This window comes from Urocitellus parryii, chromosome 4 (genome assembly GCF_045843805.1).
Source record: "Urocitellus parryii isolate mUroPar1 chromosome 4, mUroPar1.hap1, whole genome shotgun sequence".
NCBI lineage: Eukaryota > Metazoa > Chordata > Mammalia > Rodentia > Sciuridae > Urocitellus > Urocitellus parryii.
The window spans coordinates 80028129-80089076 of NC_135534.1; the positions used below are offsets into that span (position 1 = coordinate 80028129).

The 60948-nt window shown below is 35.6% G+C and overlaps 3 protein-coding genes across 3 annotated transcripts; 1 reads left to right on the forward strand and 2 right to left on the reverse strand.

The window, feature by feature from the left end:
* Nucleotides 1-6856: 6856 nt before the first annotated feature.
* Nucleotides 6857-12592, forward strand: LOC144254305 (tripartite motif-containing protein 43B-like). Its single transcript, XM_077797308.1, has 6 exons — nucleotides 6857-7267; nucleotides 8025-8132; nucleotides 9449-9661; nucleotides 10261-10283; nucleotides 11044-11141; nucleotides 12093-12592. Exons 1-6 carry the CDS (start codon nucleotides 6857-6859, stop codon nucleotides 12590-12592), a joined length of 1353 nt encoding a protein of 450 aa, XP_077653434.1.
* An 8584-nt stretch (nucleotides 12593-21176) lies between these two features.
* LOC113178446 (tripartite motif-containing protein 43B-like) lies at nucleotides 21177-26912 on the reverse strand. The gene is made up of 6 exons (XM_026382757.2): nucleotides 26502-26912; nucleotides 25637-25744; nucleotides 24108-24320; nucleotides 23486-23508; nucleotides 22628-22725; nucleotides 21177-21676 (listed from the first exon to the last, which is right to left on the reverse strand). The coding sequence occupies exons 1-6, from the start codon at nucleotides 26910-26912 to the stop codon at nucleotides 21177-21179; spliced, it is 1353 nt and encodes a 450-aa protein (XP_026238542.2).
* Nucleotides 26913-44285: 17373 nt separating this feature from the next.
* On the reverse strand, nucleotides 44286-50501 carry LOC144254306 (tripartite motif-containing protein 43-like). The gene is made up of 6 exons (XM_077797309.1): nucleotides 50103-50501; nucleotides 49187-49282; nucleotides 48367-48597; nucleotides 47591-47613; nucleotides 45885-45982; nucleotides 44286-44800 (listed from the first exon to the last, which is right to left on the reverse strand). Exons 1-6 carry the CDS (start codon nucleotides 50499-50501, stop codon nucleotides 44286-44288), a joined length of 1362 nt encoding a protein of 453 aa, XP_077653435.1.
* Between the last annotated feature and the right edge of the window lie 10447 nt (nucleotides 50502-60948).

Below are 60948 nucleotides of genomic sequence, written 5' to 3' on the forward strand. Positions count from 1 at the left end.
ATCAGAAAGGATATTTAGTTGTGAATGAGTTTTCATATGGTTATGGTACAAATTTACAATTTTATTTTAGTGCAGAAGGAAAGATAATGGATCATATTTATGTGGAGGAATGACTATACATACATATATACCTGTGTGTGTGTGTGTGTGTGTGTGTGTGTGTGTAAATATATATATAACATCCATTAGAAACCAAACACACAATACCAAAATAATCTGGGTTTTTTTGGTACACTTTTTCTAAACTTTTATTTAGAATTATCCAATGGCACTTCATTTTCTATTTCGTAATCACATGGAAAAACAAGTCTGGGTAATCTATTACCAAAAACTATTGCAGATTTTTTGTACAGGTGAGTGTTTTGTAAATATATGAATATATTGTATAAAAGGGTAAATTGAATTTTATGATTTATATACCCATAATAGTACTTGGTCCATACATTCAAAAAAATTATAAAATGTAAGTTACAATGGGACTGCTTTGAGGAATAGTTTGTTTTGATATAGCTAGACTACTTTCTTTTGAGGGTTCTTTTAGGTTTTTTGCTTTAGACTTAGAGATTTTGTTTTAATATTCTCATAAGATTCAAGGATTGAGAAAACACCTGATTCATCAAAATTATTTTATTCTCATCTATAGTGTTGGTCATCAAAGATCTGTAATGCTGAGATATTACCCATGATATATTTCTTCATCTTTTCTATACCACATTTATCACATGGGGAAAACCTCTTGTGAGTTAACTATGGTGTATATGAAAGTTTTAAATTCTTTAAACAAATGTGTAGATGCTTCTATGATTAAATTATCTGAAACTGCCCTTAGTTCAGTAATATTTCCCTCCTGTCAGGAAGCCAAAACACGTGTTCTAGAAATAGTCTACTTGCATTTGTTAACAGTACACAAGTAGGTTGGTAAGGCGTTGTCTAATGTAGAAGTTGTAATAAAGTTTCACAATAAATATATTGACTGATATTTGGGATGCTGAATGGTAATCATGGACATAGGAATAATCCTTTCTCTCCTTCTTGCCCTATCTACCCCAGTCTTTCTTTTCTCATCAAACTTTCTTTCTCTTTTGTTTTCCCTTTTGTTATAGGGTTTATGACTCTTCAAAAGAAAGAACATTAGCAATTTAAATAATTTTGAAGTACACGTTCTTTTATTTTTCTTGGTAGATTTCATCTCTCAGAATTTTTTTTTTTTTTTATAGTGGGTATTGAACTCAGGGGTACTTGACCACTGAACCACATCCTCAGCCCGATTTTGTATTTGATCAGAGACAGGTTCTCACTGAGTTGCTTAGTGCCTCACTGAACTGTTGAGGCTGGCTTTGATCCTGGAATCCTCCTGTCTCCACCTCTGGAGCCTCTGGGTTTACAGGCCTCTGCCACTGTGAGAGGCCCATCTCTCAGAATTTGTTTGCTAATTTTCTATTCCCCCTTTTTTCTGTTAACATTTAAATAATTTAAACAACAAAACATTTGTATACAGTGTTCATTGCCCACATGAATGTGCAGAGACTTCATAGCACTGGGATTCCATCAGGACCCCATGGATAGGCTCCAAAATTCCTAAATAGGAAATCCTAGAATTGAACTGGAGCCTAGTGATTAAAACTTGGTTCAGAGGAGTTTCACAGAGTCCTGGTTCCTTGGATTGTCAAGAACTCCCCTAGAACAGGGAAGAACCCAGAGATAAAAAAGTTAACTAGGTTAGAATGACTTATTAGATTAGATTGACATATTAGATTATATTAGATTTATTAGATAAGATTGACTTATTAGATTAGATTGAATAATTTCCTTTGATCTGATCACTAAATATTGTTTTTCTTTTTCCCCTCCTTAGGTAATAGGGAAGAAAGCATTAACTGAATTATGCTAAAATAAGAATAGTTGGATAATATCATGACTCAAAGATTATTAACAGATGAAGAAATTTTTTTTAATGGTCATTAAGCCCTCTGTAATGGCACACACCTGTAACTTTAGCAGCCTAGGAAGCTGAGGAAGAAAGCCAGCCTCAGTAAATTAGCAAGGACCTAAGTAATATAATGAAACTCATGTTAAAACAAAAAATAAAGATTTGGGTATGTGTTTTTGTGTTTAAACACTTCTGGATTTGATGTCTACTTAAAAAAATTGTTAATAAATTTTAGAGAAACAAAATTTGAAGCAGTATAAATTTAAAAAGAAATCACTTGACCATTTTACATTGCTACTAATATTACCTGTATTATTTCTTTTTCTCCCAAATTCATACCCTCTTTATTGTTGCTTTTCAATCTTCCATTCTGTGCAATCACCATTTTCATATTTCCAAAATGATATTCACAGTTTATGTGAGGGGCAGGGAGATACTAGAAATTAAACCAAGGGGTACTTTACTACTGAGTCACATCCTGAGCCCTTTTTATTTTTTGAGATAGTGTGTCTTGCTAAGTTGCTTAGGGCCTCTCTAAGTTGCTGAGGCTGGCCTCAAAGTTAGTAACAAGGGCAGCACTCTGGAGATCCCTGCATTTTCATCGTCAAGGACTTTTCCTCCAGTTAGCAAGCTGCCATCAATAAATAGTTTAGGCATGGAGGAAAACGTTTCTATTATCAACTGGATATCTGGAATATACAAGACTATATAGCTGAATAATTGTTGAAAGTTTAATAAAACATGCTTCAAGGCGGGGTTATGGCTCAGGGGTAGAGTGCTCCCCTAGCATGGGCGAGGCCCTGGGTTCGTTCCCCAGGATCACATAAAAATAAATAAATAAAGATATTGTGTTCAACTGCAACTAAAAATAAAAAATAAAAAAGCATTGAATTAAAAAAATGCTTCAATATTTTACTATATGCATCTATATGAGTTAGTTTCTCTTTCTGTAATATAGATAGCTTGCTTTTCATAGCAAAAGATTATGATACAAAGAACATCTAGGTAAGCATTTCTGCACCTCTCTCTTAATGAATGTAGTGTACTGCTTGGAGTCTTCTTTTACTCTGGGAGACAGAGGAACCCCAACTTTATCTTCTTCATGGTTCTGGCCTGCAGGCTTGCAGTGGGGAGGGAAGGTGAAATCTTGCAGACTAGACCCTTCACCCTCCATCTTCTGACAGAAAGAAGGTCAGGCAGAGAGGAAGACTGACCTGGGAGGGACAGCCTTACAATTAATGCCAAAGGTACTTTAGTCCAGAGACCCCATGGAGGTGACAGCAGAGAAGAGGAGGGTTGGGAGGCGGGCGCCTTGCTGCTGGGATGTTACAATCTGCCTCTTCACAGTCACTGTCCAGGCCTCAAGATCTCTCATAGGCAAAAGCCTATTGTTGTGTGTCTATTAATGTTTTTCGGTGCTGTTTGGGAGATCTGCTACTGAAAAGATCGTTATCCTTTTGGATATCCTTTAAGATTTCTAAATCTTTATTGGAACAAGGTTTAACCCAGACATAACTATTAACCATTTCTGAGGCAAATATTTTCTTTTATCCTATAATAGTTATGAATATTTTCTAATAATATATATTATTTTGTTAGAAGACACTATCATATATCAAGGAAAGAATGATACTAGAAAAATTAGTAAAACAATAGAAAAAAAAATTCTTGGGGGCATTTTTAAAAATCATGGTCCTCAGGAAAGATGAGTTTTGCCTTTGGAATCCAAGATAATTTGTGAAAAGCACAATTGTTCAAACCCAATACAATCATTCTCCTGAAATACATAAAACATTATAATAAAATGTTTAGAGATCAAGTAACAATTCCCATGTATCACAAAAATGTGGCATAGTCAGAGCTAAATCATTAGTTGAAGAATGCACAAAAGGGTTGGGGTTGTGGTTCAGTGGCAGAGAGCTCACCTAGCATGTGTGAGTCACTGGGTTTGACCCTCAGCACCACATACATATAAAAAATAAAGGTATCGTGTCCACCTATAAGTAAAAAATAAATATTAAAAAAAGAATGTATAAGAAAATGGAGGTATCCATGTTAAATTCAATTATCAAGTTTTGGGAAAGTTGGGACAAAAACTATTTCTTTTAAAGTATCCCTTGCTTCTTTATACACTACTATAATTTTGTTGTTGTTGTTACAATGCAATTTGTGTAAGTAGTTAAAGAAATTTTGGGACACTTTCTTGTGAATAGGCTCTAGACTCAGAAGACATGGGTGTCAACACATGCTTTCACTTTACAACTTGTGTCCATAGCACCAGGCTCATAATTTTGACTAGTACCTTTCAATGAGATCTTTTTAAATTTTAGCTGATATTCCATATTTGTGGAGCCAAAGTAAGAAAACAAGTTGAGGCCCATATATGGAATGTGCACATGTTTGAAATGTGTAACTAGATAGTAAAATGTTAATGAAATTTTTTATTGTTCTATTTTGAGACATATTATATACTCTCATAACAAGAAAAGCTTGCCTGGAGTTTGCCAAGAAATAGTGTGCCCTGTCTACTGTGGAAGAAAAGGAAGAAAAAGCTGTGTAGCCCCTGGCTCAGGCAGGGAACTTGGGACTCAAGGAGGAAACTTGGGACTCATTAGGAGGAAATTCAGGAGCCAGAAAACCTTACAAACTTGTATGCCAGTGGGATCACTGTGGGTAGACAGGGTGTGTCTGGAGTGTCAGGGTGTTTCAGGAAGTGTGTGGGAGGTGGTGTTATAAAGGTTTGTTGATCAAGATTAGCCACAGTGTTAAATCAGTCTTCTCTATTTTGAAATTAAAAACCCATCCTAGCCTAATCTACCTTACTAATCTAATCACTTATACAATCTTAATCACTCATACTAATTCCTATTGGAAGCTTCTTGAAATCTAATCACTTGGAGAACTGGGTGTGGTCTTCAGAGCCTCTATAAAAAGAAAGTGCAGGAGGAGCTAGTCTCATTCCTCTCCAGATCAGAGTAGTTTCAGAACTCACCTGGCTTTGCAGACCCCTGAAAGACATCAGTTCTACTAAGTGAAGCACTGATCCCCAGACAGACTTCATATCACCTCTACAGTAAGCACGGGTGAGACAATAGACACATTCCTTGGGTGAGTATATAATTTACAAAGGAGATGTTCCTATTATTATTATTATTTCTTTTTTGTACCAGTGATTGGAGCCAAGGGTGCTTAGCCATGGAGCCATATTGCCAGGCTTTTTTGTATGATTTATTTTGAGAAAAATGTTTCCCTGTATTGCTGAGGTTTTCTTTGAATTTTCCTTATGCCTGCCTCAGCTTTGGGTGTGGCTGGGATTACAGGCCTGCACCATCATTCCCTGTGCAACTATTTTCTGAAACAAACAGATTTGAAAAATGTATAAATCTGTAAACTAAAATCTTTTGAATAAATTGATGTTTTTGGTTAGTTAGGAAAAATACCTTCTTTTCTAGAAGCTATTTTTAAATTAAACAAATTGGTCATCTAATCTTACTACATGAATTTCCTTTTTTTTTTTTTTTTGTATTCCTTGGTTTGTGCATATGAATAGTAAGGATAAAAAAAAAAAAGAAAACTGCCAGACATCTTATAGTTTTGTATTTGGTGTAGATTCTATAAATTGGTTAGGAAAATTTTGTTCTACAAACAGATGTTACATGTATTATATACTACTTTACAAATAATGCAAATGTTTTCTCAATATATAACTAAGTAGTGCATAAAATGACTCGGAAAATATTCCTCTTGGTTGTGGTAATATTATCTCTTCAGAGGTTGGTTTATTAACTTAAATTCTAAAGAAGCAAAGAAATGTATAGGCCTGCAGGAAAGTGACACTGGCTATCAGAAAGAAACCTGAGTATAAGGGGAAAGGCAATTTGTAATTATAAAATATAGAAATTATGACCTCAATTTTTAGTTTTTGCAAAATTTATTTTTTACATGATAATTAATGGTTTTTTACAATGTGCTTGGGGGAATATTTTAAAGGACTGAGAGATATTACCATTCCCATTTTCTTAATTATTGGTCTGTTTGAATTCAGGCATGTAGATAATAGACATAAAAAGAGAGATTCAACCGTTTAGTATATTCAAATATAAAGATGCTGGATTAAATATCCAATTTGACAAAATTCACTTTAGTCTTTATTAATTTTTATATAGCCAGAAGTTGATTTTGGGTGGGGATCCATTTCAGAAAACAAAAGACATCAAAGGGAAATTTTGGTCATAGTTTTTTTTTTTTTTTGCATTCTTATCAATGGATTACAAGAAAAATATTTTCTGGATTATAAGTAAAATAACACATGCAGATGAGTGGCATTGTGCAGTGCATTTTATTAATGCATTTTTAAAACTTGTAATTTATTTATAAGGATGTAATCCTAAACATGATAACCTCAATTTGCTAGACAATTTCTGAAACAATCAACACAAAAGAGAATTATTGGTGACTGAATTACCATTATTGATTAAAAAGATAATGTGTTAGCTGTTACCTTATTTTAATGTTAATCAAAACTTTGAGTTCTGGCTACAATACTTACTAGTAAAGATGTCAGAGGCTTCATCAAGATAGAATAGTTATGAAGTTAAAGACAATAACAAGGTTAAAGCTCAGGCACATGCCCTTTACTTAACCAAGGACTAGAAATGAACATTAGGATTATTTCATTTCACTTCAGACTTATGCAGTGGAGTTATATATTGAATCAAATTCCTAAAAGTCAAACAATTATGGAGAAATTGTACCTCAAGAAATAGGGTACATTGATGGGGGGAGAATAGGTAATCTGTTCTAATTATGTATTCTGATCCAAGCAGATGTGTGTTATTGAATGAGAACTTGAGCACAATTTTGTTCAGGCCTTTCTCTCTTCAAGAATAGATGAAAAAATTCTCCTGGTTTTCTTCCCTCAGAAAAATGGAATCAGAAATCCCACGACCCTTCCAAAAAGAACTCACCTGCTCTATCTGCATGAACTACCTTACGGACCCAGTCACCATAGGCTGTGGGCACAGCTTTTGTTGGCCCTGTCTCTGCCTTTCCTGGGAAGAAGCCCAAATTCCTGCCTGTTGCCATGTGTGCCAGAGGCCATCACAGCAGAGAGACTTCAAGCCAGATATTTGTGTGAAGAGGATGTCTTTACTTGCCAGACAAGCCAGGCTAAGGCAAATCCTGAGCTCCAAGGAACACATATGTGTGACCCATCAGGAGACAAAGAAGATCTTCTGTGAAGAAGACAAGAACCTGCTCTGTTTGCTTTGCTCCAACTCTCAGGAGCATAGGGGTCACAGACACTGTCCCATTGAGGAGGCTGCTGAGGAGTACCGGGTAAGTGATGGTCCTCATGATGATTAATCCAGTCTTTACCAAGGGCCTAATAGGAACCAGATACCATATAAGACATAAAGATAGAGATATCAATAGAATATGTAAATATACCTGTCTTTGTGAGGCTAGCATTCAATGGGAGGCCAATAAAGTCAACATATATCATTTCAGTGTAAATTTAGCAGAATTCGGCTAAGACATCTTAGAGTCCCCATTTTCAAAAGGTCACTGGTGACCAAGAGTATATAAAAGATGATTTTTTTTTTGATACTGGGAATTTAACACAAGGTTGCTTTACCACTGAGTCACATCCCTAGCCATTTTTATTTGTTATTTTTGGGATAAGCCCTCACTAAGATGCTTAGGGCCTTACTAAATTGCTGAGGCTTACCTCAAACTTCTGATCCTCTGGACTTAGCCTTCCAAGTCACTGGCATTTACAGACAGGCACCACCTTGACCAGCTGAACAAAGCTTTTATATTGGAAACACATTTAGTAATACTAGACGAATATGAAGGAGATCAACAGGAGAGAAGCATTAGCAGATACAAATGATGAGACAAAATGCCTATCTGAAAGGTAGCCAACTTCATAAAATTTCTTAGTCTGTTACATAATAGAAACTTAGAGGGTGAAACAGGCACACAGGTGCATTTTATTCTCACTAAAGTACTTTTATTTTACATCCCTTAACTCTGTCCATCTGTTAGGGTCTGAAATGTGTATATCTGCTTTACATTGATAATTCCCTTACAGGAGAAGCTATTGAAGCAAATGAGATCATTATGGGGAAAAATCCAAGAAAATAAGAGGAATCTGAATGAGGAGAAAAGAAAAATTCTAACATGGGATGTAAGTATCAGAGTTATTGCCCTAGGAAACAGCTTGAGACAGTTGTGCTACAAATTTCCCCTTTAAGAACTTGTGCAGAGGGCTGGGGCTGTAGCTCAGTGGCAGAAGGCTTGCCTAACATTTACTGGGTCTTGGGTTCTATCTCTATGTAAGGCAAAATGAACTGAAGTCATCATGTGACCTAAGGGTACTCTGTAGAACTACAGGAGAAATAATTTTGCCTTTCAATGTGAGTTCACACTTATTATTTCTAGACCCTGTATTAACAGCCACAAAAAAATGACATCAAAACAAGCTCAGCAAATGGTAAGATGAAGGAACAAACAGGGATTTGAAGACATTCAGTAACCATTAAGGAGCTCAGACAAAATTTCTTAAATCTAAGATCAATCTGAGTTTTGACAGTTGAATCAGTATTGAAGACCTGTCATAATTATTTAAGGCAGAAGCTGAGGTAGGAGATGAATTGTAGAAATTCAAGAGCATATAATTGTGCATTCAATGTATTTCTTGCTGATCAGGACAATGAGCTCTTGGAGATAGAAAGGAGGTGTGAATAGCAAAATGGGAAGTGCACCTGTGCTGCTGAAAAGATTGCACAGGAGCCAAACAGTATGGGTTCAAGGAGAAAATAGAACATATTAAAAAGCTGGGGAATGGGGAGACACAACACAAAGGACTGGTGAGTGGGAGTGGATACTGAGAGGAGATAGGCAAAGAAATGAGGATTAATGTTCTTAATGTAACAGGGCAATATAGAGCCTGCAACCTCAGGTAAGAAGGTAAAGTTCAGGAGGGTACTAATGCTTTTGAAACCTTAGGCTTAGATGCTTTAGGAAGACCTTATTGCGTAGCTTCTAATCCTGAATGTAATATGCAATATTTCTGAAAGTTCTACATGGTCAGGTTATAGATGTGGGGAGATTTGAGATTAGAAACTAACATTAGATAAAAATCTCACTTAATGATAACAATGTCCATGATTTAAAAGTAGTCTTTCAGATTGGAAGGGTATATACAGGAATTACCTATTAAAGGGAATTTTCCAGGTATCTCAGAAACTTGCTAAAGACAAGCACTTTTGAAAAATTTCTGGATGGACACATGTTGAGGAAAAGTAGATTGCTCTTTTTTATTAATAGAGGAAAATAAATAAAAAATTGTGGATTCTGAGAATTGGGAGGACCTGAATTGAGGATATATAGCTGATTGGTAGAGGAATGAGCCAGAGAGAAACAGGTAAGGGTTAAGGAAGGAAGGAGGTTACAGTTGTCCTGAGTGTGTGACCCAGGAAATTCACATCCCTGCAGAGTTATGTACGCCATCAGGAAAACATGATCAAGACTGAGTACAGCAAGCTGTACCCGGTCCTCTGCATGGAGGAACAAAAGCATCTGGAGACACTACAAAAGGAAGATGAAAATATTGTAGAGCAACTCAAGAGAAGTGAAGCTAAAATGGTTCAAACTGAGAAACACCTAAAAGGAATGTATGAGGAGCTGATGAGAATGTGCCATAAATCAGGGGAAAAGCTGCTCCAGGTAAAGACTTTGTTGGTTTTAAACTCCATCTTCTACACATCTTTAGTCTTCATTGTCTCTTCAGTACTAAAAATATATTTTGCCACCTTCCATACTTCTGATGGAGGCCATTCCACAAATGGGCATAATAAACTAATTCCTAACTATGAACAAGTTGTACAGACTTGTAAGAGTAGCATCCCCAGAGAATAATCTCTTCTAAAATTCTGATTTATCTTATTTCTACTAGCAATATTATTGCGGACATTTTATTTTTGTCTCAAATGAGCAATATTTGGGGAAAGGTAACATTTCCTTTGCCATTGTCTTTGCATATCTTGAATTTAAGTCGGCTCTATTTTGGAATACCTCAGCTCTTAGGAAAAAGTCCTTGGAAAGACCTCTTGACAGAGAGCTGATGGTTACAGAAATGCCCACTTACTGTGGTTACCATGTCTTTTACTCACTCCTAGGGTTCCAAATGCATCAAATTTAGATGATATCCATGTGAGATTATACTTTAGAAAGGAAAAGAAAATCCAATTTAAGGGGCTTGGGCATGGTTGTGATTGGTATTTTGGAAGGATTCTTATGTTTTTTTTTTTTTTTTCTCCTTACAGGATTTGGGAGACCTATTGATAAGGTAAATTTGGCTTTCAATGTGAACTGAAATGATAGGAGGGCTGTGAAAGATATAAAACTTTTTTTCTAACAAAATAAAGCCATTATATATTAGATGAGGTTTAATTATGACACATAAGCAAAGACTAAGAATTATCTGTAAATACTGAAAATGACCCTCAATTAAGAAATGGAGATTCTGCCACAGACCCATGTGGAAAATAAACATCGACTGGCAGAAGAGAGGATAAGAAATCATCAGAAGTTAGAATATTGAGGAAAAATGATTTTTCATCCACACCTGTCAAAGTGGTATCACTGATTCCATAATTAAAGAACATTTGAAAATTATATCAAATATATGTATTATATTGCATTATAAATGTATATGCATAATTTTAGTATATAGCACATTATCTAGGGTTCTCAAAAACTTTTGAATACAAGTATGTGTATATGTGTTTTACTGCACATAATTTCTGCCCTGCAGAATTTGCTAGAAGGCAGCTACTTGCAATTTTAGGATTCAAAGCCATAAAAACCTTGAGCTACATAGACTTATTTTTTTCCAGGTAGTAGATGAGTGAGGCAAGTACCTTTGGGTGCATGAGAGCAAAGAGAAAAGAAGGAATAATACCCTAACAATGGTACAGTTGTAGAAGATGTTTATGGGAGTAATTCACAAGGAGGGAGCATTTTCAGTTGCATGCGTATGTCTTTCCTCAAGCACTGTGGTGAATTCTTTAGCACTCAAATGACTAACTACATTCTCCTTCTTCTAGGAGTGAGACAGTGCAACAGCATATGCCTCATCCTGTGAGACCAGCGCTCAGCATAAAACCCATCACAGGACTGATAGACAGGCTCAACCTCTGTCGTGGTGAGTGTCAGCCCACTGGTTGGACTGACTATGGAGAGTGTAGTTCAGGGATAGTTTTCTATTGAGATTGTTTCCCCCTTTATTGATCTTTCATTTAAGAGAGAAAAGGCATCTTTCCAGGACAGGTATTTAAATGATAGATGATGATAGAATAGGTATTTATAAATAACCGTGCTGCCATAATATAGACAAAAGTAAGAGAAAGTTAGTGAATGAATAAGTCCATTCGCATTTCTAATAAATTACTTGTAAAAAAAAAATGCACTTTGTGCAGTGGCACATGACTGTAATTCCAGGAGCTTCAGAGTCTGAGGCAGGAGGATTGCAAGTTCAAAGCAACTTAGTGAGGCCCTAAGGTTCTATCTCCCATACACCAAAAACAAAACAAAACAAAAAAAAGCCTCCCTCCTCTTTATAATTCATGGATTTTTCACAAATTTTATTATTATACATATATTTTTATATTTTGAATTTGAATCTGTTATTTTTCTAGCAAGAACAGCCTTTGTAGTCTTGGCCTACTTCTCAATGAAATGCTAGACTGTCTTATCAGAGATAATTTAGTTTTACTTTTTAAACTTAAATTTGTTTTTAACTGATACACAAAAGTAGAAATTAGAGATATCTATAGACTTCTGTGTGATATTTCAATGCATATATATATATTGTATAATGTTTAACATATAACATATAATAACATATAATGTTAAACATATCTATCTCCTTAAACATTTATCATTTTTGTTTTTGGTAAAAATATGCAAACTACTTTCTTATAGCTTTTTTAAATGTACAGAACATTATGGTTTTCTACAATCATACTACTGCATAATACCACACAAGAAGTTACTATTAGCGAATTATAATTTTATACTCATTGCTCAGTCTTTTCCCCTGATAACTTTATTTTTTACAATAAATTTTGACTCGAGTATTCTTTTCTTTTCACAGTGGAAATTTCCCTCAGTAATGAAATAAGCAATCATAATATCAGGCTTTTTGAGGATGTGAGAACATTTGTACTTAGACAAGACCATCAAGATGCATCTCTGAATTCTGACAGATCCAACTATTTTGCTGCATGGGGAGCCCATATCTTCATCTCTGGGCAACACTACTGGGAGCTGGATGTGGATAACTCTTGGGACTGGGCGGTGGGAGTCTGTAAATTGTCCTGGAAAAATACTGGCACTATGCTTGCCACTAAGGAAATATTCCTCCTCCTGTGCATGAAAGAAGGTGATCATTATAGAATTTTGACCTCTCCCCCAGTGACTTGCCAATATATAGAGAAGCCTCTGGGCCGGATTGGTGTGTTCGTTGATTTTAAGAGCAAAAGTGTGAGTTTTTTGAATGTTGCTATGAATTCCCTTATATGGACATACCCTGCTGGTTCCTTGGATTTCCCTGTCAGGCCTTTCTTTTTAACTGGCCACAATGATCAGGAATAAGTCAGGAGCTTGATTGTCTGGGAACTCCATGTCTAAGGAAGTCCTCAGTTGAAGAAAATAAATAACACTGTACACTCTTTTACTGTTTTTCTACTTTATTGTAACCTCATTTTATTATTAAATATGAAGATAATGTGAAATGCAAATTTTGGACTATTTTAAATTCAGAGCATCTCTTCTGGCCCATTATCTAAAGTATAATCTGTGCTCGCTCAGATTTGCTTTGTGAGCTTACTGGAGTTCTAAATATACAGAGATGTGTATTTCTAGTTTAAGGATCTAATAAAAGGAATGAAGTTTACACATTGGGAACCGTCATGGTTTTTCACAATGCAAATGTCAGTCTAAGATCTTATCCCTCATGTAGTAAACACTGCACATCAATTCATCCTTAAGTGAGAGAAAAAAAATCTATTTTACAGGGAAATCTCCTGACTGCCAAGATCAGCAAAAAAAAAAAAAAAAAAAAAAAATCTATTTTCATAACTCAGAGTAGCTGGTTCTTTTCTTTTATAATAGAATATAGTACAAAAAATAAAATGCCTTATAGTTAGTCTACATTCCTAGCAGTTTCACAATGTCTAGAACATAACAGGAACTTAACAAATATTTGATTTATTATTAATGAGTGAACAATTGCTATGTTTTATACAATGGTAGTTTAGTGGGGGATGTGGCTCAGGGGCAAAGCAGTTTCCTGGAATGTGTGAGGCCCTGGGTTTGATCCTTAGCACTGCATATAAATAAATAAATTAATTAAATAAAGGTCCATTGACTACTAAAGAAGTATTAAAAAACAAAACAAAACAAAACAATGGTAGTTCACATTGTGCTGTTCCATAATCTCTGCTATAGCATCACATAAGACTTAATATCTTTACTAAATAACATTTATGAAAGGAAGAAAGCTATTTCTTAAAAATTATTCTTTAAAAGACCAACTAATAATAGAGAACAGTAATGAAAATAAATGCTATGAAATATTAAAAAGGCTTCTAAAACACAGGGTAAACCAATTGAATAGGACATGCTAAGACAATGTGGAATAAACCAATGATCCAGGTTTGTGGTTCTCAAAGTATGGTGCTTTTAGAAATGCAAATACGTGATGCAAGTGTGGTGTTGCAGACCTTATATTCTCAGGCACTTGGGAAGCTGAGGCAGGAGATTGGAAGTTAGAGGTCAGCCTCAGCAATTCAGCAGTATCCTCAGCAAGTTAGCAATATGATAACTCAAAGTAAAAAAGTAAAAAGGACTAGGGGGATTTAAAGTGGTGGTAAAGCACCCCTGGGTTTAATCCAAAAATGTTTTAAATTATTATTGTTTTTTTTTTAAATGGGAATCAAGTGCAACTAATTTCATACTGAATCTTCTCTCTCTTCCTCTCCATACATATAGAAGCAAACTTCCCAGTCAACCTCATGCAATTTTTTGGTGTGTGTGTGTGTGTGTTTCTTTTTCTTTTTTGCAAATAGCAAAACCACTTGTGCCTAATTGTACTGGACAAGTTGAGGTAGGTAGAACTCTGAATGATCAATAACAAAATTCCTTTATAGAAGTCAAGCCCAGAATCTGCCAAGGTGCACTGGAGGTGAATCTCCAGGGGCAGATGCAATTCAAATATAACAGTAATCAGAAGCCAGAAAATCTGGTGAATACAGCTCACTGTACTTACTTTGAAGTTTGTACCTCTCCTTGAGAAACCTCTACTGTCTGATCCTGTCTGCCCCACACCCCCAACACCACCAGAGCTGAAATTCTGTCAGACCAAACCATTCAGATCTTGGAAGAGGAGGACGCAGCAGAGAGCCAAGCTTTGCATCTGAGCTGGAATCTTTCTCAGATGAATATCAAGGTAGATGACTTACCTAGTATATGCATCAGAACCACCTGCCAAAGTTGTTTGAATACTTATTGCTGTGCTTTGACCACAGAGAGTCTTTATTCAGTAGATCTGGGATGGGAAAAATGTTCAAATTTTAAACAAATTATAAGGTGCTATTACTGATGCTGATCACCGGACCATAATTTGAAAAATCTTTGATTTAGCCCAATTTTAAAGATGATACTTTTATATTGTACTTGAATGGAAAACTTTTAAAAAATACATACATAAACACATATGTGTATGAATATGCACATAGTGTGTGTATGTATTTGTATGTATATATTGAGAAAACACAAAAATTGAAATATAGGCTATAGACTTACTGCTGTAGCTTCTTGTTGCCTCTATTTGGGAGAAGAAAGTGATGAAAAAGCATGAAAAACAGCCCCCTTTTCCCATACAGCTGCAGCATCTTGGGAAGGCATTACAATTCTAATACACATATATACCACAATTTTTCATATCTATGTTTGTATATAAGGTGTGTTGACACCAAATTCAAATCTTCATACATGTATTTTGTATGATGATGACCATCACCTTCCACTATCCTTGCTATTCCCCTTACCCCGCCCTTTCTCTCCAACCCCTTTCCTATCTAGAGGTAATCTTCCTCCCATGCTCTCCCTCCCTACTCCACTTTGAGTTACCCCCCTTATATCAGAGAAAACATTCAGCATTTGTTTTTTGGGGGATTGGCTAACTTCACTTAGCATAATCTGCTCTAATGCCACCTATTTACCTGCAAATGCCATGATCTTGTTCATTTTTAATTCTGAGTAATATTTCATTGTGTATATATGCCATATTTTTTAAATCCATTCATCCACTGGAGGACATCTAGTTTGGCTCCACAGTTTAGCTATCATGAATTGTGCTGCTATAAACATTGATGTGGCTTTTTCCCTGTAGTTTAAGGTTTTGGAGACCTTTGGGTAGTCTGACAAGAGGAATAATTGGGTCAAAGAAAACATTTGGCATTTTGGGGGAGGGATTGGCTGACCTCACTTAGCATTATCTTCTCCAATGTCATCCATTTACCTGCAAATGCCATGACTTTTCTTTTAATGCTGAGTTATATTCCCTTGTGTATAAATGCCACATTTTTTGTTATACATTCATCCACTTAAGGACATCTAAGTTGGTTCTACACTTTAGCTATTCTGAATTTTGCTGCTATAAACATTGATGTGGCCCATGCATTTTATCACATCATAATGGAATGAAATTAGAAATCAACAACAAAATTAAGAATAAAAATCTCTGTATCACATGGAGACTGAACAATATGCTACTGAATGAACATTGGATTACAGAAGACTTCAAGGAGAAGATTAAAAAATTCTTAGAGGTAAATGAGAACACAGACACAACATATAGAAATCTCTGGGACACTAGGAGAGCAGTACCAAAGGAAAATTCATTGCATGGAGTTCATTCCTTAAAAGAAGAAAAAGTCTACAAATAAATGACCTCACACTACATCTCAAAGCCCTAGAAAAAGAAGAACAAATCAGCAGCAAAAGCAATAGAAGCCAAGAAATAATTAAAATCAGAGCTGAGGGCTGGGGATGTGGCTCAAGCGGTAGCGCGCTCGCCTGGCATGCGTGCGGCCCGGGTTCGATCCCCAGCACCACATACCAACAAAGATGTTGTGTCCGCCGAGAACTAAAAAATAAATATTAAAAATTCTCTCTCTCTCTCTCTCTCTCCTCTCTCACTCTCTCTTAAAAAAAAATAAAATAAAATCAGAGCTGAAATCAATGAAATCGAAACAAAAGAAACAATTGAAAAAAATAACAAAATAAAAAGTTGTTTCTTTGAAAAAATAAATAAAATTGGCAGATCCTTAGCCATGCTAATGAAGAGAAGGAGAGAGAGAACTCAAAATACTAGCGTATGTGATGAAAATGAAAATATCACAATAGAGACTACAGAAATAAAGAAGATAATTAAAAATTATATTGAAGCCTTATACTCCAATAAAATAGAAGATAGTGAAGGCATCAATAAATTCCTTAAGTCATATGATCTATTCAGATTGAGTCAGGAAAATATACACAATTTAAACAGACCAATATCAAATGAGGAAAGAGAAGAAGCATCCAAAGACTACCAACCAAGAAAAGCCCTGGACCAGATAGTTATACAGCCAAGTTTTATAAGACCTTAAAGAAGAACTAATACCAATACTCTTCAATCCATTTTAGGAAATAGAAAAAGAGGGAGTACTTCCAAATTAATTCTATGAGGCCAATATCACCCTGTTTCCAAAACCAGACAAAGACATTTCAAAGAAAGAAAACTTTAGAACAATATCTCTAATGAACATAGATGCAAAAATTCTCTATAAAATTCTGGCAAATCAAATACAAAAATATATCAAAAAGATTGTGCACTCTGATCAAGTGGGATTCATGCAAGGGATGCAAGGTTGGTTCAACCAACCTGGGATGAATCCTTATCTCTTATAGAAATCAATAAATGTAATGCATCACATCAATGGACTTAAAGATAAGAATCATATGATCATCTCAATAGACACAGAAAAAGCATTTAACAAAATGCTTTTATGTTCAAAACACTAGAAAAACTAGGGATAACAGGAACATATCTCAACATTGTAAAGACTATCTATGCTAAGCCTCAGGCCAACATCATTCTAAACAGAGAAAAACTGAAGGCATTCCCTCTAAAATCTGGAACAAGTCAGAGATGCCCTCTCCCACCACTTCTATTAAACATAGTTCTTGAAACACTGGCCAGAGCAATTAGACAGAAGAAAGAAATTAAAGGAATAACTATAGGAAAAGAAGAAATTAAACTAGCACTATTTGCTGATGATCTGATTCTATACCTAGAAGACCCAAAAAACTCCACCAGGAAACTTCTAGAACTAGTAAATGAATTCAGCAAAGTGGCAGGATATAAAATCAACACCCATAAATCAAAGGCATTTCTGAATATCAGTGACAAATCCTCTGAGAAGGAAATGAGGAAAACTACCCCATTCACAATATCCTCAAGAAAAATAAGATGCTTGGAAATCAACTTAACAAAAGCAGTGAAGGATCTATACAATGAAAACTACAGAACACTAAAGAGAGAAATCAAAGAAGAACTTAGAAGACGGAAAGATCTACGTTGCTCATGGATAGGCAGAATTAATATTATCAAAATGACCATACTACCAAAAGCACTATACAGGTTTAATACAATTCTGATAAAAATCCCAATGGTATTCCTCATAGAAATAGAAAAAGCAATCATGAAATTCATCTGGAAAAATAAAAGACCCAGAATAGCTAAAGCAATTCTAAGCAAGAAAAGTGAAACAGGTGATATCACTATACAGGACCTTAAACTATACTACACAGCAATAGTAACAAAAACAGCATGGTACTGGAAGCAAAACAGGCTGGTAGACCAATGGTACAGAATAGAGGCCTCAGAGGACCAAAAACATGTGCTAGAGAAAAGATAGCATCTTCAACAAATGATGCCAGGAGAACTGAAAATCCATATGCAACAAAATGAAATTCAATCCCTCTCTCTCACCATGCACAAAAGTTAACTCAGAATGGATCAAGGATCTAGGAATTAAATTGTGCATCTAATAGAATAAAAAGTAGGCCCTAATCTTCATCATGTGGGATTAGGCCCCAACTTCCTTAATAAGACTTCTATAGCACAAGAATTAAAACCAAGAATCAATAAATGGGATGGATTGAAACTAAAATGTTTTTTTCTCAGCAAAAAAGAATAATCTGTGAGGTGAACATGGAACCGACATGTTGGTGCAGCCACTGTGGAAAGCAGTAAATCTGGGAATGGAATCACCATTTGACCCAATTATTCCTCTTGTCAGACTACCCAAAGGTCTCCAAAACCTTAAACTACAGGGAAAAAGCCACATCAATGTTTATAGCAGCACAATTCATGATAGCTAAACTGTGGAGCCAAACTAGATGTCCTCCAGTGGATGAATGGATTTAAAAAATATGGCATATATACACAATGAAATATTACTCAGAATTAAAAATGAACAAGATCATGGCATTTGCAGGTAAATAGGTGGCATTAGAGCAGATTATGCTAAGTGAAGTTAGCCAATCCCCCAAAAAACAAATGCTGAATGTTTTCTCTGATATAAGGGGGGTAACTCAAAGTGGAGTAGGGAGGGAGAGCATGGGAGGAAGATTACCTCTAGATAGGAAAGGGGTTGGAGAGAAAGGGCGGGGTAAGGGGAATAGCAAGGATAGTGGAAGGTGATGGTCATCATCATACAAAATACATGTATGAAGATTTGAATTTGGTGTCAACACACCTTATATACAAACATAGATATGAAAAATTGTGGTATATATGTGTATTAGAATTGTAATGCCTTCCCAAGATGCTGCAGCTGTATGGGAAAAGGGGGCTGTTTTTCATGCTTTTTCATCACTTTCTTCTCCCAAATAGAGGCAACAAGAAGCTACAGCAGTAAGTCTATAGCCTATATTTCAATTTTTGTGTTTTCTCAATATATACATACAAATACATACACACACTATGTGCATATTCATACACATATGTGTTTATGTATGTATTTTTTAAAAGTTTTCCATTCAAGTACAATATAAAAGTATCATCTTTAAAATTGGGCTAAATCAAAGATTTTTCAAATTATGGTCCGGTGATCAGCATCAGTAATAGCACCTTATAATTTGTTTAAAATTTGAACATTTTTCCCATCCCAGATCTACTGAATAAAGACTCTCTGTGGTCAAAGCACAGCAATAAGTATTCAAACAACTTTGGCAGGTGGTTCTGATGCATATACTAGGTAAGTCATCTACCTTGATATTCATCTGAGAAAGATTCCAGCTCAGATGCAAAGCTTGGCTCTCTGCTGCGTCCTCCTCTTCCAAGATCTGAATGGTTTGGTCTGACAGAATTTCAGCTCTGGTGGTGTTGGGGGTGTGGGGCAGACAGGATCAGACAGTAGAGGTTTCTCAAGGAGAGGTACAAACTTCAAAGTAAGTACAGTGAGCTGTATTCACCAGATTTTCTGGCTTCTGATTACTGTTATATTTGAATTGCATCTGCCCCTGGAGATTCACCTCCAGTGCACCTTGGCAGATTCTGGGCTTGACTTCTATAAAGGAATTTTGTTATTGATCATTCAGAGTTCTACCTACCTCAACTTGTCCAGTACAATTAGGCACAAGTGGTTTTGCTATTTGCAAAAAAGAAAAAGAAACACACACACACACACACCAAAAAATTGCATGAGGTTGACTGGGAAGTTTGCTTCTATATGTATGGAGAGGAAGAGAGAGAAGATTCAGTATGAAATTAGTTGCACTTGATTCCCATTTAAAAAAAAAACAATAATAATTTAAAACATTTTTGGATTAAACCCAGGGGTGCTTTACCACCACTTTAAATCCCCCTAGTCCTTTTTACTTTTTTACTTTGAGTTATCATATTGCTAACTTGCTGAGGATACTGCTGAATTGCTGAGGCTGACCTCTAACTTCCAATCTCCTGCCTCAGCTTCCCAAGTGCCTGAGAATATAAGGTCTGCAACACCACACTTGCATCACGTATTTGCATTTCTAAAAGCACCATACTTTGAGAACCACAAACCTGGATCATTGGTTTATTCCACATTGTCTTAGCATGTCCTATTCAATTGGTTTACCCTGTGTTTTAGAAGCCTTTTTAATATTTCATAGCATTTATTTTCATTACTGTTCTCTATTATTAGTTGGTCTTTTAAAGAATAATTTTTAAGAAATAGCTTTCTTCCTTTCATAAATGTTATTTAGTAAAGATATTAAGTCTTATGTGATGCTATAGCAGAGATTATGGAACAGCACAATGTGAACTACCATTGTTTTGTTTTGTTTTGTTTTTTAATACTTCTTTAGTAGTCAATGGACCTTTATTTAATTAATTTATTTATTTATATGCAGTGCTAAGGATCAAACCCAGGGCCTCACACATTCCAGGAAACTGCTTTGCCCCTGAGCCACATCCCCCACTAAACTACCATTGTATAAAACATAGCAATTGTTCACTCATTAATAATAAATCAAATATTTGTTAAGTTCCTGTTATGTTCTAGACATTGTGAAACTGCTAGGAATGTAGACTAACTATAAGGCATTTTATTTTTTGTACTATATTCTATTATAAAAGAAAAGAACCAGCTACTCTGAGTTATGAAAATAGATTTTTTTTTTTTTTTTTTTTTTTTGCTGATCTTGGCAGTCAGGAGATTTCCCTGTAAAATAGATTTTTTTTCTCTCACTTAAGGATGAATTGATGTGCAGTGTTTACTACATGAGGGATAAGATCTTAGACTGACATTTGCATTGTGAAAAACCATGACGGTTCCCAATGTGTAAACTTCATTCCTTTTATTAGATCCTTAAACTAGAAATACACATCTCTGTATATTTAGAACTCCAGTAAGCTCACAAAGCAAATCTGAGCGAGCACAGATTATACTTTAGATAATGGGCCAGAAGAGATGCTCTGAATTTAAAATAGTCCAAAATTTGCATTTCACATTATCTTCATATTTAATAATAAAATGAGGTTACAATAAAGTAGAAAAACAGTAAAAGAGTGTACAGTGTTATTTATTTTCTTCAACTGAGGACTTCCTTAGACATGGAGTTCCCAGACAATCAAGCTCCTGACTTATTCCTGATCATTGTGGCCAGTTAAAAAGAAAGGCCTGACAGGGAAATCCAAGGAACCAGCAGGGTATGTCCATATAAGGGAATTCATAGCAACATTCAAAAAACTCACACTTTTGCTCTTAAAATCAACGAACACACCAATCCGGCCCAGAGGCTTCTCTATATATTGGCAAGTCACTGGGGGAGAGGTCAAAATTCTATAATGATCACCTTCTTTCATGCACAGGAGGAGGAATATTTCCTTAGTGGCAAGCATAGTGCCAGTATTTTTCCAGGACAATTTACAGACTCCCACCGCCCAGTCCCAAGAGTTATCCACATCCAGCTCCCAGTAGTGTTGCCCAGAGATGAAGATATGGGCTCCCCATGCAGCAAAATAGTTGGATCTGTCAGAATTCAGAGATGCATCTTGATGGTCTTGTCTAAGTACAAATGTTCTCACATCCTCAAAAAGCCTGATATTATGATTGCTTATTTCATTACTGAGGGAAATTTCCACTGTGAAAAGAAAAGAATACTCGAGTCAAAATTTATTGTAAAAAATAAAGTTATCAGGGGAAAAGACTGAGCAATGAGTATAAAATTATAATTCGCTAATAGTAACTTCTTGTGTGGTATTATGCAGTAGTATGATTGTAGAAAACCATAATGTTCTGTACATTTAAAAAAGCTATAAGAAAGTAGTTTGCATATTTTTACCAAAAACAAAAATGATAAATGTTTAAGGAGATAGATATGTTTAACATTATATGTTATTATATGTTATATGTTAAACATTATACAATATATATATATGCATTGAAATATCACACAGAAGTCTATAGATATCTCTAATTTCTACTTTTGTGTATCAGTTAAAAACAAATTTAAGTTTAAAAAGTAAAACTAAATTATCTCTGATAAGACAGTCTAGCATTTCATTGAGAAGTAGGCCAAGACTACAAAGGCTGTTCTTGCTAGAAAAATAACAGATTCAAATTCAAAATATAAAAATATATGTATAATAATAAAATTTGTGAAAAATCCATGAATTATAAAGAGGAGGGAGGCTTTTTTTTGTTTTGTTTTGTTTTTGGTGTATGGGAGATAGAACCTTAGGGCCTCACTAAGTTGCTTTGAACTTGCAATCCTCCTGCCTCAGACTCTGAAGCTCCTGGAATTACAGTCATGTGCCACTGCACAAAGTGCATTTTTTTTTTACAAGTAATTTATTAGAAATGCGAATGGACTTATTCATTCACTAACTTTCTCTTACTTTTGTCTATATTATGGCAGCACGGTTATTTATAAATACCTATTCTATCATCATCTATCATTTAAATACCTGTCCTGGAAAGATGCCTTTTCTCTCTTAAATGAAAGATCAATAAAGGGGGAAACAATCTCAATAGAAAACTATCCCTGAACTACACTCTCCATAGTCAGTCCAACCAGTGGGCTGACACTCACCACGACAGAGGTTGAGCCTGTCTATCAGTCCTGTGATGGGTTTTATGCTGAGCGCTGGTCTCACAGGATGAGGCATATGCTGTTGCACTGTCTCACTCCTAGAAGAAGGAGAATGTAGTTAGTCATTTGAGTGCTAAAGAATTCACCACAGTGCTTGAGGAAAGACATACGCATGCAACTGAAAATGCTCCCTCCTTGTGAATTACTCCCATAAACATCTTCTACAACTGTACCATTGTTAGGGTATTATTCCTTCTTTTCTCTTTGCTCTCATGCACCCAAAGGTACTTGCCTCACTCATCTACTACCTGGAAAAAAATAAGTCTATGTAGCTCAAGGTTTTTATGGCTTTGAATCCTAAAATTGCAAGTAGCTGCCTTCTAGCAAATTCTGCAGGGCAGAAATTATGTGCAGTAAAACACATATACACATACTTGTATTCAAAAGTTTTTGAGAACCCTAGATAATGTGCTATATACTAAAATTATGCATATACATTTATAATGCAATATAATACATATATTTGATATAATTTTCAAATGTTCTTTAATTATGGAATCAGTGATACCACTTTGACAGGTGTGGATGAAAAATCATTTTTCCTCAATATTCTAACTTCTGATGATTTCTTATCCTCTCTTCTGCCAGTCGATGTTTATTTTCCACATGGGTCTGTGGCAGAATCTCCATTTCTTAATTGAGGGTCATTTTCAGTATTTACAGATAATTCTTAGTCTTTGCTTATGTGTCATAATTAAACCTCATCTAATATATAATGGCTTTATTTTGTTAGAAAAAAAGTTTTATATCTTTCACAGCCCTCCTATCATTTCAGTTCACATTGAAAGCCAAATTTACCTTATCAATAGGTCTCCCAAATCCTGTAAGGAGAAAAAAAAAAAAAAAACATAAGAATCCTTCCAAAATACCAATCACAACCATGCCCAAGCCCCTTAAATTGGATTTTCTTTTCCTTTCTAAAGTATAATCTCACATGGATATCATCTAAATTTGATGCATTTGGAACCCTAGGAGTGAGTAAAAGACATGGTAACCACAGTAAGTGGGCATTTCTGTAACCATCAGCTCTCTGTCAAGAGGTCTTTCCAAGGACTTTTTCCTAAGAGCTGAGGTATTCCAAAATAGAGCCGACTTAAATTCAAGATATGCAAAGACAATGGCAAAGGAAATGTTACCTTTCCCCAAATATTGCTCATTTGAGACAAAAATAAAATGTCCGCAATAATATTGCTAGTAGAAATAAGATAAATCAGAATTTTAGAAGAGATTATTCTCTGGGGATGCTACTCTTACAAGTCTGTACAACTTGTTCATAGTTAGGAATTAGTTTATTATGCCCATTTGTGGAATGGCCTCCATCAGAAGTATGGAAGGTGGCAAAATATATTTTTAGTACTGAAGAGACAATGAAGACTAAAGATGTGTAGAAGATGGAGTTTAAAACCAACAAAGTCTTTACCTGGAGCAGCTTTTCCCCTGATTTATGGCACATTCTCATCAGCTCCTCATACATTCCTTTTAGGTGTTTCTCAGTTTGAACCATTTTAGCTTCACTTCTCTTGAGTTGCTCTACAATATTTTCATCTTCCTTTTGTAGTGTCTCCAGATGCTTTTGTTCCTCCATGCAGAGGACCGGGTACAGCTTGCTGTACTCAGTCTTGATCATGTTTTCCTGATGGCGTACATAACTCTGCAGGGATGTGAATTTCCTGGGTCACACACTCAGGACAACTGTAACCTCCTTCCTTCCTTAACCCTTACCTGTTTCTCTCTGGCTCATTCCTCTACCAATCAGCTATATATCCTCAATTCAGGTCCTCCCAATTCTCAGAATCCACAATTTTTTATTTATTTTCCTCTATTAATAAAAAAGAGCAATCTACTTTTCCTCAACATGTGTCCATCCAGAAATTTTTCAAAAGTGCTTGTCTTTAGCAAGTTTCTGAGATACCTGGAAAATTCCCTTTAATAGGTAATTCCTGTATATACCCTTCCAATCTGAAAGACTACTTTTAAATCATGGACATTGTTATCATTAAGTGAGATTTTTATCTAATGTTAGTTTCTAATCTCAAATCTCCCCACATCTATAACCTGACCATGTAGAACTTTCAGAAATATTGCATATTACATTCAGGATTAGAAGCTACGCAATAAGGTCTTCCTAAAGCATCTAAGCCTAAGGTTTCAAAAGCATTAGTACCCTCCTGAACTTTACCTTCTTACCTGAGGTTGCAGGCTCTATATTGCCCTGTTACATTAAGAACATTAATCCTCATTTCTTTGCCTATCTCCTCTCAGTATCCACTCCCACTCACCAGTCCTTTGTGTTGTGTCTCCCCATTCCCCAGCTTTTTAATATGTTCTATTTTCTCCTTGAACCCATACTGTTTGGCTCCTGTGCAATCTTTTCAGCAGCACAGGTGCACTTCCCATTTTGCTATTCACACCTCCTTTCTATCTCCAAGAGCTCATTGTCCTGATCAGCAAGAAATACATTGAATGCACAATTATATGCTCTTGAATTTCTACAATTCATCTCCTACCTCAGCTTCTGCCTTAAATAATTATGACAGGTCTTCAATACTGATTCAACTGTCAAAACTCAGATTGATCTTAGATTTAAGAAATTTTGTCTGAGCTCCTTAATGGTTACTGAATGTCTTCAAATCCCTGTTTGTTCCTTCATCTTACCATTTGCTGAGCTTGTTTTGATGTCATTTTTTTGTGGCTGTTAATACAGGGTCTAGAAATAATAAGTGTGAACTCACATTGAAAGGCAAAATTATTTCTCCTGTAGTTCTACAGAGTACCCTTAGGTCACATGATGACTTCAGTTCATTTTGCCTTACATAGAGATAGAACCCAAGACCCAGTAAATGTTAGGCAAGCCTTCTGCCACTGAGCTACAGCCCCAGCCCTCTGCACAAGTTCTTAAAGGGGAAATTTGTAGCACAACTGTCTCAAGCTGTTTCCTAGGGCAATAACTCTGATACTTACATCCCATGTTAGAATTTTTCTTTTCTCCTCATTCAGATTCCTCTTATTTTCTTGGATTTTTCCCCATAATGATCTCATTTGCTTCAATAGCTTCTCCTGTAAGGGAATTATCAATGTAAAGCAGATATACACATTTCAGACCCTAACAGATGGACAGAGTTAAGGGATGTAAAATAAAAGTACTTTAGTGAGAATAAAATGCACCTGTGTGCCTGTTTCACCCTCTAAGTTTCTATTATGTAACAGACTAAGAAATTTTATGAAGTTGGCTACCTTTCAGATAGGCATTTTGTCTCATCATTTGTATCTGCTAATGCTTCTCTCCTGTTGATCTCCTTCATATTCGTCTAGTATTACTAAATGTGTTTCCAATATAAAAGCTTTGTTCAGCTGGTCAAGGTGGTGCCTGTCTGTAAATGCCAGTGACTTGGAAGGCTAAGTCCAGAGGATCAGAAGTTTGAGGTAAGCCTCAGCAATTTAGTAAGGCCCTAAGCATCTTAGTGAGGGCTTATCCCAAAAATAACAAATAAAAATGGCTAGGGATGTGACTCAGTGGTAAAGCAACCTTGTGTTAAATTCCCAGTATCAAAAAAAAAATCATCTTTTATATACTCTTGGTCACCAGTGACCTTTTGAAAATGGGGACTCTAAGATGTCTTAGCCGAATTCTGCTAAATTTACACTGAAATGATATATGTTGACTTTATTGGCCTCCCATTGAATGCTAGCCTCACAAAGACAGGTATATTTACATATTCTATTGATATCTCTATCTTTATGTCTTATATGGTATCTGGTTCCTATTAGGCCCTTGGTAAAGACTGGATTAATCATCATGAGGACCATCACTTACCCGGTACTCCTCAGCAGCCTCCTCAATGGGACAGTGTCTGTGACCCCTATGCTCCTGAGAGTTGGAGCAAAGCAAACAGAGCAGGTTCTTGTCTTCTTCACAGAAGATCTTCTTTGTCTCCTGATGGGTCACACATATGTGTTCCTTGGAGCTCAGGATTTGCCTTAGCCTGGCTTGTCTGGCAAGTAAAGACATCCTCTTCACACAAATATCTGGCTTGAAGTCTCTCTGCTGTGATGGCCTCTGGCACACATGGCAACAGGCAGGAATTTGGGCTTCTTCCCAGGAAAGGCAGAGACAGGGCCAACAAAAGCTGTGCCCACAGCCTATGGTGACTGGGTCCGTAAGGTAGTTCATGCAGATAGAGCAGGTGAGTTCTTTTTGGAAGGGTCGTGGGATTTCTGATTCCATTTTTCTGAGGGAAGAAAACCAGGAGAATTTTTTCATCTATTCTTGAAGAGAGAAAGGCCTGAACAAAATTGTGCTCAAGTTCTCATTCAATAACACACATCTGCTTGGATCAGAATACATAATTAGAACAGATTACCTATTCTCCCCCCATCAATGTACCCTATTTCTTGAGGTACAATTTCTCCATAATTGTTTGACTTTTAGGAATTTGATTCAATATATAACTCCACTGCATAAGTCTGAAGTGAAATGAAATAATCCTAATGTTCATTTCTAGTCCTTGGTTAAGTAAAGGGCATGTGCCTGAGCTTTAACCTTGTTATTGTCTTTAACTTCATAACTATTCTATCTTGATGAAGCCTCTGACATCTTTACTAGTAAGTATTGTAGCCAGAACTCAAAGTTTTGATTAACATTAAAATAAGGTAACAGCTAACACATTATCTTTTTAATCAATAATGGTAATTCAGTCACCAATAATTCTCTTTTGTGTTGATTGTTTCAGAAATTGTCTAGCAAATTGAGGTTATCATGTTTAGGATTACATCCTTATAAATAAATTACAAGTTTTAAAAATGCATTAATAAAATGCACTGCACAATGCCACTCATCTGCATGTGTTATTTTACTTATAATCCAGAAAATATTTTTCTTGTAATCCATTGATAAGAATGCAAAAAAAAAAAAAAACTATGACCAAAATTTCCCTTTGATGTCTTTTGTTTTCTGAAATGGATCCCCACCCAAAATCAACTTCTGGCTATATAAAAATTAATAAAGACTAAAGTGAATTTTGTCAAATTGGATATTTAATCCAGCATCTTTATATTTGAATATACTAAACGGTTGAATCTCTCTTTTTATGTCTATTATCTACATGCCTGAATTCAAACAGACCAATAATTAAGAAAATGGGAATGGTAATATCTCTCAGTCCTTTAAAATATTCCCCCAAGCACATTGTAAAAAACCATTAATTATCATGTAAAAAATAAATTTTGCAAAAACTAAAAATTGAGGTCATAATTTCTATATTTTATAATTACAAATTGCCTTTCCCCTTATACTCAGGTTTCTTTCTGATAGCCAGTGTCACTTTCCTGCAGGCCTATACATTTCTTTGCTTCTTTAGAATTTAAGTTAATAAACCAACCTCTGAAGAGATAATATTACCACAACCAAGAGGAATATTTTCCGAGTCATTTTATGCACTACTTAGTTATATATTGAGAAAACATTTGCATTATTTGTAAAGTAGTATATAATACATGTAACATCTGTTTGTAGAACAAAATTTTCCTAACCAATTTATAGAATCTACACCAAATACAAAACTATAAGATGTCTGGCAGTTTTCTTTTTTTTTTTTATCCTTACTATTCATATGCACAAACCAAGGAATACAAAAAAAAAAAAAAAAGGAAATTCATGTAGTAAGATTAGATGACCAATTTGTTTAATTTAAAAATAGCTTCTAGAAAAGAAGGTATTTTTCCTAACTAACCAAAAACATCAATTTATTCAAAAGATTTTAGTTTACAGATTTATACATTTTTCAAATCTGTTTGTTTCAGAAAATAGTTGCACAGGGAATGATGGTGCAGGCCTGTAATCCCAGCCACACCCAAAGCTGAGGCAGGCATAAGGAAAATTCAAAGAAAACCTCAGCAATACAGGGAAACATTTTTCTCAAAATAAATCATACAAAAAAGCCTGGCAATATGGCTCCATGGCTAAGCACCCTTGGCTCCAATCACTGGTACAAAAAAGAAATAATAATAATAATAGGAACATCTCCTTTGTAAATTATATACTCACCCAAGGAATGTGTCTATTGTCTCACCCGTGCTTACTGTAGAGGTGATATGAAGTCTGTCTGGGGATCAGTGCTTCACTTAGTAGAACTGATGTCTTTCAGGGGTCTGCAAAGCCAGGTGAGTTCTGAAACTACTCTGATCTGGAGAGGAATGAGACTAGCTCCTCCTGCACTTTCTTTTTATAGAGGCTCTGAAGACCACACCCAGTTCTCCAAGTGATTAGATTTCAAGAAGCTTCCAATAGGAATTAGTATGAGTGATTAAGATTGTATAAGTGATTAGATTAGTAAGGTAGATTAGGCTAGGATGGGTTTTTAATTTCAAAATAGAGAAGACTGATTTAACACTGTGGCTAATCTTGATCAACAAACCTTTATAACACCACCTCCCACACACTTCCTGAAACACCCTGACACTCCAGACACACCCTGTCTACCCACAGTGATCCCACTGGCATACAAGTTTGTAAGGTTTTCTGGCTCCTGAATTTCCTCCTAATGAGTCCCAAGTTTCCTCCTTGAGTCCCAAGTTCCCTGCCTGAGCCAGGGGCTACACAGCTTTTTCTTCCTTTTCTTCCACAGTAGACAGGGCACACTATTTCTTGGCAAACTCCAGGCAAGCTTTTCTTGTTATGAGAGTATATAATATGTCTCAAAATAGAACAATAAAAAATTTCATTAACATTTTACTATCTAGTTACACATTTCAAACATGTGCACATTCCATATATGGGCCTCAACTTGTTTTCTTACTTTGGCTCCACAAATATGGAATATCAGCTAAAATTTAAAAAGATCTCATTGAAAGGTACTAGTCAAAATTATGAGCCTGGTGCTATGGACACAAGTTGTAAAGTGAAAGCATGTGTTGACACCCATGTCTTCTGAGTCTAGAGCCTATTCACAAGAAAGTGTCCCAAAATTTCTTTAACTACTTACACAAATTGCATTGTAACAACAACAACAAAATTATAGTAGTGTATAAAGAAGCAAGGGATACTTTAAAAGAAATAGTTTTTGTCCCAACTTTCCCAAAACTTGATAATTGAATTTAACATGGATACCTCCATTTTCTTATACATTCTTTTTTTAATATTTATTTTTTACTTATAGGTGGACACGATACCTTTATTTTTTATATGTATGTGGTGCTGAGGGTCAAACCCAGTGACTCACACATGCTAGGTGAGCTCTCTGCCACTGAACCACAACCCCAACCCTTTTGTGCATTCTTCAACTAATGATTTAGCTCTGACTATGCCACATTTTTGTGATACATGGGAATTGTTACTTGATCTCTAAACATTTTATTATAATGTTTTATGTATTTCAGGAGAATGATTGTATTGGGTTTGAACAATTGTGCTTTTCACAAATTATCTTGGATTCCAAAGGCAAAACTCATCTTTCCTGAGGACCATGATTTTTAAAAATGCCCCCAAGAATTTTTTTTTCTATTGTTTTACTAATTTTTCTAGTATCATTCTTTCCTTGATATATGATAGTGTCTTCTAACAAAATAATATATATTATTAGAAAATATTCATAACTATTATAGGATAAAAGAAAATATTTGCCTCAGAAATGGTTAATAGTTATGTCTGGGTTAAACCTTGTTCCAATAAAGATTTAGAAATCTTAAAGGATATCCAAAAGGATAACGATCTTTTCAGTAGCAGATCTCCCAAACAGCACCGAAAAACATTAATAGACACACAACAATAGGCTTTTGCCTATGAGAGATCTTGAGGCCTGGACAGTGACTGTGAAGAGGCAGATTGTAACATCCCAGCAGCAAGGCGCCCGCCTCCCAACCCTCCTCTTCTCTGCTGTCACCTCCATGGGGTCTCTGGACTAAAGTACCTTTGGCATTAATTGTAAGGCTGTCCCTCCCAGGTCAGTCTTCCTCTCTGCCTGACCTTCTTTCTGTCAGAAGATGGAGGGTGAAGGGTCTAGTCTGCAAGATTTCACCTTCCCTCCCCACTGCAAGCCTGCAGGCCAGAACCATGAAGAAGATAAAGTTGGGGTTCCTCTGTCTCCCAGAGTAAAAGAAGACTCCAAGCAGTACACTACATTCATTAAGAGAGAGGTGCAGAAATGCTTACCTAGATGTTCTTTGTATCATAATCTTTTGCTATGAAAAGCAAGCTATCTATATTACAGAAAGAGAAACTAACTCATATAGATGCATATAGTAAAATATTGAAGCATTTTTTTAATTCAATGCTTTTTTATTTTTTATTTTTAGTTGCAGTTGAACACAATATCTTTATTTATTTATTTTTATGTGATCCTGGGGAACGAACCCAGGGCCTCGCCCATGCTAGGGGAGCACTCTACCCCTGAGCCATAACCCCGCCTTGAAGCATGTTTTATTAAACTTTCAACAATTATTCAGCTATATAGTCTTGTATATTCCAGATATCCAGTTGATAATAGAAACGTTTTCCTCCATGCCTAAACTATTTATTGATGGCAGCTTGCTAACTGGAGGAAAAGTCCTTGACGATGAAAATGCAGGGATCTCCAGAGTGCTGCCCTTGTTACTAACTTTGAGGCCAGCCTCAGCAACTTAGAGAGGCCCTAAGCAACTTAGCAAGACACACTATCTCAAAAAATAAAAAGGGCTCAGGATGTGACTCAGTAGTAAAGTACCCCTTGGTTTAATTTCTAGTATCTCCCTGCCCCTCACATAAACTGTGAATATCATTTTGGAAATATGAAAATGGTGATTGCACAGAATGGAAGATTGAAAAGCAACAATAAAGAGGGTATGAATTTGGGAGAAAAAGAAATAATACAGGTAATATTAGTAGCAATGTAAAATGGTCAAGTGATTTCTTTTTAAATTTATACTGCTTCAAATTTTGTTTCTCTAAAATTTATTAACAATTTTTTTAAGTAGACATCAAATCCAGAAGTGTTTAAACACAAAAACACATACCCAAATCTTTATTTTTTGTTTTAACATGAGTTTCATTATATTACTTAGGTCCTTGCTAATTTACTGAGGCTGGCTTTCTTCCTCAGCTTCCTAGGCTGCTAAAGTTACAGGTGTGTGCCATTACAGAGGGCTTAATGACCATTAAAAAAAATTTCTTCATCTGTTAATAATCTTTGAGTCATGATATTATCCAACTATTCTTATTTTAGCATAATTCAGTTAATGCTTTCTTCCCTATTACCTAAGGAGGGGAAAAAGAAAAACAATATTTAGTGATCAGATCAAAGGAAATTATTCAATCTAATCTAATAAGTCAATCTTATCTAATAAATCTAATATAATCTAATATGTCAATCTAATCTAATAAGTCATTCTAACCTAGTTAACTTTTTTATCTCTGGGTTCTTCCCTGTTCTAGGGGAGTTCTTGACAATCCAAGGAACCAGGACTCTGTGAAACTCCTCTGAACCAAGTTTTAATCACTAGGCTCCAGTTCAATTCTAGGATTTCCTATTTAGGAATTTTGGAGCCTATCCATGGGGTCCTGATGGAATCCCAGTGCTATGAAGTCTCTGCACATTCATGTGGGCAATGAACACTGTATACAAATGTTTTGTTGTTTAAATTATTTAAATGTTAACAGAAAAAAGGGGGAATAGAAAATTAGCAAACAAATTCTGAGAGATGGGCCTCTCACAGTGGCAGAGGCCTGTAAACCCAGAGGCTCCAGAGGTGGAGACAGGAGGATTCCAGGATCAAAGCCAGCCTCAACAGTTCAGTGAGGCACTAAGCAACTCAGTGAGAACCTGTCTCTGATCAAATACAAAATCGGGCTGAGGATGTGGTTCAGTGGTCAAGTACCCCTGAGTTCAATACCCACTATAAAAAAAAAAAAAAATTCTGAGAGATGAAATCTACCAAGAAAAATAAAAGAACGTGTACTTCAAAATTATTTAAATTGCTAATGTTCTTTCTTTTGAAGAGTCATAAACCCTATAACAAAAGGGAAAACAAAAGAGAAAGAAAGTTTGATGAGAAAAGAAAGACTGGGGTAGATAGGGCAAGAAGGAGAGAAAGGATTATTCCTATGTCCATGATTACCATTCAGCATCCCAAATATCAGTCAATATATTTATTGTGAAACTTTATTACAACTTCTACATTAGACAACGCCTTACCAACCTACTTGTGTACTGTTAACAAATGCAAGTAGACTATTTCTAGAACACGTGTTTTGGCTTCCTGACAGGAGGGAAATATTACTGAACTAAGGGCAGTTTCAGATAATTTAATCATAGAAGCATCTACACATTTGTTTAAAGAATTTAAAACTTTCATATACACCATAGTTAACTCACAAGAGGTTTTCCCCATGTGATAAATGTGGTATAGAAAAGATGAAGAAATATATCATGGGTAATATCTCAGCATTACAGATCTTTGATGACCAACACTATAGATGAGAATAAAATAATTTTGATGAATCAGGTGTTTTCTCAATCCTTGAATCTTATGAGAATATTAAAACAAAATCTCTAAGTCTAAAGCAAAAAACCTAAAAGAACCCTCAAAAGAAAGTAGTCTAGCTATATCAAAACAAACTATTCCTCAAAGCAGTCCCATTGTAACTTACATTTTATAATTTTTTTGAATGTATGGACCAAGTACTATTATGGGTATATAAATCATAAAATTCAATTTACCCTTTTATACAATATATTCATATATTTACAAAACACTCACCTGTACAAAAAATCTGCAATAGTTTTTGGTAATAGATTACCCAGACTTGTTTTTCCATGTGATTACGAAATAGAAAATGAAGTGCCATTGGATAATTCTAAATAAAAGTTTAGAAAAAGTGTACCAAAAAAACCCAGATTATTTTGGTATTGTGTGTTTGGTTTCTAATGGATGTTATATATATATTTACACACACACACACACACACACACACACACACAGGTATATATGTATGTATAGTCATTCCTCCACATAAATATGATCCATTATCTTTCCTTCTGCACTAAAATAAAATTGTAAATTTGTACCATAACCATATGAAAACTCATTCACAACTAAATATCCTTTCTGATTTCCAAACACATTTCTGAAACCTCTTAGCTCCTGGGTGACCTGATTTCTCAGTCTTTGTCTTGGATCAAATAGCATTCTCTCAAGGAGGACTATTTTGACCTCTTCAGTGTTATTCAACTTGCTTACCATATGAGGCATCACCCATTCTTTTTCTTGGAATTTGATAATATTTCAAATATAGCATTCACATACTCTTATTATTTTCTGTTTTTCCAACTGTGATGGTTAATTTTATGCATCAATTCCATCAAGGTTTTAATCAAAGTAATCAAAATGTGCTGGGCAGAAATTGTTTAGACCTGTTTAACATTTGAATCAATAGACTTGGATTAAACAAGGTTATCTTCCAAAATGTGGATGGGCCTTATCCACTCAGTTGAAGGTCTCAGAGAAAAGGACTAAGGTACCCTGAGGAGAAAGAATTCTGCTTGCAGGCAGTCTTCAGGTTTGAGACTGCAACATCAACTCTTTTCTGGGCCTACAGCCTGCTACTCTACCCTGAAGATAGACTTGTTGGTCCCTACAGTCACATGGACCATTTTAGGTATACATATTCATATGGATATAGATTTGAACATAGAGATATAGACTTATTTGGTTTCTTGGACAACTCTACTACACCCACTAAAAATCCTCAGAGTTTTGAAAACTGCTGGCTTAACAAAAGGTTGTTTATTTAGTTATTGATATGCATTGTTTCACTAATGCATAGAATGGTTCTTGAAACTTAATAAGTAAATAAATGCTCAATAATAAGGTGTAGTGAACAAGCAGACCCTGTCATAGAGATGAAAAAGAGAAAAAAAAATTGGATGTGTCATATCTGTTTTCTAAAACTACATTAATTATGATTTTGAAAAATTCTATCTAGAATATCTCATTTATAATAAAAATAACATTTCTCAAACCATTCACTAATAATTTTTTGTGTGAGGTAAGGGAGAATTTCATGGTGTGATAACTTTCTGTCAGCCTATAATGTGATTGGTGTTAAGTGTTATTGAATTTATACATTAAAGAAAGACACCTTTTTGGTGTATGCAAATACCTACAATATTTCTATATATTCAGCAAGATTTGGAGAGTACAAATAGTCAAACCTTCCAAAAACTAACTATATTGATAATGTAGCTTCATTTCATTAAAACTTCTTTCAACAATAATATCTTCTTGGACTATACTCAGACTCAAGATTCTTGAAGAGTATTTTGGTGTCTTTCTATATTTGGCTTATTTTATTGTATTTCATGCATCAAAATAAAAACAACTAAAATAAGAATAAAAAGATCCAGACTCTGAAATATTTTCAATTTATAGATGTATTCAGAGACAATTTTTTATGATTAAAACTCTCCAAGACTTGAACAGAGACACATTTGCAGTCCAATGTTTTGGGTGACAGAGGCTATAAGATCACAAGTTTCAGATATCTGCAAGATCCTATATCAATTAAAAAAAAATAGGTAAGGCCTAGAGGTAGAGTACCCTTGGTTTAAAGTTGCTGAGGCTGGCATTGAACTTGTGGTCTTTTTAACTTGAGCCTCCTAAACCACTACCAGGTATACACTAAAACATCTGGATGAATTTTACCTTCTTTTGATATATTTTCTTTATATCAGTGCTATTATCTTGCAGGTCATAAAGTAGTGTGACTCTGGTCTCATTATCTTTCAAAGTAAAACTCCAAACTGACAGTTTTAAACTCAGGCCTGCTCCAGTGTGTCTGTTGGATAAGGGTGGGAATACCAGATGGAGGGGGCAATTAAGACTGAACAAAATCTACACAATCAAGTTTTCAAGGTTTATTTACACACTATAAATTGATATTTTACTAATACCAGTTTAGGATCCTTGTTCCTGGGTAGTCTTTATGTGGAAAGTTCCATCTCTGTTTCAGTGCTTACAGTTACCCTTTATTTTGTTTCAATCTCGGTAGGACATGTTTCCAGAAATTTGTTTAAGATATTCCAATTTATTGGCATATAACTTAAAAAAATATTTTGTAGTCATCCTTTGAATTCCAGTGGCATCTTGTTGTGATGTTTCCATTTTCTCTAACTTTATTTATTTTGGTATTTTCTTTTTCCTTTGATTATTTAGCTAAAGTTTGTCAATTGTGTTTATATTTTCAAAGAACCAACTCTTTGCTCCATATATGTATTGTATTGTTCTTTTAATCTCTATTTCATTTATTTCTGCTCTGATCTTTATTATATCTTTCTATCTACTCACTTTAGGTTTTGTTTCTTTTGGTTTTTCTAAGGCCTTGAGATACATCATCTTTTAAGAGGTATAATGCTTGTCCTTTTTAGTTTTATTTAATAGGTTCAAGTGATATTTTGCAGAAAATAGAATGAAACAGTAGGTGAAGATTTTGAATCGTTCAAATCCAGCAGATGAAAGGCAAGTATAAACTCAAATCAGAAGGACTCACTTTTATAAATAAATATATATATATATATATATATATATATATATATATATATATATATCATAAATAAATTACAAGAAGGGACATATTGCAAGTGAAATGTGATGATTTTTCTCTATTTATCCCATGGAATCAAAATAACTCTTTTTTTCCCCTCTGCCGAAATCTGGAATCACTTATGCTACAGGAATTAAATAAATAATTTTTAATTTGTTCTAGTTAGTTATACATGTTTAGAATGTATTTTGACACATAATGTGTAAATGGAGTATAACTTCTCATTCTTCTAGTTGTACATGATGTAGAATCACACCAGTCGAGTAGTCATGTATGTACATAGGGTAATAATATCCAATTCATTCTATTGTTCTTCCTATGTCCTTATGCTCTCCCCTCCCTTCACTCCTCTCTGCCTAATCCATTCTATCAGCCCCCTCCCCTTATTGTAAATTACTACCCTAATATCAAAGAAAATATTTGGCACATGATAAAGGTTTTCTTCCATTCTATAGCCTCTCTCTTCATGTTTGTTTTCATCTTCATGATTGTTTCATTTGCTGAGAAGAAGCTTTTTAATTTGAATACATCTCATTTATTAATTCTTTAATTCTTGCACTTTGGGAGTCTTTTTAAGGAATTTAGAGCCTAGAATAATGTGGTCAAGATTTGGACCTACTTTTTCTTCTATTAAGCATAGGGTCTCTGTAGAGCCTAAATCTTTAATCCCCTTTAAGTTGAGTTTCATAGAGGGAGAGATTGGTGTTTAATTTCATTGTGTTACTGATAGAGTTTCAATTTTCCTGGCACCATTTGTTGAATAGGCTATCTTCCTCCAGTGAAAATTTTGGGAAACTTTGTCTAGTATGAGATAGCTCTATTTATGTGGGTTTGTCTCCATGTCTTGTATTCTAAACCATTGGCCTATGTGTCAGTTTTGTTGCCAATACCATGCCATTTTTGGTATGATCTCCTAGCATAATTTAAGTTCTGGTATTGTGATGGTGCCTACCTTACTCTTCTTGATAAAGATTGTTTTGGTTATTCTGTGCCTCTTATTTTGCCCAATAAGTTTATGATGGCTTTTTCTTTCTTTATAAAGAATGTCATTGGGGTTTTAATAGGAATTTTGCTAAATATATATGGCCCTATTGATAGTATGGCCATTTTGTTCCTATTAATTCTGCCTATTCAGGAGCATGGGAGGTCTTCCTATCTTCTAAAGTCTTATTCAATTTACTTTGTTGTTCTTCAGTTTTCATTGTAGAGATCTTTCACCTCTTTTATTAGATTGATTCCCAAGTATTTTTCTTTAGGTTATTGGGAATAGGGTAGTTTTTCTAACTTCTCTTTCAGTAGATTTACCACTGATGTACAGGAACATATTTGATGTAAGGGTGTTGATTTTATGACCTGCTATTTTGACAAATTTATTTATTAGTTCTAGAAGATTTTTGGCAGAATTTCCTGGATCTTCTAAATACAGATCATGTCATCAGCAAATAGTAATGGTTTGAGTTCTTCTTTTTCTATTCATATCCCTTTAATTTCTTTTCTGTCTAATTGCTCAGGCAGGAGTTTCAAGGATAATGTTGAATAGAAGCAGTAAAAGAAGAGATGCTTGGATCCAGAGGAGAGACCTGCCTGCCCTGCCACCCCACACCTGGAGACCTGAAGAGAAGCCATGTCCATACATGGACATCCACCCATGCTGGAGTTCCTTATTCACCAAAACTTGGCTCCACAGCCCAACATCAGGGTACATATAGGCTTGAAACTGCCATCACCACAAAACTGGGATATCACCACTTCTATCAAGGGATAACAATAAGGACCTGGTAATACATCACCAAGGTCCCTGGGGAGGTGGCTATGCCAGAGGTTTCTCTACTAGGGGTGCTAACAGTTATTCTGTTGCTGAGGTAACATAGGGTCTTGCATGGGGTTGCCTGTCTCTTGTTTCTCCTAATAATAGCCAACTTCTCATGATTACCCTCTCACTTTTTATATAATCTAATACTCAATATTCTCACCATTTTATCTCATAAACATCTCAGCCAACCCCACATTCCCCCTTCCATCATTGGAAACTGTAAACCATTATGCAAACCTTTCAACTATATGGTAGAAGGTAACCAAACTCATCATTTTTTATTATAATGACAAGACTGTAAATGTAAAAATAGAAGCTAAATGATATATGGCTGCACGTTGGGTAAATTGAGTGCTGTGATATTGATCTCTCCCTTAGAAGTGAGGTATTGGTAATCTATGGAGACACCATAAGACAATAGGGAAGAAGCTGTAATACCTTTGATCTACACTGCAAGAGATGATGACACATAGACATCATGAAAAAACAAGGGAGGAAAGTGCCCCAACCAAACCAAGATGCTACAATAGAATCCATAGATAGGGCAGTAGGTGAAATGTCAGAGAAGGGGTTCAGAATATACATAACTAAAATGATTTGTGAATTAAAGAATGACCTAAGTAAGCAGATATAGGCAACAAAGAGACAAGAGAACAAGTACAGGCAAAGATAGATCACACCAACAAAGAGATAAGAGAACAAATACAGGTTGCAAGAGAGTACTTCCAGAAAGAGATAGAGATATTGAGGGGAAAAAAAAAAACAGAAACCCATGAAATGAAAGAAACAATAAGCCAATTAAAAAATTCAATACATAACATCACCAACAGAGTGGATCACTTGGAAGACAGGACCTCAGGCAATGAAGACAAATATACAATCTTGAAGATAAAGTTGACCTTCCAGTGAAGATGGTAATAAACCATGAACAGAGATTTTTTTCTCTTTCCTTTATTAATAGAATTATGGTAATGTAAAATTACTTATGGGTGTTTCCCAGATATCTTTAGAAATGTATGTTTCCCAGATTTCTTTGGAAATGGAATAACAATGCACGAAGAAGGTGAAAGATATCCATCCAAGGGGATGGTGTATGGGAACACATGAGTGAACTAATGATATTTCTCCAAAACTGTATTGAAGGAGCAGGGACCAGTGGCATATGCCTGTAATCCCAGCTGCTAAGGAGGCTGAAGCAGGAGAACTGCAAGTTCAAAGTCAGCCTAAGCAACTCTGACTCAAAATTAAAAAAATAATAATAAAAAGGGCTAGGGATGTGGCTCAATGGTTGGGTGCCTCTTGGATCAATCCCTGGTACAAAAAAATAATAATCATTATTGAAGGAAATAATTATCATTGATCTCTTTTCCACATTATATTTTCCTCCAGTTCCACTTCTCTCTTTTTTCCTCTCAAAATGGTACTTCCTTAGATTTTTCTCAATTAAGAAAATGCTGACTTTAAACTTCCAACTTAAACCAAAGGCATCCTTTTAAAGTGTTGAGTTCTCAACTGAAAGATTTTGAGGTCTCAAAAAATTATATGCCTTGGTGACTGGCCTCAGCATTATTTTCCCCCTCAACCTTTCAAAGGAAAGATCACAGGAATCCAAGATGGGAAATTTAACCTAATAAAACCATAAAAATTTGACACTTGAATATTTTCATACTTTTAATTGGTATAGTGGTACATAATAAATAATTACATTTAAAATATATATTGTATTTGTTAAATAAAATAGATAGGCATCATTATCCAAAATACATGTATGAAGACATGAAGTAAGTGTCAATATACTTTATATACAAACAGAGATATGAAAAATTGTGGTATATATGTTTAATAAGAATTGTAATGCAAAAAAAGTACATGTATGAAGACATGAATTAGTGTGAAGATACTTTATATGCAAAGATATGAAAAAAAATGCACTCTATATGTGGAATAAGAATTGTAATGCATTCTGCTGTTGGGTATTTAAAAAAATAAAATCAATGTTAAAAATAAATAAATAATATGGATAGGAGTCTCCTTTTGAGAAAACAGGAGAGAATGGCCAATCACCTAAACAGGCCAGTTTTTATCCAACACAGTAAGATGATGTTGTGTTAACATTAAGGGTTCTTTTCACCCTTACAAGGAAAGCAAAGTGATGTTAATCAGTTCACATTGTCTTATGCCCTTCCCTAGCTTCTGCTCAAACTACCTTATAAAAACCAATTGTTCTGCTAGACCTGGCAGAGTGCTTCTCTATTTCTGTGTTTTCATTTCTTTTTACACTTCTCTATTTATAAATGAAATAAAATTCATGAGTTGAAAATAAAGTGAATTCGATTATTTGACCAAATTTGTTGAAATTTTGCAATTCTATGAATCAAAAGAAAAATCTTAATTAAATTCAAAAGTATTTATGTGAGCAATTAAAAATAAAACAGTGCAATGCATAATAAAACGAAAGCAGTTCTCAAATCAGACAGTCCCTAGACTAAAACAATTTCAGGAAAATCCAGCCCAGGACTTTATCTAACAGCATTTATAGAAGATGGAAGTGAGATATAGAGACAACTTAATTGGTTACTGAGTTATTGAGCATTCTGTGATTACCTGATGCTCAGATACTGTGGTGAAACTCTGTAAACTTAGTCTGAGATATATATATATATCCCCTGAGAATTGAAGACCTCTGGAGCCACAGGGATTACCAGCATGCAGAACAGCACCATGCTTGGTCTGCTAGGCTTAAGATTGGCAGCCATTATGAAGTCAAACAACAAGTGCTGGCAAGGATGTGGGGAAAGTGATAAACTTGTACATTGCTGGTGGGACTGCAAATTGGTGTGGCCAATTTGGAAAGCAGTATGGAGATTCCTGGGAAAGCTGGGAATGGAACTACCATTTGACCCAGCTATTGCCCTTCTCGGACTATTCCTTGAAGACCTTAAAAGAGTGTACTACAGGGATACTGCCACATCCATGTTCATAGCAGCACAATTCACAATAGCTAGACTGTGGAACCAACCCAGATGCCCTTCAATAGATGAATGGATAAAAAAAAAAATGTGGCATTTATACACCATGGAGTATCAGGCAGCACTAAAAAATGACAAAATCATGGAATTTGCAGGGAAATGGATGGCACTAGAGCAGATTATTCTTAGTGAAGCTAGCCAATCCCTAAAAAACAAATACCAAATGTCTTCTTTGATATAATGACAGCAACTAAGAACAGAGCAGGGAGGAAGAGCAGATAGAAAAGATTAACATTAAACAGAGACATGAGATGGGAGGGAAAGGGAGAGAAAAGGGAAATTGCATGGAAATGAAGAGAGACCCTCATTGCTATACAAAATTACATATAAGAGGTTGTGAGGGGAATGGGAAAATAAACAAGGAGAGAAATGAATTACAGTAGATGGGGTAGAGAGAGAAGATGGGAGGGGAGAGGAGGGGGATAGTAGAGGATAGGAAAGGTAGCAGAATACAACAGACACTAGTATGGCAATATGTAAAAATGTGGATGTGTAACCGACGAGATTCTGCAATCTGCATTGGGGGTAAAAATTGGGAGTTCATAACCCACTTGAATCTAATGTATGAAATATGATATGTCAAGACTTTGTAATGTTGTGAACAACCAATAAAAAATAAATAAAATAAAATAAAAAAAACAGCAACTAACAAGAAAAAAAATTAATAAAATTAGCATTGATTGGCCTGTGCCCTAACAGATCCTATGAGAGACTTGACTTTACACTGAGTACCAGTGAGAAAAAAACCTTCAGACCACATGCTCACACCTGTAATCCTAGTGACTTGGGAGACTGAGGCAGGAGGAGCACCAGTTGGAGGTCAGCCTCAGCAGCTTAGTGAGGCCCTATGCAACTTAAGACCATGTCACAAAAAAAAAAATGAGTGGGGATGTGACTCAGGGGTAAAGTACCCAGTGAGTTCTATTTCCAATACCAACAAGAAAGAGAGAAATGAACCCACAGTTTGGTGGAATTAAACATATTTTCTTTTTTTAAAAAACAGACATGTCTCACTTGTTATAAAACACATATTCTTTTTCATATGCATTTGTCTTCAAAGTATAAAAGCATTTTGTGTTTGACACAATAAAGGAGATTTACAGCACCTTTGACTTAGTGATTTAATAATATGTCAATTTCATTCTTGATTGTCTACATCATTCTAAGTCCAATTTTATGCTTTCTTATCACTATGGACCTTCATATTCCCCTGATACATTATTTTATCTCTGGGAAATTTCAAAATCAACATTATACTATAAAATAATAATTTCAAATTTCAAAATAGTGGAACCTCCTTAACATTCAAAACTGGAAATCTAGATTTCTTGCCTTTCATTAACATTATCCTCTAATATTTTCCTGTCCTATTATGTTAGCAGAACTTTGGGAACTTTCCTCAGGCTAGCAAAATATGTGCTTACACTATGCTTTCATTTTAATGTTAGAAGAAAAATACTAAAATACTAAAAACTGTGTCGATCTAGAGCATAGCAATTTATGTTAAGCCTAAGGCAGGCATTTTCATAAATATGTACTGTTTTTATATGAAAAATTTAAACTAACTTTAAGTTGATTTTTCGTGAGCACCATTAAAATGCAGAAATGAAGCTACTGTCAAGGTTAAAAATACATGAATATGAACATGAATGTAAGAAACTGCATAAATTCCATCTTATTAGCAGTGTAGGCTGCAACTTTACCTACTGAGAATAAAGAAGGTAGACTGAGCTTGCTGGTAGCACTTGACATCATAGATAAGCCAATGGTAGGAAGTAAATGCATCTAAAGAAAACTAAAGTAGTTAATTATTTCTATTAATAATATTTTAATATTTCAGCCAATATTTATTTTTTGGATACTCTGTTAGGTACTAGGGTAAGCTCTACTTGCATTATATTATCTGAACTCAGTCATTAGAATGAATGCTGGTCTATCCCTTAAGCTGATTCACCTGAGAGGGAACACACAGAACCTGAAGAAATCTCATTTGGAAACATCACCTTATTTCAAATCTCTTTCATTCCTCCTGGCTCAGCTTCTTTTTCATAATTAGTGTAGTATAGGTAGTTTTCTTGTTTTGTTTGGTACTGAGTATTGAACCCAGGGCACTTAACCATTGAGCTACACCCCCAACCCTTACTTACTTTTGAGGCAGGCTCTTGATAATTTGTTTAGGCCCTCACTAAATTGATAAAGCTGGTCTTGAGCTTCAACCTCCCAAGTCACTAGGATTACAGGCATGTTCCACCAAGCACAGCAGTATAAGTATTTTTGTATTTAAATCATACCGAATATATTATATATAAGCTACATAATAAATGTTCAAGAAATGTAAACTGCATAAGTCTTTTCACCAGAAGTGATAAGAAATAAAACTGGCAAGTCTACATAGTGAACACCCATTCCCGGGTATGGCTGACAACAAAGTCTACCAAGCTTCACATTTTAATTTTTTATTAACATTTGTTGATTTCTACAATATATTCAGGAAGAACATTTGATGGCAGAAACACATTCATAAACATGATTGAGTATGACATAACAAGCATAAAAAATCAACTGAGTATTTATTGTATCATGGCAAGATGGAAAAGTCAGTAGAGAGTACAAGTTTGTATTCTGTTTCACTATCTTCCCATCTCATGTCTCATGTCCTGGGGAATGATCATAAATCTTGAACCCCCATATACCCACCCCTGATAGAATCAAACCCTGAATGCCAGACATTCTTCTGAGCTACAATGCCTGTTCATTAAGTTAATGTGAAAAATTACATGTGCCCACCATGATGGTAACACACACACCTATGCTACCTTTTCCCCTTTAAGGTGAATTGAATAGATCCAGAAGATTTCAAACTGACACATGCATTCTGGATGGCCAGATCTGTGTAGATGTGCAAACTCTTGTGTTCCTGTATTAATGTAGACTCAGAATCACAAACCCATGTTTTTGTAATCACACAAAGGTCATGAAACATTGAATCAACAACAGCTTATATTATAGGCAATTAAAGATGGTTTTATTGAAGTAAAATTGAGCAAACAAAATTTCATATTGTATCATATTTTCATATTTAATAAAATGAGGTTACATTAAGATAGGGATAAAAAATAGTCATAGTAATTGTTCTGCTTCAACTGAGAAGGGGTCCCTTAAATATGAAGTTCTCAGGCAGAGAAGTTAGCTTCCTGAATTATCCCTAATTATGTGTGGACTGTGGAAAATAAATGGCCTGACAGGGAAATTCAGGGACCCAATATGATATGTCCATATAAGGGAACTCCTGGAAACATTCAAAAAACTCACACTTCCACTTTGAAAATCAAGGAACACACCAACATGGCCCATAGGTCTCTCTATATAGAGAGAAAATATTGGAGAGGTGGTCAAGAGACTGAAATGTGTGTCCTCCTTCACACATAAAAGGAGAAACATGTCCTCAGATTCAAGCAATGTGTGGTTCTTCCTTACCACAGGATCCCTACAGACTCCCACAGCCCAGTCCCAGGAGTCACACACATCCAGCTCCCAGTAATGTTTCCCAGAAGTGAAGATCTGATCTCCCAATGCAGCAAAATAGTTTGATCTGTCAGAATTCAAAGCTTCATCTTCATCATCTTTTCCAAACATCAGTCTTCTCACATCACACAGCACTACACTGTGACTGCTTATTTCATTACGGAAGGAAATGTTCACTGTGAAGAGAGAATAATTCAGCCAAAATCAGACCTTCTCCCCCGCCCCAATTCAAACAAAATGAGAGTTGACTTAGAGACTTACAAGAAAAAAAAAGCAAAGATTAATGGAAAAGCTTTGGCTAGAAAAATATCAGATTCAAGTGCTACCAGTAAATCTGAACACTTACTAACTACAGGGAAAATATTCCTAAAAATTCATTGATTATAGAGCTTACTTCTGCTGCTTATTTTTTATGACACTCGAAAATCTGGAGACCTGAGCATTCTCAAGTCCATAGCAATAAAATTAACCTCCATTACTCTCTCTTGTGAAAAGAAAAAGACAAAAATAAATGTAATCATGGATAGTAGATAATATGATTATTATTAGATAATTACATAAATGTATCAGTGATATTACAATCTTCTGGTTAAGAAACCAAGTTTATATTTAAGAAAATCTATTTATTACAGAATTGGTTTCCCGTTAAGAATTTTCTGCCTTTTACTTTTGGTTCCATCTGACCCTTTTTCTGCTAAACTAACCTGTCAGGGTTAGGTCTACCATGGAGTTCCATATACTGCTTCACCAAGTGATGACTTACTTCATCATTGTTCATACAATGTTCTGTGAATTCATTACTTTATATTTGTATACTGTTTATTATATCAAGGGTAATGTGTTACAAATCTAGTTACTAGAAAACATTAAAGAAAACCATTTTTACAAATTTAAATTCAATAAACCCATTATCATAATTAATTGCTCTTGAAATTGTCTTGACTTGAGTCCATTAGTGTGACTCAGTGAACAAATGATATTGTATGTGATGATGTTTCTAGGGCTTAGTGAGACTTTTTATTTCCTTTCCTTAATTGAAACTGTTGTGACAGAGCTTGTATACAACATTTCATTTATGTTCTTTTCTTTACATTGTTCCATATTTTAACATGGTATACATCAATAAATATGTTTTGCATTCTTAGTTGCAGGCTGATCACTTTTATTAGGTCAACGATTAATGAAGAGAGAATGATTACCCATAGAAAACCATCACTGTAGGGCACAGTGTAGCTGTCCCTCAAACAGACTGACACCCACCTTGGAAGTTGTTAAGTTCATCTCTCAGTCCAGTGATGGGCTGAGCACTGAGCTGTGGCCTCACAGGCTGGGGCATGTGCAGGAACACTAACTCATACCTGCAAGGAAAAAATAAATAAATAAATTGATCTTTCTGGCACCAAAGACTTCAACAATGATAGATTCAAACAGTTTTTAAGACATAATGGTAATGGCTCAACTAAAGGTTCTTGATCAAAATCATATTCTAATGAAACCTAATGAAAAGGAGCACACTAGAATATAAAAGAATGGAAAAATATTTATAGCCCACAGGAAGTAAGAAGAGGATGGGAGGTGTCTGAAAAGCAATGCTCTCTCCAAAGAAAGAAAGTTTGAGGACTTTATTCTGAGAGTCTATACATATTCCCTTTGGGGGCCATTGCATTAGGATGTACATTTCTGGACTGGGAATATTTCTCCATGAACTTGCCTGACATGTAGGAGGCCCTTATTGAAATCCCATGAATAAAAAGGAAGAAAAAAAGAAAGAGATGTACATTTCTCTGTTGTTTTTTTTCTTTCTTTCTTTTTGGTACCATGGATTGAACCTAGGGGCACTTTACCACTGAGCTGTATATATAACCCTTTTTGTTTTCGGACAAGGTTTCATTAAGCTGCTGAGGCTGACTTCAAAGAATGTGCCATTCTCCTGAATTGCAGTCTAAGCCTCCTGAATTGCTGAGATTATAGGCCTGAACCACTGTGTCCAGCCAAAATATGTACCTTTCTGAACATTCTCAATTAAGGATCCATAGTTCAAGTTGAAGAGATGGCATATATTCCTTACTTTTCTCAAGTGGAGATCATCGAGCACATGATAAAAGTTTTAAAAGGCAGATGAGAACACAGTAAAGATAGCTGATGCAAACACTTCTGGATGACAGAATAAAAAACATTGCTCAGCTAAATGATGTAATGGGTCTAAATGAAAAACTTAGATTACCTCAGTGACCTTTGAGATATTGGCTGAGTCTTTGTAAATTTCTCAAAAAGTTTTAGCGAAAATAAATGAAAGGACACTTTGACAGTATGTTAATGTAGGAGTTTTATCCTAAAGGTTCCTACATCACTTAACAATGATCTAACACTGACATTTAGTGTAACTACATAATCATGGGGTAGGATTGTTCTAGTTTTTATTGTTTTTGTTGTTGTTGTTGTTGTTTTGTTGATACCAAGGATTGCTGAGAGCATCCCCCATATATATATATATTTTTTTTTTAATTGAGACAGAATCTCCTAAATTGTTGATGCTGGCTTTGAACTCATGATCCTCCTGTCTCAGCCTCCTGAGCCACTAGGATGACAGGCTTGCTTCACTGTGCCCAGATCAGGATTGTTCTAGTCTTAAGGAATCTTTCTTACTTTTTTCTCTGCCTACTTCTCTCACCTATCACCTGGTAAGGACTATTCCATGTACCTCAATTTGTTTATGACTTGAAATCTAAAATTATAGATAGCTGTCTTTAGAAACCTCTGCTTAAGTTCAGCAAAAACTAAACCCTTCAGCTCCAGGGAAGAAAAGCTCAGTTTTGATAAAAAGGGAACAAGAAATCATATTCAGTAAAACACAGACACATAGAGGAAATGTACACTATCTCAATAAGTACTTTCTTCATTGTCAGAAACACATTGGTATTCACATCGTTTGTGGTGCCCCAATTTGCATTAAAAGTCAAACTTACTCTGCCAATGTGTCTTCTAAATTCTGCAAAGAAAAAACAAAAAGAAAGAAAAGCTTAAATTTCATCAGAATTAGCTCTTCTACCATTAAGCCTTTGTATTTGAAAAACCACCACCTCAACACTCCTTGTAAATTAATTTTCTACCATAAAGGTAAAACAGGAAGAATCTAATTTTTGCTAAATTCAAAACCCTGAGGGTTATTTTGCAATGCTGCAAACCAGCAACTGTCTGAAAAGAGATCTTTTGCAGGACTTATTCCCATAGTGACATGTGCTAAGGACAATTTGAACTAAGGACATTCAAATTAAAAAAGAATGTAATAAATGTTAACTATTTTCAAATTTCTTCATGTTGCTCAGCTGGACAAAAATGAAATAAACATGAACAAAATGCTCTTTTTATTTCTTTCTTTTTAAAATATTGTAGACGTTGATGGAGCTTTATTTAATTTACTTATTGAGGGGTGGTGCTAAGAAATGAACCCAGTGCCTCACATTTGCTAGGCATGTGTTCTACCACTGGGCCCAGCCCCAGCCGGTTTCTTTCTATTTCTTAATGAAGTAACCTACAAAAGGATAATTTCAGAAATAAACTTATCCTGAGGAACCTACTGTCACAATTTAACAAAGCTTGCTTGCTGCATGAAATCACAGTATCTGTTATTCCCAAAGGGGGAAGATCCCACCAAAAATGCAGAATGCATATAAATATGTCTTTGGTACCAAATAATGTGGCCAAGACACAAAATATTTTCAGTCATGTCCCAATTACTTACCTCAAACAGCTCCACATATGGTTTATGGCACATTTTCATCAGCTCCTGATAGTCTTTCTTTAGTTGTTTCCCCTTTTGAAGCATTTTGGCTTTCCTTTTCTTAATTTTCTGTATAGTCAATTTGCGTTCCTTTAAAAGTGTCTCCAAATGTTCTTTTTCTTCCTCATGGACACTGGGATGCAGCATCCTATAAGCTGCCTTGGTATTCTCTCTGTGCAGATGCACATACCACTGCAAGGACACGAATTTCTTAGATCAAATATCAGGTCAACTTTACCCTCCTCCACTTTATAACATCATCTATTCATTTTGACTCATGTCTTATGCTAGTAAACTATGTACATAAATTCATGTCTTTCTATTTCTCATAAACCATTAATTCATTCTTCTCTTCCCTTCATTTATTTTTCACTCATTATTAACTATATTAAGAGGCAGAACACTCCTCTCTCAAACTCTTCTACTTCGTGACTTGTTGAAACAACCAGAAAGAAAGATTTTCATTGGTAATTCCTGTATATATCTTCTCAAATCAGAAAGTCTGAATGCAAGCCATTTTGAATTCATGCATAACTCACAAATAATTGTATGCAACACTTTCATTTTTGTTAGTAAATAGGTCAATAATATCAAACTTCCCTGCTCCATAGCTCAACAATTCTCCTTGAGTACAGTGCGGGTTTTGTACTCCAACAAGTAGAAGCTATCAAGAAAGATCTTCCTAAAATTTTGTGATGATTCCAACTCACTTGATGAATCAATAAATGTCTACCTTTCCTATCCTAGGTTGATTCTGAGAGAAATAGACTCTCATACTTACAACCCATTGGTTAATTTTTCTGCTCTCTTCTTTTAGATTTCTCTGGTTTTCTTGGATCTTTTTCCAAAGAGATCTCATTAGTTTTAGAAACTTCTCCTGTAAAAGAACAAAATTTGAGCACTGGACAAGCAAGTTGATTATGTTTTCAGGCCCACAATGATGAAGAATTTCAAGCAATTTATATTAAAAAAAAGTTTTATGCAGCACAGAGGCTAGTGTTTCCCTGCTTGGTGTGGATAATTATCAATTTTAGGGGATTCAGACTATAGAATCACACAATGTAATAAAACCATTTTCCTAGAGAAATTGGCAAATACATGGGCAATGTTAATTCTTAGGTAGGGTGGCAATTTGCTTCAGAATTTGGATCTAATGACACTAATATTCTGTGAGTTTCATTCTAATATATCCTATATAAAAGCCCTTTGAATTTGTGGTACCACTTCCCTGCCCACCATACTAGCAATTGAACCTAGGGTCTCATGTATGCTAGGAAAGTGCTATGCCACTGAGCTACATCAACAGTCCTTTTAAGAAGTTATTAAATATTTTGATTTTCCCAAGCCATCCTCCAACTGATTATCCTCCTGCTTCAGTCTTGTGAGTAGCTGGGTTTACAGGTGTGCACTACCACATCCAGCAGAACATTTAGTTTTGTTAGTTTAGACACTCTTATAATCATGAGAACTTTAAAGTGCCCTAAGCAGTAAAATCATATCATCAAGTTATTGAAATAGGTTATAATAAATTAGTTTCCTCAAACTCTCAGTTTCCATGAATATAGATACTATCACATACTTTATTCATAATTTTATCACTGCTACCTATACTTGTATATGGCACTCAGTAACAATGGTTCTTTTGCCTTATAGTCTTAGTCACCCTGCCCTCTAGCTATCTCAGAAGCATCACTTACCCTGTACTGCTCAGCAGCCTCTTCAATGGGACAGTGTCTGTGAACCCTGTGCTCCTGGGAGTTGGAGCAGAGCAAACACAGCAGAGTCTTGTTCTCTTCACAGAAGATCTTTCTCTCCTTGTGGGTCACACACATGTGATCCTTAGGGCTCGGGAAATGCCTGACACTGGCTTTTCTGACAATGGATACCAGATTATTCAAACGAATATTGCTCTTGAAGTCAATCTGCTGTGATGGCTCCCTGCACACAGGGCAATGTGCAGGAGTTTGGGCTTCTTCCCACAAAAGGCAGAGACAGGGCCAACAAAAGCTGTGCCCACAGCATATGGTGACTGGGTCTATAAGATAATTCATGCAGATGGAGCAGGTGAGTTCTCTCTGCAGGATGTCTGAGTCCATTCTTTTCTTCTTTTTTTCCCCTATTTTTTTAAGGGAAGAGAATCAGAACAATTTCATATATGTAGTCTAGAAAGACAAGAAACTAAGTAAACAAAAAAAAATTGGCGGGGGAGGGGGTGGTACCAGGGATTGAACTCATTGGCATTCAACCACTGAGCCACATTCCCAGTACTATGTTGTATTTTATTTAAAATCAGGATCTTACTGAGTTGCTCAGCTCTTTGCTTTTGCTGAGACTGGCTTTGGTCTCACAATTCTTCTGCTTCAGCCTCCCTAGCTTCTAGGATTAAACTAATCAAAATTGTACTCAAGTTATGACCCAATAATAAGCCTATGTCTAGGAAGAATAGCCTTTATTTTGCATGGCACAAACAGAAAATGGAGGTATAAAGAGAGCTCTCAAAAACTTTAGAAATCACTATTGCTTACCTAGTCATCAGCATCCCCATCCTATTTTTGCCTCATGCATAAAACAGAATCTTACAATCCCTAGTGCTCTTCCTTTCCAGCTTGGGCACAGGCAGAATGGCTTCCACAAAGAATGGGGGGAGAAGGGTTGTTCTGCCATCAAGGAGTGGTGATCAAAAATGCCCCATCAGCAATCACAAGCCCATCCAGGGAGTGGGCTTCAAGGCATGTACCTCTGGCACTCAAGATCCAGAAATTTGCTGTGAAGGAGATGGGGACCCTAAATACGAACATGGATACCAGGCTCAGCAAAGCTGTCTAGAAAACAAGACAATGAAGTGTCCCATAATTGTATCCATGTTCAATTGTTTGGGAAACATAATTAGGATAAAGATTCACCCAATGATCATTACACTTTGGTATCCTATGTCGAAGTTGCCACATTCAAATACCTACAGAAAATGTGAACTATCTTATCAAATGAAGTTATAAATCTTCCTTTCTTAAACAAAGAAAGAACTTCAGTTTCATAAAAATGTGACATTCCTCTAAATAATCTTAACCATGAATGTTTGACCCAATTAGAGTGGATTCTGAATGCTTTTAACATCAATCATATTGCTCACTGTCCATAATTGGTATAGAAAAGGGCATATGAAAGCTAGGGACTTAGTGGAACCAAATCCAAGGTTCCCAGCACTGTATAAAAAAAAAAAAAAAGTGAAAAAGAAAGAGAAAGAAATGCCCTACCATTGAACTATTACTTTAATTATTTTATTTAAATATCTCCTTAGATATTATTATTATTATTATTACTTATTAGTAGTAGTATTATTATTATTTCAACTAGAATTCACTACCCCAAAACAATTTCTAAATACTTAAGGGTTAATGTGATGATCATTACTATCCAAAGTACATGTATGAAGACACGAATTGATGTGCATATACTATATATACAACCAGAGATATGAAAAATTGTGCTCTATATATGTAATAAAAATTGTAATGCATTCTGCTGTCATATATAAATTTAAAAATTTACATAAAAATAAATACATAAATACCTAAGGGCTGATGATTAAGCTTAACATTGCAAAATTGAATCAGATTTCAGCCGAAATCTACTAACAGGAATATACTAACCTCTTGTGGTACCCTCCTATCTTTATTATCTATACTCTTGTAATAAAAAAATACACAAATTATAACAAATAGGTATATCTAGCAAGCCATTAAAATCATTAGCAAATACCTATCACACTGAAAAACACATAATTAACTTAATTGCCACCAGGAAACAAGCAGTGCTTTCTGGCAGAATGCATTTTAGCGGACTTCCTGAATAGGACCTGCTCAGCTCTGAAAATAAGAACAAGAATCAGTAAATGGGATGGCACCAAATTAAAAGCTTTCTGCACACCATGGAAACAACTGAGTGAAGTAAAACTACTGAGCGGAGAAAATTTTTGTCAACCTCTTTTCCCACAGATTATCTATCTATCTATCTATATATATATATATATATATATATATATATATATATTCAAAACAGAAAGAACTCAAAAATCTAAGCATTATAAAAACAAATAATCCAGTTAATAAATAGGCTAATGAACTGAACATACAGCTCTCAAAAGAAGTACAAATGACCCACAATTATATGAAAAAATGCCCAGTGTGCACCAAGTGCACACCTGTACTCCCAGAGACTAGAGAATCTGAGGCAAGAGGACTACAAATTCAAGCCCATCATCAATCAACTTAGTAGAGCCTAAACAACTTGATGAGACCCTGTATTAAAATGAAAAATAAAAAGGTCAGGGGATATGGTTCAGTTGGTAAACACCCCTGCTCTTCACACACACACACACACACACACACACACAAAGGAAGGAAGGAAGGAAAAAAGAAATTTTAATATCTTTAGCCCTCAGGCAAATGCAAATCAAAACTAAACTTGTGAGTCTCACTCCAATGAGAATGGCAATCATCAAGAATACAAAATAAATAATAAATTCTGGATGTAAGAAAAAGGAACTGTTGTACACTTTTGTGAGGATGTAAACTGGTTCCTTTAATACATAGTAACAACAATGGAATACATAAATTATTTATGTAAAATTTATCATCAAATTTATTCCAAGGCATGCAACAAGACAACAAACAGCAGTCTAAACATTACTAAGAAGGCAAACTACATCACTTCACAGAAAACAAGTTCATTTTACTGATAATTAAAATTCACAAATTTGTTTGCTTTGATATGGGAAAGTAGCAGGAGCTGCTTTTCTGTATACTCACCTAAGAAAAATGTCTGTGGGCTCAACAATACTTGCTGCAGATGTAATAATATGAAGTCGACACAGGAATCAGGGCCTCTGTGTGGTAGTGGAAGACTTCCGAAATCTCTCTGCCAGTCCTAAAGGCACTCTGTGAGCTCTGAAGAAGAACAAGTTGGGCTCTTGCAGTGTCCTTTTATTGCCCCAGAAACCACACCCATTTTCTCCAAAAGATTGCATTTCTTGGAGCTTGGGATAGTCTTGAGTGGATGATTGATTGGATGATTGATTAGGTGTGTCCAAAACAGAGATCTCCATAAACAATCATGTAGAAAACTCCTTTCATCAACAGTCACTGATTATATACCAATTTACCCTTCAAATATCAAATTTAAATGTATTTTTTGGAATATTTTTATTTTTGTTTATAAAATGGGAGAAGAGAGGTATCATCAATTTATACACTTAACAAATGTTTTAGAAAATTTGAAAATGTTTTATTTGAGATTGGCTTTATTTCTATCCTATCATGCAGAGAACAATGCAATCATTGATGATATTTTTTTATGTTAATCTAAGAACATCACTGATCCCACTCCACCCTGGAGATTTCTCCTGCCCTCACATTCCAGATCACACTTCCCAAGGCCTCCATAAATGGCAGAAATTTGGTTTGGCACTGCCTGACCCACTTCAGGGGTGCAGGGGAGAAAGGCCAAGAAGTCCTAGCTCATAGAACTTTGTGGGGCAACTTAATGTTTAATTTACATTATAATTATTTATTTTTATTTTTTGATACAGTCTAAGTTGTTCAGGCTTGAACTGGACATCATCCTGCCTTAGTCTTCTGAATAGCTGAACTACAGATGGACCTCACTGTGTCAGCTGTAATTTGCTTATTATAACAAAAAGGAAACAACAATGGAAAAAATCAGAAATAATTTCTTTAATTATTGATTTGGGAAAATAGTGTTTTAGAAAGGAATAATTCATAGTCCCACTCTTCCCAAATGATCTTTACATCTGGGTGCCTCCTGTTCCTGGCATATTTTAAACCAAGATTTAGCTGTAGGAATGAACGGGTTTCAGAAGGAAGGAGAATTCTTACCTGATCTTTTAGTTTTCCAACGTACATATATGTGCGTGTGTATATATATGTGTGTATATATATATATATATATATATATATATATATATATATATATACAACTCATGGTTTGGTAATTTTTACAATTGTGCTTTCTAGAAATGATCTTGGATTCTAAAAGCACAGCTGTACTCTGGGGGCCCATAAATGTTAAACTCAGGGGCTTTATGTCCAGTTCTTAATCAAAATTTCTAGCACCATTCTCTCTTCAGTAAAGTCTAAAATCTATATTTATTAAGAAAATCCAGGCCAGGAGTGTGGTGCATTCCTGTAATCCAAGCCACTTAGGAGACTGAGGCAAGAGAACCACAAGTTTAAGGCCAGCCTCTGAAATTTAGTGAGGACCTAAGGAATTTAGCCTGTCTTATAATTTAAAAATAAACAAATAAGTAAACAAGGCTGGTGATGTAGCTCAGAGCTAAATTTCCCTCAGGTTCAATTCCCAGTATCAAAAAGGTACTGATTGTGGAACCTGGGACTGAGAAACGATTTTAAAATAGTAGACTTGGCAGTTCCGGTAACTGAACGCTAGGGGGAACCCGGTTACCTCTTTGAAGGTAACCAACTTTGAAAATGCTAATCTCATGCTGATTCAGCTTTTTGGGGGGAATCACATGTATGCAGAAGTCTCTTTTTAAAACATCGGAAAGATTAAGTGAAAAATATGATTTTCAGATGTCACACACATGGAATCTACACTTTGATTGCTTTATAAGCACATTATTTCAAACACTGAAAGAAAATGGGTTCCAACCAAGAATCGTGTATCCAGCGAAATTAAGCTTCAGGATGGAAGATGAAGTTAAAACCTTCCACAATAAACAAAAGTTAAAAGAATCTGCAGCTAGAAAACCATCTCTTCAAAAAATCCTTGGCAAAACATTACAGGAAGAGGAAATGGAAAATAACAATGAAAGCCAACAGTGGGAGGTAGGACAGTAAAGGGGGGAAAATAATCAAAGAGGAAAACAAATCAGGTTTAGTAACATTAATAAACAAATATGGCTCTAAGAACAAACCATATCTCAATAATAACCCTAAATGTTAATGGCTTAAACTCACCAATTAAGAGACACAGGCTAGTTGAATGGATCACAAAACAAGACCCAACAATATGCTGCCTACAGGAGACTCATTTGATAGGAAAAGATATACATAGACTGAAGGTGAAAGGTTGGGAAAAATCATATCACTCATATGGACTGCGGAAACAAGCAGGAGTGTCCATACTCATATCAAATAAAATAGATTTCAAGCCAAAGTTAATCAAAAGGGATAAAGAGCGACACTACATACTGCTCAAGGGAACCATACACCAACAAGACATAACAATCATAAATATATATGCCCCAAACAATGGTGCAGCTATGTTCATCAAGCAAAGTCTCCTCAAGTTCAAGAGTCTAATAGACCACCATACAATAATCATGGAAGACTTCAACACACCTCTCTCACCACTGGACAGATCTTCCAAACAAAAGTTGAATAAAGAAACTATAGAACTCAATAACACAACTAACAACCTAGACTTAATTGACATATATAGAATATACCACCCAACATCAAGCAGTTACACTTTTTTCTCAGCAGCACATGGATCCTTCTCAAAAATAGATCATATATTATGTCACAGGGCAAGTCATAGACAATATAAAGGAGTAGAGATAATACCATGCATCTTATCTGATCATAATGGAATGAAACTGAAAATCAACGATAAAAGAAGGAAGCAAAAATCATGCATCACTTGGAGAATGAACAATAGGTTACTGAATGATCAATGGGTTTTAGAAGACATCAAGGAGGAAATTTAAAAATTCTTAGAGTTAAATGAAAACACAGAAACAACATATCGGAATCTATGGGACACATTGAAAGCAGTTCTAAGAGGAAAATTCATTGCTTGGAGTTCATTCCTTAAAAAAAGAAAAAACCAACAAATAAATGATCTCATACTTCATCTCAAAATCCTAGAAAAAGAAGAGCAAAACAACAGCAAAAGAAGTAGAAGACAAGAAATAATTAAAATCAGAGCTGAGGGCTGGGGATGTGGCTCAAGCGGTAGCGCGCTCCCCGGGCATGCGTGCGGCCCGGGTTCGGTCCTCAGCACCACATACCAACAAAGATGTTGTGTCCGGCGAGAACTAAAAAATAAATATTAAAAAATTCTCTCTCTCTCTCTCTCTCTCTCTCTCTCTCTCTCTCTCTCTCTCTCCTCTTTCACTCTCTCTTAAAAAAAAATCAGAGCTGAAATTAATGAAATCGAAACAAAAGAAACAATTGAAAAAAATTGACAAAACTAAAAGTTGGTTCTTCGAAAAAATAAATAAATTCGACAGACACTTAGCCATGCTAATGAAGAGAAGAAGAGAGAGAACTCAAATTACTAGCATACGGGATGAAAAAGGCAATATCACAACACACACCTCAGAAATACAGAAGATAATCAGAAATTATTTTGAATCCTTATACTCCAATAAAATAGAAGATAGTGAAGGCATCAATAAATTTCTTAAGTCATATAATCTGCCCAGATTGAGTCAGGAGGATATAGACAACCTAAACAGACCAATATCATTTGAGGAAATAGAAGAAACCATCAAAAGATTACCATCTAAGAAAAGCCCAGGACCGGATGGGTATACAGAAGAGTTTTACAAAACCTTTAAAGAGGAACTAATACCAATACTTTTCAAGCTATTTCAGGAAATAGAAAAAGAGGGAGAACTTCCAAATTCATTCTACGAGGCCAATATCACCCTGATTCCTAAACCAGACAAAGACACTTCAAAGAAAGAAAACTACAGACCAATATCTCTAATGAACCTAGATGCAAAGATCCTCAATAAAATTCTGGCAAATCGGATTCAAAAACATATTAAAAAAATTGTGCACCATGATCAAGTAGGATGCAAGGCTAGTTCAATATACAGAAATCAATAAATGTTATCCACCACATCAATAGACTTAAAAATAAGAACCATATGATCATCTCCATAGATGCAGAAAAAGCATGCAACAAAGTACAGCATCCCTTTATGTTCAAAACTCTTGAAAAACTAGGGATAACAGGAACATACCTCAACATTGTAAAAGCAATCTATGCTAAGCCTCAGGCTGGCATCATTCTGAATGGAGAAAAATTGAAGGCATTCCCTCTAAAATCTGGAACAAGACAGGGATGCCCTCTCTCACCACTTCTGTTCAACATAGTTCTCGAAACACTGGCCAGAGCATTAGACAGACGAAAGAAATTAAAGGCATAAAAATAGGAAAAGAAGAACTTAAATTATCACTATTTGCAGATGACATGATTCTATACCTAGCAGACCCAAAAGGGTCTACAAAGAAACTATTAGAGCTAACAAATGAATTCAGCAAAGTGGCAGGATATAAAATCAACATGCATAAATCAAAGGCATTCCTGTATATCAGCGAAAAATCCTCTGAAATGGAAATGAGGACAACCACTCCATTCACAATATCCTCAAAAACAAAAATACTTGGGAATCAACCTAACAAAAGAGGTGAAAGACTTATACAATGAAAACTACAGAACCCTAAAGAGAGAAATTGAAGATCTTAGAAGATGGAAAAATATACCCTGTTCATGGATAGGCAGAACTAACATCATCAAAATGGCGATATTACCAAAAGTTCTCTATAGGTTTAATGCAATGCCAATCAAAATCCCAACGGCATTTCTGGTAGAAATAGAGAAAACAATCATGAAATTCATATGGAAAAATAAAAGACCCAGAATAGCAAAAACAATGCTAAGCAGGAAGTGTGAATCAGGTGGTATAGCAATACCAGACTTCAAACTATATTACAGAGCAATAGTAACAAAAACAGCATGGTACTGGTACCAAAACAAGTGGGTGGACCAATGGTACAGAATAGAGGACACAGAAACCAACCCACAAAACTACAACTTCCTTATATTTGATAAAGGGGCTAAAAGCATGCAATGGAGGAAGGATAGCATCTTCAACAAATGGTGTTGGGAAAACTGGAAATCCATATGCAACAAAATGAAACTGAATCCCTTTCTCTTGCCATGCACAAAAGTTAACTCAAAATGGATCAAGGAGCTTGATATCAAATCAGAGACACGGCATCTGATAGAAGAAAAAGTTGGCTACGACCTATATACTGTGGGGTCGGGCTCCAAATTCCTCAATAGGAAACCCATAGCACAAGAGTTAACATCTAGAATCAACAAATGGGACTTAATCAAACTAAAAAGTTTTCTCTCAGCAAAAGAAACAAGAGAGGTAAATAGGGAGCCTACATCATGGGAACAAATCTTTACTCCTCACACTTCAGATAGAGCCCTAATATCCAGAGTATATAAAGAACTCAAAAAATTAGACAATAAGATAACAAATAACCCAATCAACAAATGGGCCAAGGACCTGAACAGACACTTCTCAGAGGAGGACATACAATCAATCAACATGTACATGGAAAAATGCTCACCATCGCTAGCAGTCAGAGAAATGCAAATCAAAACCACCCTAAGATACCATCTCACTCCGGTAAGATTGGCAGCCATTATGAAGTCAACAAACAACAAGTGCTGGCCAGGATGTGGGGAAAAGGGTACAATTGTACATTGTTGGTGGGACTGCAAATTGGTGCAGCCAATTTGGAAAGCAGTATGGAGATTTCTTGGAAAGCTGGGAATGGAACCACCATTTGACCCAGCTATTCCCCTTCTCGGTCTATTCCCTAAAGACTTAAAAAGAGCATGCTATAGGGACACTGCTACATCGATGTTCATAGCAGCACAATTAACAATAGCAAGACTGTGGAAGCAACCTAGATGCCCTTCAATAGACGAATGGATAAAAAAAATGTGGCATTTATACACAATGGATTATTACTCTGCATTAAAAAATGACAAAATCATAGAATTTGGTGGGAAATGGATGGCATTAGAGCAGATTATGCTAAGTGAAGCTAGCCAATCCCTAAATATCAAATGCCAAATGTCTTCTTTGATATAAGGAGAGTAACTAAGAACAGACTAGGGAAGAAGAGCACCAGAAGAAGACCAACATTAAACAAGGATGAGAGGTGGGAGGGAAAGGGAGAGAGAAGGGAAATTGCATGGAAATGGAAGGAGACCCTCAGGGTTATACAAAATTACATACAAGAGGAAGTGAGGGGAAAGGGAAAAATAATACAAGGGGGAGGAATGAATTACAGTAGAGGGGGTAGAGAGAGAAGAGGGGAGGGGAGGGGAGCGGAGGGGGGATAGTAGAGGATAGGAAAGGCAGCAGAATACAACAGACATGAGTATGTCAATATGTAAATCAATGGAAGTGTAACTGATGTGATTCTGCAATCTGTATATGGGGTAAAAATGGGAGTTCATAACCCACTTGAACCAAAGTGTGAAATATGATATATTAAGAACTATGTAATGGTTTGAACAACCATCAATAAAAAAAAACCAGTATCACCTATTTAATTTTGCAATGACTCCAACTTATGAATGGAAGAGCTATGGCTGAGAAATATACTAAAGAAAATCTCATGCTCCGAGTATATTAAACCCTTACTTTTTTTGAGGAGACATTCTATGATGTGGGAAAAGTTTTAAAATTTTATTTTTATATTGGGAATTTAGGCTTGTCTTCCTTAATTAATTTTTGTCATCAAGTCTTCTACTAAAAAAACAAACAAACAAACAAAAAAACTGACTGGGATAGTTAGGCCTCATAACCACATTGAAATTATAACACTTTTTTCTTTTATTTTTTAGTCCTACTGGGAATGAATTCAACTCAGGGCCCACCAGGACTCAGAGCTCTCTAGGTTAGGCAAACACTGTCATCAAGCCCCAGTCGCAGCCTATTCTGTGCAACTTTAAGAGATTCATCTAAACTGGGTGGGGTGGGGCACACCTGTAATCCCATAATCCCAGCTGCTGGGAGCCTGAGGCAGGAGGATTGCAAGTTCAAAGCCAGTCTCTGAAATTTAGTGAGGCCCTAAACAATTTAGTGAGACTCTGTCTCAAAATAACAAATATAAAGGATGTGCCTCAGTGGTCAAATACCCCTGAATTCACTCCCCCTGAACTGAAGAAGAAGAAGAAGAAGAAGAAGAAGAAGAAGAAGAAGAAGAAGAAGAAGAAGAAGAAGAAGAAGAGGATTATTCATGCAGTTTATGAAACATTTATCTCTTGTTCTCCCAAGAGTAATACATTGTTACCGCTGTTGACTGGTGCTGAGTCCTTGCTTCCCCAATGTTGAAGAATAACCCCAGAGAAGCACGCCCAGGTGCCTAGGCAAGGTCAGAGTGGAAAGTAGAAGTTTATTAAAGGACAGCAGAAAAGACTTCTCTGGGAGGAAGAAGGGGTCCCAAGAGGTGGAATCAGTGGAAGTGCGGTTGTCTCCCCTTTTTATACCTAAGGTCTTCATCTGGTCACCCCCCCCCCCTTCCTATCCTTTGTTTTGTCATCTTTCAGTGATGGACTGTAGGTGGGAAGGCCCGAAGGGTGGGGCACAGGTGGGCCAAAGAAGTAATCTGGGCAGGAAGGACTTTTGAGTCAGCATCTTATGTTTGCTGGGAGCTGTTTCATTAACAACTTCTTTGGGAT

What these genes read in the sequence shown, in the direction of transcription:
- LOC144254305 (XM_077797308.1), top strand. Translation starts at nt 6,857, where the DNA reads ATGGAATCAGAAATCCCACGACCCTTCCAAAAAGAACTCACCTGCTCT. An exon ending in CATGGGATGTAAGTATCAGA is followed by an intron (nt 8,133 to 9,448) that starts GTTATTGCCCTA and finishes GTACGCCATCAG; the next exon opens with GAAAACATGATCAAGACTGA. An exon ending in CAGGCTCAACCTCTGTCGTG is followed by an intron (nt 11,142 to 12,092) that starts GTGAGTGTCAGC and finishes TTCTTTTCACAG; the next exon opens with TGGAAATTTCCCTCAGTAAT.
- LOC113178446 (XM_026382757.2), bottom strand. Translation starts at nt 26,912, where the DNA reads ATGGAATCAGAAATCCCACGACCCTTCCAAAAAGAACTCACCTGCTCT. An exon ending in CAGGGGAAAAGCTGCTCCAG is followed by an intron (nt 23,509 to 24,107) that starts GTAAAGACTTTG and finishes TTCTCCTTACAG; the next exon opens with GATTTGGGAGACCTATTGAT. An exon ending in CAGGCTCAACCTCTGTCGTG is followed by an intron (nt 21,677 to 22,627) that starts GTGAGTGTCAGC and finishes TTCTTTTCACAG; the next exon opens with TGGAAATTTCCCTCAGTAAT.
- LOC144254306 (XM_077797309.1), bottom strand. Translation starts at nt 50,501, where the DNA reads ATGGACTCAGACATCCTGCAGAGAGAACTCACCTGCTCCATCTGCATG. An exon ending in GAAAAATTAACCAATGGGTT is followed by an intron (nt 48,598 to 49,186) that starts GTAAGTATGAGA and finishes GTGTCCTTGCAG; the next exon opens with TGGTATGTGCATCTGCACAG. An exon ending in TGAACTTAACAACTTCCAAG is followed by an intron (nt 44,801 to 45,884) that starts GTGGGTGTCAGT and finishes CTCTCTTCACAG; the next exon opens with TGAACATTTCCTTCCGTAAT.